General features: G+C 47.9%; 2 protein-coding genes across 2 annotated transcripts; both read left to right on the top strand.

Moving 5' to 3' along the window:
* The first annotated feature begins 13,484 nt into the window (after positions 1-13,484).
* On the top strand, positions 13,485-38,512 carry LOC144102234 (lysosomal alpha-mannosidase-like). Its single transcript, XM_077635544.1, has 15 exons — positions 13,485-13,691; positions 14,734-14,833; positions 16,860-17,009; positions 17,381-17,574; positions 18,363-18,468; positions 19,591-19,670; positions 21,590-21,640; positions 22,375-22,428; positions 28,846-29,031; positions 29,806-29,925; positions 31,436-31,660; positions 33,526-33,586; positions 34,604-34,643; positions 35,296-35,365; positions 38,267-38,512. The coding sequence occupies exons 1-15, from the start codon at positions 13,524-13,526 to the stop codon at positions 38,510-38,512; spliced, it is 1,851 nt and encodes a 616-aa protein (XP_077491670.1). The 5' UTR covers positions 13,485-13,523.
* Positions 38,513-41,855: 3,343 nt separating this feature from the next.
* LOC144101145 (lysosomal alpha-mannosidase-like) lies at positions 41,856-60,628 on the top strand. The gene is made up of 10 exons (XM_077634182.1): positions 41,856-41,967; positions 42,984-43,110; positions 44,917-44,996; positions 46,244-46,432; positions 47,838-47,956; positions 49,223-49,330; positions 50,543-50,732; positions 51,520-51,747; positions 55,672-55,824; positions 60,301-60,628. The coding sequence occupies exons 1-10, from the start codon at positions 41,884-41,886 to the stop codon at positions 60,550-60,552; spliced, it is 1,530 nt and encodes a 509-aa protein (XP_077490308.1). The 5' UTR covers positions 41,856-41,883; the 3' UTR covers positions 60,553-60,628.
* The last annotated feature ends 6,730 nt before the right edge of the window (positions 60,629-67,358 follow it).

The raw sequence follows: 67,358 nt of genomic DNA on the forward strand, positions 1-67,358 counted from the left end.
GGTTCCTTGGTGGAATTGTTCAGGAGACCGTTTGCAGCTGCGCTAGAGATGGCAACCAACTTACTTGTAAGCTTCCATAGAAGGAACTTGTCGCCCTGCAATTAGTTTATAGCGCGGCTGCGACGCCCATTTTTCTGTTTCTGCAGGTTGATGTGAAACAGCTGAAGGTATACTACATGGAGGACGAAGGAAGCTTGTTTATAAGCCGTGTGTGTCTGGATGTCTGGAAGTGCTTCAGAAAGGTAAGCACGCACCAACTACTCTTCATTGCAGTCTTCAGTATGTCGCTGCATATTGGTATTCCATCAAAACATAACCATGCACTACCTCTTAGGTAGACTTCTATATCCCCCCCGCACATATTTCTCCAACCAAACCCCAAGAGGTGCCTTGGAGGCAACTCCAAACGAACACCTTCCCCAACCCCGCGGTATACGCCCGCATATACCCTGCGGTCTACTCTCCCTCCTGCCAACCATGTGACCAACATGCCACCCTATTCCACATACTCTGGTATTTCCCTCAGGACTCCCCTCCGCGAGGTTTGCAGCTCTCGAACCCAGACCAGTGGGAGGCCGCATTACTCAGTTCCGACTCGGACACACACATCCGGGTTGTGACAAAAGCCCTAGAATTCGCCGAACACCATGGGCTCATGGCAACTTGATGGGGCTATAACCCCACACCAACTGCTACCTTGGTCGATGAAAACGAGGTTTATCCTCCTCCTCCATCAAAACTCTCTTCCACCAATAAGCCCTTCGAAAAATTTGCTGTCTTCCAAGGCGGCAGAATTCCTGAAAAACAGAATGGGCCTGAGTGCTGAGAAGTTCACCTTCCGCGAGTTCCAGTACGGTCTGCCGCTGTGGATGGCAGCCTACTTCGAGGCCCAAGGTCCGCCCATCGATCGCTTCTACAGGCGGGATCAGCGGTTCATGCAGTTCCCTCAGGAGTTCTTCAAGGCCCTCCTGGGAAAGCGCGACAACAGCCCGGCGGCCATGCTCCTCTCCTGGATCTCGCAGATGTCACGCTTCAAGTCTCCCGAGCACATAGCCAGGTCAGACTGTCGCTTTAGGTAGGATGATCTTTCTTTTCTCTGGCGACTGCGTGACGTCATTAGAATTTAGAGTCTGCTGCCATAAGTTTTCCATTTTTTATGGGGGTTTAACGTCCCAAAGCGACTCAGGCTATGAGGGACGCCTTAGTGAAGGGCTCCGGAAATTTCGACCACCTGAGGTTCTTTAACGTGCACTGACATCGCATAATACACGAGCCTCTAGAATTTCGCCTCCATCGAAATTCGACCGCCGCGGCCGGGATCGAACCCGCGTCTTTCGGGTCAGCAGCCGAGCGCCGTAACCACTCAGCCGCCGCGGCGGCTTCCATAAGGTTTCAGTGAGGCCCGTTCTTCAATGGCTGATGGACACTACGCGATTATTACGATTAGGTTGTAGTAGTATGGTTTGGTTTATGAGGATTTAACGTCCCAAAGCGACTCACGCTATGACGGACGCCTTAGTGAAGGGCTCCGGAAATTTCGACCACCTGAGGTTCTTTAACGTGCACTGACATCGCATAGTACACGAGCCTCTAGAATTTCGCCTCCATCGAAATTCGACCGCCGCGGCCGGGATCGAACCCGCGTCTTTCGGGCCAGCAGCCGAGCGCCGTAACCACTCAGCCGCCGCGGCGGCTTCTGTAAGGTTTCAGTGAGGCCCGTTCTTCAATGGCTGATGGACACTACGCGATTATTACGATTAGGTTCTAGTGGTTCGCTTTGGTTTATGGGGGTTTAACGTCCCAAAGCGACTCAGGCTATGAGGGACGCCGTAGTGAAGGGCTCCGGATATTTGTACGACCTGAGGTTCTTAGACGTGCACTGACATCGCACTGTACACGAGCCACCAGCTTTTCGCCTCCATCGAAATTCGACCGCCGCGGCCGAAATCGAACCCACGTCTTTCGGGTCAGCTGCCCAGCGCTATAACCACTTAGTAGGAAGAAGAAGACGAAGACCTAGTGGGTGGATACGTGTCTGCTTCTAGGTCTGTGTTTTCGCTTTTCGCTGTCTTCTCGTGTGTGGCGTGGGTCGGACAGTGCCCTCCGTGCGACCGAATGCTGACGACGCCCCTACGGAGAAATTCCCGGCACGGCGGGCGCATTCTCAAGTGAGAAAACCCAACCGGAACCCTCAGGGGCAAGCTAGGCTTAGCTCGGCGCTGCCGAGCGAGGCCGCGCTACGCGTCTGCATGGATTCTGCGTTGTCGACGACGGCTACGCGGATGCCCGCTGTGTTGCCACCTGACGCAGCCTCCACGTCCACGCAATCGTCAGCGCCTCTAGGCCTCCAGCCTGCGCCGTCTTCCGATGCTACGACTTTGGCCTGTGACATGGACTGCTCTACCGCCTCCGTGCCCGTGGCACTCCCTCAAGAAACTGTGCCCGTCGCGCCAGTTCAGTATTCCCACCAAGGGCCGTCACCAGCGTCTGAGCCTCCTCCACAGATGCCTCCCGTGAGTCAAGGCTCTCTTCCGCCTGCTGCGAACTCGTTCCGCGTTACCATCAAGCCTACATTGCGCTTTGATATGACTGCCATCCCTGCCCGGAATGTTCAAGCCACAATTGACCATGCCCTTGGCTCTTCGAACTACTGCGGGTTTGTCGTCCATCGCCCATCGAACACCATCACGGTAAACTTGTCATCCTTGATGGACGCCCAGAAACTTTGCGCAGTTACGCGGATCCCCCTGGATGACAGCAAGCATGTCCCGGTGCAAATATATTTTGCATCTGGTCCTGACACACTCCGCTGCATGGTTTATCATGTCGACAGCACGAGCCCTCCCGAGGAGGTGCGCGCAAATATTCGCTGCTCAACTCATGTTGTACTGCAAGCACGGCCTATGGGTCGCCGGGGCTCATACCTGCTCATCCTGCAAGGCCCGTTGACTCTCCCGAAGTACCTTACTTACTACGGTGCGATCGTCAAACCACAGCCCTTCCGACCTCGTCGTATTTTTTGCTATCACTGCCACAAAGAAGGACATATGCAAAATACCTGCCCTAATCCAGCAGCTGTGGCCGACATGAATGAACCAACAGCTCATTGTGCCCTGTGCAAATCGCCGGACCATGACATTCGCTCCCCCGCTTGTCCAAAGAAGAAGCAAGCGAAGAAGTTTCACAAGTCGCCTGCACAAATGGATGTCCCTACAAGTAATCGCTTTGCAGCTCTCGCATGTGACGACAACGACTTCCCTGAACTTCCTTTATCTGAGCCTGCTGCTCACCATACGTCTCCTCGCCAGCGTACATATGCACAAGCGGCTCACCTTCCCGGATCAAATGGTACGCCCAAACGTCCAGTGCATCCATCACATGTGGATACTACAGATGAAGACACAGCTTTAGACAATGCAATCGCGGAGGCTCGCCGCCGACTAGACGAACTCACCCAGCGCCGGGAACAGCGTCGTTCTCAATCCTCTCGAAGAATTCTCATAACTCGGGAGCAATCATCAGAGGAATCACCTAGGGTAAGCACTGGCCCACAATCAGGTGCCGACCACCTGTTAGCCGTGACTACCCCGACAGTGGACAAGATATTAGCGCTGATGAAGCAGGTGACATCCCTCATCGTGGAAGCTCTTCGGCCTCGTCATGGATAGCGCATCATCATCATCATCGGTGGTGGTGCAGTGGAACTGTCGAGGTTTCGCTAATAAGGCCTCTGAAGTGAACATCCGCCTTCGCGACGGAAAGCTGAGGGCATGGGCGTTCCTACTGCAAGAGCATAATGCACTCCCACGCCTTTCAGGTTTCTGCGCATACCATTCACCATCTATCCCTGATCGCCGTTGCACCGCCTCCTCCCTCAGCCCAGGTAAATCTGCAATTTATATTCACAGTTCAGTTCCGCACACACCGCTCGACCTTTCACGGTGGTGCAACACACGTCAAGAGGTTGTCGCCCTTCTCGTAAAACCTGCACGCACACCCCTTATTCTAGTTTCTTTTTATAGTCGTCCTGGCTCCGCATCTCCCAATCTGGGATGGGTTCGTTTTCTACGTTCTACCAACTCGGGTATCCCTATTCTAGTTGGCGGTGACTTCAACGGCGCACACACTGCGTGGGGTTACCCATCGGATTCCTCAAGGGGTTCACACATCCAAGGGAGCTTTTCAGATCATTCCTTTCAACTTTTAAACCACCCGAATACTTCTACCCGCCCACGAGGTGGCCCGTATTCACCTGATTTGACTTGGTGGTTAGGCCCCGGTAACCCTCGTTGGGCTGTTGATTCTGATACTTGGGGTAGCGATCACAGCCCTATTTTTATCTCCCTCACGCCTACGCGTCTACGTAAAATACGCCGCACTGTACGAATAACATCATGGGATTCTGTACGCGCAGACAATCATTTATCTACATTCAACCCCTCTTCAGCATTGTCTACTCTATCTGATGTTCTCGCTACTCACACTATTACCACTACTGTAAATGAAGATGACCCAAACCCGGACATACATCTCTTGAATCTGTGGGCTCTTCGTCGCCAGGCGGATCTTTACGCTACTCGTCACCCCGATGACCCTTCGGCTCTTCCTACTCTTCACCGCGCTACCGCACGGGCGCGGCGCTATGCAAAGCGGCTAGGCAGGCAACGCTGGGCTGCATGGTGTGCCCGCCTGTCCTCTACGCAGGGCAATCGACATCTTTGGAGAGTGTTTCACGCCATGGAGCGCCCTTCTCAGGTTGCAGATTACACAGAGAGCATTCGCCTCGCGCTAAATGTGGATGAGGACACATTTGCACAACAAGCGGCCCGTCAATTTTTTCCAAACCATGACTGCACCGCTACGTCTCCACCTGACTTATCGGTAACAGAGCCCCCCGATGGGATTACTTCTGACCTCACCATGGCAGAGCTGCTGGCCTCCATTGACCGTTTAAAAACTACTACTACTCCCGGGCACGACGGCATACCTAACTCCTTATTCCGTAACTTGGAAGGGAGGGCTTTGGAAACCCTACTTGATACTTTTAACGAAGTGTGGCTTTCTGGCATCATGCCGGGAGACTGGAAGCATTCTATTGTGGTTCCAATCCCCAAGTCAGGTCAGCCTCCAGTATCTCTCTCGGCCCTTCGTCCAATTTCCCTTACCCCTACCATCTGCAAACTTTATGAAAACATTCTAGCCGCACGCTTATCATGGTGGCTGGAATCCCATGATTGTTACCCAGATTCCCAAATTGGTTTCCGCCCACATATTGGAACGGAGGACGGCCTTGCTACTTTGGCTGCTGACGTGCTTGACCACTCTCCACAGAGTCACCTTGTCCGAACCGTAATCGCTACAGACATAACAAAGGCATATGATAACATCCTTCACTCTGCCATTCTTGCCTCCCTTCAAACTCTTGGTCTCCCTCACCGGTTCCTTCTCTCCATTCACGCCTTTTTAGCAAATCGAACCTTCAGCGTGCGTGTCCACGGAAAGCCCTTTGGTAATTTCACTTCCAATAGAGGAGTGCCGCAGGGCTCCGTTCTCGCCCCCACATTATTTATGTGGCTTTAATTCCTCTGGTTCGAGCCCTAGAGACCATCCCTTCTATCCGCGTGCTTGCATATGCCGATGATATCACCTTGTGGTGCTGTCATCCAGATGCGTCTATTCATCAGTCGGTCCTTCAACACGCGCTGGATGTATTGACATCTCGCCTCCCACCTTTGGGTCTAACACTCTCTCCTACTAAATCATGTTTCATTCGAATTGGAAATAAAGCCGCCTTAAAGAAAGCTCCCCCTTTAAAATTTACGGTACATAATTCTCTGATTCCTCAGGTAGAAACTGTTCGTATTCTTGGTCTTCTCCTCCATACATCTGGGACTGGCACCCCGTGGCTGACAGCCACCCGTAAATCGGCTCACGCTACTCTAGGTCTGATTCGTCGCATAGCTATGCGCTCTGGTGGCGCACGTGCTCATACGGCCCGCCAGCTTGTGCGCTCTATCCTTCAGCCACGGATAGTATATCAGGCTCAATTTCAACGTCTCACCCGCAGACAGTGGGACTCCCTTGAAGCTATCAATCGTGAGGCTATGCGCGTCATAACATATCTGCCTCGTTTAACACCCATACCTGTGCTACAGGAGTTCGCCCAACTTAATACACTCAGTGAGATCATCGACCAACGGGTGGCAAATAGAGCTCGCAAACAGTCTCTCAAACTTCATCGTTTAAAGACACTTCCACCGTGGTCCTATTGCCAGCTCACTGACAATCGCCCCACTGTTTCCCCGTCGGTATCAGCAGCGTATCTGCCTGAAGGGTGCATATTATACACGGATGCATCTCATTCTGCAGAGAGGGGAGTTACTGCTGTGTATAGTCCATCTCATCCGCATCTCAACTCTCGCGCGACGTATACTGCGGATACGTGCACTCCCCTGGCATTGGAACTTCAAGCCATTTACAATGTCATTGCTTCCCTTCCGCTCGTTCCAACATTCAATACAGTTCACATTTACACCGACTCCCGCGCCGCCCTTAAACAGCTGAAGGCTGTTCGACGAACGTTCCAGATTTCACAATCTATTCATGTGCTCTGCGCAAAGTATCCATGTCCTGTGCGCATACACTGGATTCGCGGCCATGCCCAGGATCCACATAACATTCAAGCGGATGCTATGACTCATCTTCATACATTAGACGATCCGCCACCTTCCCCTCTTCCCCCAGATCCGTTCCTGTCCCACGTTTCCGATTCCGAAGTTCTGCGCCAGCGAACACGCGCTCTAATTCCTCCGTGTTCGCACCCTCTCCCCCGTAGTCTTACTCGGCAGGAGGAGGTATCCGTGCGCCGGATTCGGGCAGGGGCGGCTCTGACACCATCTGTCCGTCATCGGTGGCGTGCCAAAGATCTGCCACTACCTGACAGGTGCCCTCACTGTGGCGCTGCACCGGACATTTGTGATGTGCGGCACTTGTGGACGTGCCCAGCGACGGCTGCTATCAGAAAACGGCTCCTCAGGGAGGTGGGCCTGCGGTGGAACCGCGAAAGTGACTTCGTGAAGTGGACAATGGACAACCGTTTCATTAACAACCTCTGCGACTACCTCAGCGCAACGGTTCTTCACTCCTTCTTTTAACTTTCAATCCCGTGCATTCCTTCCCCCCTTTCCTTTTTCAACTTATGCCTCATGGCACACTTCTCGAATAAAAAAAAAAAAATAACCACTTAGTAACCGCGGCGGCCGAGTAGGTAGTACTAATGACCTCATCGCCACTTCCATTCATTTCGTCACTGTATACTATACTCCGGCGCGGGGAAGGCATGTAAACATAGGAAACTTTTTCTGTTGCTCAAAACAGTGCGTCACATAACAAGATAATGATGGTGAAAATTCCGTGGCCATACCCTTTGCAAGGAAGGCGCCTTATAGAACGGTGTCTGCACAAAATGCGAATTAGAAACCGAAACAGCTAGAGAGATTAGGAGGGGGAAAATGATGCCACGCTATTGACGAATGTGAGCGCGACATGCGAAGACTGTTTGCACCGGCTTCTGTTCTTATCTGCCTACGCACATTCGCGGCGAAATAATTAAAAAATATTACGAAACGTTCAAACAATCTGATTCGACGAACCTCCGTAGCAGTGGTGATTTTTCCTTGATGCTTTTAAATGAAATATTTCCTTAATTATGACTTGTTTTTTTCGCTTTCAAATTTTTTCCGCACCTAAATACCTGAACTTCGCACCAATTCAATTCCTCTTTCCTATTGCCTGTTCACGAGAACTCGCCGCAGTGTTGCTTGCGAAGGGCTGACTTGTCCGAATGGCTTCCGCCGTCGTCTGTGCCAAATAATAATGACCGGCCTCCACACGTGTAAGATTATGTATTTACTTATGTAATTTCACTTACTAAATTTGACGCATGCTTTCTTTTAAGTGCATCCGTAAAATGGTCCTTCTGGCAGAGGATCTGATCTCATCGCCACGACCATAGCCTTAAGATCGGAGAAATGATAATAATAATAATAATTGGTTTTTTGGGGAAAGGAAATGGCGCAGTATCTGTCTCATATATCGTTGGACACCTGAACCGCGCCATAAGAGAAGGGAATAGGAAGGGAATGAAAGAAGAGAGGAAGAAGGAGGTGCCGTAGTGGAGGGCTCCGGAATAATTTCGACCACCTTTTATTATTAATAATTGGTTTTTGGGGAAAAGAAATAGCGCAGTATCTGTCTCATATATCGTTGGACACCTGAACCGCGCCGTAAGGGAAGAGATAAGGGAGGGAGTGAAAGAAGAAAGGAAGAATGAGGTGCCGTAGTGGAGGGCTCCGGAATAATTTCGACCACCTGGGGATCTTTAACGTGCGCTGACATCGCACAGCACACAGGCGCCTTAGCGTTTTTCCTCCATAAAAACGCAGCCGCCGCGGTCGGGTTTCGGAGAAATGACAGCTGACGTATTTCACAGCGTTGGTCGCTTGCTCGTGGAAAAATGTAAGGTCGATTATAGTACTCGGCTCCGTAGAAACTGCGCCTTCCGGACTTGCTGGAAGCGGCACCGGAAAGGGGAAGACTGCCGGGAAACTTTCCCCCTTTATCGTTCTCGCCCCTCGCTGTCCGCGCTGTGTCCTCTTTACCTTGCTCTTTCCTCCTCGCGCACACCTCGCTTTGCGTCATTCCCTACCCTACACTGCAAACACGAATTAGCCCATATTGAAGTTTTATCCCTTTTCTTACGGCACGGTTCAGGTGTCCGCCGATATGTGAGACAGATACTGCGCCATTTCCTTTCCCCGAAAACCAATTATTATTATTATTATATTGGAGTAAAATGGAGTAACTTTCCGCTAGCCTACTTTCTCTTAAAGGCCTAATATGGTGCCCAATCCTGTGGCAGATTTCCATCCCCAAAAATACAGAATATTTACAGCTGAGAACGGAAACAACTTCCCACTTCACGACGTGGAATGTATTAGCAGTTACGAAGATTTTAACCGTGGTTTCAATCTCATCTATTTGCTAGCCTCAAGACCTCCGGTTCCACGTTTAAAAATCCTCCTTTCATAGCGAATTGTGTCAGGTAGCTATGCTTTGCGTTGGGAATACACACCTGTAGCTTATAATAGCATTTCCTATTGCTAGTGATAAAAATCCACTCCAGCACCTAGAAAGAATACCCTGCAGCTAAACCGCAGTACACTAGAGGATAATAATAATAATTGGTTTTTGGTGGAACGGAAATGGCGCAGTATCTGTCTCATATATCGTTGGACACCTGAACCGCGCCGTAAGGGAAGGGATAAAGGAGGGAGTGAAAGCAGACAGGAAGGAAGAGGTGCCGTAGTGGAGGGCTCCGGAATAATTTCGACCACCTGGGTCGAAATTATTCCTGAGCCCTCCACTAGAGGACAGATCACTTTTCTGTATTACTCCCATACCCGCTAATTCTTGTTTGGAGTGTACATTTGAGCCCTGCATCTGGATGTGGCGCGACGAGGCTTCAGCCACCAAGTCACGTCATGCGCTGGGAGGTAAGAGGGCGGGGGAGTAGTTTATGGTTTATGGGGGTTTAACGTCCCAAAGCGACTCGGGCTATGAGAGACGCCGTAGTGAAGGGCTCCGGAAATTTCGACCACCTGGGGTTTTTTAACGTGCACTGACATCGCACAGTACACGGGACTCTAGAATTTCGCCTCCATCGAAATTCCACCGCCGCGGCCGGGATCGAACCCGCGTCTTTCGGGCCAGCAGCCGAGCGCCATACCCACTCAGCCACCGCGGCGGCTCAGGCAAGTGGATGCAGTAGCACTGCTTGCGCAGTACAAGGAACTGACTATACCTGTCATAGTGTATACGGTGAATTTCATCACCAGCTGGGATGGTGTGAAAAGCCGATGCCAGTTGGGGAGTTTGTAACTCTGGGTACGTGTATAGGATGACTGTTGCGCTTATAATTGTGCGTTCACATCAGCGTCACGAAAAGGCTCTACTGAATTGTCTGCAGCATGCAGATGACAAAATAGAGATCAACGCGCAGCCCTCTGTTGCACCGAGAGCTTAATCTGGCTACTACTGATGATGACATTAAGCTTGTTCTAACTTGCCACAAGCTCTCGTTGGTGAACGGATACGTTGCTGCGCTACCCATAAGCATCCAAAGTTGGTTGATGCGGAGGCGGGCGAGCACCGGTTCTGAACAGACGGAATGCGTTCCCTGCTGCACACGTGCACGTGCGCAGTGCGACGCGCACTGCGATCCGGATGCGAGTCTCGGGTGTCACATCGTTCTGGCTACCGCTACACTGCGCTACGCCGACGCAGGCGGGCAAAGCCATCGAGAAGAGCTCCTGTACGACGCATACCTTCGCCTGCGTCGTACCTTCGCCTCCGGCGTCCGCTTCAACGCTGCAAGCTATAGGCGCACCTTGAATACCTGGCGAGGTGGGTTTTGACGCATAGCTGCCATTTTCACTGCGTCTGCGCGCACTCTTAGAAGCGAATGTCTGTGGAATGCGAGGAGGACTGATTAGGCTAGTCGCTTTACTTGTCAGCGCTTGTCGGCGGTTTTACCGTGGTTGTCTTCATCTGACTAAGCGCCTTACCTTAAGGCATACATGTTAGGGTGTCCAATGCCGCATGCTTTTATATGTTAGACTATACCAGGCTTTATATTAAAGTTAATCCTTCACCTAATAGCTACACAGGCCGCAATACACTTCTGCTAGGGTTATACGGCAACATATGTATAGAAGGAACCGAACGGGAATATATGTCCTCATTAAGTGCACAAAAAAGCAAAGTATGACACTAAACAATGAAAACGACAAAATTTACGACAAAAATTTTGTAAAAACAATGATGATGGTGATTTTTTTATGGCGCAACGGCATCTGTGGCCAAAGAGCGCCATTGCACAAGGTTTTTGTTCTACTCAAGGTGAGGTTAAAGACCCATCTCCCAAGCATTTCACCCTCAAGAATCTGAACACCAGGCCAGGGGAAAGCTTGTACTTATTGTACAACCTGTAAGTACCCGGCGCCACTGGGGATCGAACCCCGCACCTCCCGCATGCCAGGTGGATACTCAGACGACAAAGCCACCCCTGCGGTACGACAGAAATTTGCGACCACCTGTCAAGGAGCCAGAGGCAGAATTTGTTAATTATCCTGCCGACACCGGCATTTCAACATCCTGCGCTTAATGTGTGCCTGCGTGCGAGGTACGATTTACAGCTCAGACATGACGGCACTATGACGACGTAATGTACATAACACGGCCTTAGATAAATGCACAGAATACAACCACCCCCTATGTAAGGATTTTCACCTAAGACTTTACACAATTTTTAAAAATAGGCATTTCGAGGTAGAGCAGCGCTTTCTTCGGCATAGCATTGTCAGTGGTGTAGTGCATCATAATACGGCTGTGACGTGCTAACTAGCAGGCTGGTTAACTAATATCGAATAGTTAATTTTCTAACTATTACTGTTAGGCTCCTTATTTACTGAGAGGAGTGTAGCCCACGGTAAGTAATACGCTTATCAGTTCTAATAATTTCGAAAACGCTATTATCCTCGGCGCAATGGCCCCAACAAATTTTAGCTACATCGCGCCAAAATATATGCGCTCTCGAGAAGCTTGCAAAGCAGCCTTTTCAGTGTGTGCACGTAACTTGTGTTGATATTGCCAAAATTTGTGGGGCCACAGAACCGAGGGTAACCGCGTTCTCGAAACCTCTCAGTAATTAAGGAGCCTAAAAGTAAAAGTTAGACTGTTAACTACTCAATACCAGTTAACCAGCCTGCTAGTTAGCACATCTTAACTGTATTCTGACGCACTACACCGCTGGCAATGCTATGCCGAAAAAAAGCGCTCTAACTCAAAAACCTGTTTTTAAAAAACTGCGTAATGTTCTGTGGTGTTAGCTCGGCAGCTGTTCGCTTTTGTTAATGTTCTTTAAATTGTACTACTGCAGTCGCCGATTTTTAGTTCGCAATCGCTAATCCGATGGGTACCAACCCCGAGAAAATCGTCCGTTGTATATTCGCGTTGTCTGTTCACCAGCACAAGCGCTGCGTTGTTGTTGTGGCACTGCCTACTCTTCACCGTCTTCTACGTGGCACTAATCCGGTTGATCTCATACTAGCAAAATCGTCCCTTGCGTGTCCGCAGCTCGCCTAGCCTGAACGCTCCGTCGTTGTTGTTGTTGTTGTTGCTTTGGTGACATGGCACATGTTCCGTGGCACTGCCCGGTCATCGTCGTCGTCAACTTAGCAAAAATCCGTGATTTCACGCTGATTTCAATGCAATAAACATTTTCTCTAGTTTTGTTTGTTGTCTGATGCCATTATCACTAGTATTCATTTCTGTGTTTTCCACCCCTGCTTGTACATAGATGTCCGCAACATTTCATAAATAAACAAAATAAAAAACACCCATACTACAGCCGTGAGGAAAATTCGAATCAGCGCTGGGTTACTGCCTTGCGTACGGTCTCAGACCATTCAGCCATCACAACAGACTCTCCAGATTCGTTTTCTAATTAATAACCTCTCGCGCTGAGTGCTTTAATTCATCGTCTTCATCACCTATCAGTCGTTAATTTTGTGCTTTGAAACGCTCGGCGGTGCTCTAGTTCTTTCGCCCTGGCCATGCAATCGACCCGGATGAGTCAAAAGTTAGAAAGGCTCGCCTGTTTTGCCAACAGACCTTTTACGCAGCTACACAGCAAGATGATAAGGCGGCCAAGGCTGCCTAACGCGTCGTTAATGACGAAAAATAGCGGGCGAGCGCAATAGCACGTCAACCAGCGAAAGCAGCCAGGGACGACGAGAACGCTGCCTAGCGGGAAATAGATAAGCTGCTGAAAGGGGCAGCACGCAAAGCGCCAAAAGCGACGAAGTACGTGGACTGCCCTGTCCATGTCGAAAAAGATAATATTCGCCTGGAGCTCCTCAAACCGCGAAGGCAGCCAGGGAGACTAAGAGCGCTGTCCAGGTCGAAGGATGGAAACGGGCGAAAGTGAGGGCACGTCCAGCAGCCAAAGGATCTGTCCAATAGCCGAGTGTAGCTACCGCCATCTATGAGCTGTCCTAGAATATGTTGACTTGTCTGCTTTGCATTTGATGCTTATAGCTACTCTATACGACGAAATAGACTATAAGAAATGGACTATATAGAATAAACTGCCGTCTGCTGTTGTGAACTGCAACAGAAACACAGTCGGATCTTACTTAGAACATATTAATCACCTTGATCTAACATCATTCCCACCGCGATGCCTGTGTAGTGATGGAATTGTTAATTTGTGTTAATTTGTACATGTATTTGTTTCACTTGTTCAATCCGCTATTCTAATTTATTCTACCTTGTATCCACTCCTGCATGGGCCGGAGAAAGGCCTGCAGTATCTGTAAATAAAGAGATTAAAGTTTTTATTTTTCTTTCCCGTACGTAGTACTCCCCAGCAGCGTAGCCACTTGCGAAGAGGTCCGCGAACCATGCGGTTCGGAAGGCTCGTCTTCACGGTGATAGCCTTCTGTCTGGCCGCGGCCACTGCCCAGCCAATGATGGCCGCCGGCAGCCGGACAGCGTTTCGCTCGGAGCCCCCCGGTGGCCTCGGTGTGAAGCCGAAGCCACCGGGTACCGAGATACACTGTACCTTCAAGGTAAGCCTGGCAGGACGACTTGTCCATTCTTCTGGACGTGGCCGGGGACGCTCAGGTCACAGGCGTGAACCCGAATCGGGTCAGGTGGAGATGAGCTATTGTGAGCGCCACATTAAAAGCTGGACAGTGACCAGAAGATTGAATTTCAATTTTCGAAGTCTGTGTAGCCAAAAAGTATTTTGAATCTGAAATAGCAAAAAAATCTAAATTTTTGGAGATTGTTGCATAATATTGAAAAAACGGTTCCAAAATGTTAGTAGCTGGCCAGTTTCATTCATCTTCAAGGTAGCCAGAAACATCTATGATGATGGTCATCACCAGGCCAACTACATCCACTGCAGGACGGCCTCCAGCACCGACCTCCAATTAACACTGTCCTGCACCAGCTGGCGCAATGTTACCCCCCCCCCCCCCCCCCCGTTAAGAATGCCTTATTTAATCCACCACTCTGCTTTATCCGGGTCTCTTAAAGCTACATTCATAATCTGCCTTGGAAAAGTTGCTGCGCTGCCCTCAACTTAATCTGCGTTAGCCTCCAAGTTTCTGCTCCATACGTGAGTTGAAGGTCACTGGTCACCTGCTGGTGTACACCTGAGAGCGGCTGACAAACGCACTCCACCCCATTCTTATTCTCCTAGTTATTGCATTCATTCTCGTAGTCCGTTTCTGAGGCCACTACCTGTCTTAATCAGGTACATTCTCTAACAGTTCCGCACTAACACTAGATGAAATGTAGTATACTAAACATCATATCCGTGCGCAGAGCGAGGGGGGGAGGGAGAGGGGGGCAATGGGGCTCTTTCTCTTCTAAAAGACATGAAATGGGGGTGCAAATTCTTGACCATGTTACTTCGTTCTACCCAAAAGACATGAATGGGGCGCTACTTATCTCCTCTCGACCCCCCTTTATGGAGAGACATGTGCACTCTTTAGCTCAATGTACATCAGACGTCAGGCCGAATCATTGCTGTTCTTTCTCCTTGAAAAGCTGTAGTGTACGGGCGATTCAGTCTTGACTTACCGACTCCTTCGCGCACTGCAGCTGTGCCAGAAGCCGAAGCCGGACGTGATCAACATCCACTTCGTGCCCCACTCTCACATGGACATCGCCTCGCACAACACGTTCGAGTCCAACTTCCTGAGTGAGCTGCGCGGGGAGAGAGGAACATCGCCTCCTCTCTCACCCTTTCATGTTGCACCCGCGAAGTGTTGCGTCACCTCTTTAGCGGAGAGAGTGCAGGCGTGATGTATGCAAGTGCGATACTCTCGACGTAGGTGCTCCTTGCTTGCATCTTGTCCCATGCGGATAGTGCGCTTATAAAAACAGATTTCCAGGCAGTGTTGTGAAGCGACTCGAGTCCTTCTTTAAAGGCAAAGCACAATTTTTAAACAGTAACAAGTACCACCACTGGTAACAACTCCGCTTTTCGCCTGCGTGGAATCAAGGCACATAGTCCTGAAGCAGTGCTAATAATTTCAAGTCAGTGAGTGAATAAATGTGAGTGAGTGAGTATGAGAGTCAGCGGGTGAGTGAGCGTGATCGAGTGAATGAATAAGTGAGTGATTGTGAGTAAGTGTAAGTGGGCGAGTGAGTGCGAGTGTGAGCGATTGAGTGAGTGAGTGAAAGTTGGTGAGCGAGTGTGTGAGTGTTAGTGAGTATGTGTGAGCGAGTGAGTGTGAGCCAGTGATTGTGGGTCAGTGAGTGTGAGTCAGCGATTGTAAGTGAGTGGGAGTGAGTGAGCGTGAGTTAGTCAGTGAGTGTGTGAGCGAATGAGTGTTAGTGAATGAGTGAGGAAGAGTGAGTGGAACGTGAGTGTGAGTGAGTGAGTTTGAGTGGGTGAGTGAGTGAATGAATGAGTGAATGTGAAGGAGTGAGGGAGATTGTGTAATGGTGATTGGGTGAGTCAGTGAGTGGGTGAGTGAATGAGTGACTGAGAGCGAGTGGATGACTGAGCGTGAACAAGTGTGCGAATGTGTGTGTGTGTGTGTGCGTGTGCGTGTGCGTGTGCGCGTGTGTGTGTGTGTGTGTGTGTGTGTGTGTGTGTGTGTGTGTGTGTGTGTGTGTGTGTGTGTGTGTGTGTGTGTGTGTGTGTGTGTGTGTGTGTGTGTGTGTGTGTGTGTGTGTGTGTGTGTGTGTGTGTGTGTGTGTGTGTGTGTGTGTGTGTGTGTGTGTGTGTGTGTGTGTGTAAATGAGCTGAATGAGAGAGGGAGTGAGTGAGAGCGAGTGGGTGAATGAGTGTGAACGAGTGTGTGAATAAGTGAGTGTGAGTGAGTGAGTTAAGGGGAGTGAGTGAGTGAATAAGTGAGTGAGTCAATGAGAGCGAGTGGGAGAGTGAGTGTGAACGAGTGTTTGAATGAGTGCGTGAGTGTGAGTGAGGCTGTGCGATTAAGCGTGGGTGATTGAGTGTGAGCGAGTGAGTGTGAGTAATTGGGTGTGAGTGAGAGAATGGGAGCGAGTGATTGATTAAGTGAGTGAGTGAGAGCGAGTGTGAACGAGTGTGTGACTGAGTGAGTGTGAGTGAGTGAGCGAGTGTGTGACTGAGTGAGTGTGAGTGAATGAGTGAACGAGTGTGTGACTGAGTGAGTGTGAGCGAGTGAACGAGTGTGTGACTGAGTGAGTGTGAGTGAGTGAACGAGTGTGTGACTGAGTGAGTGTGAGTGAGTGAACGAGTGTGACTGAGTGAGGGTGAGTGAGTGTGTGACTGAGTGTGTGAGAGTGGGTTAGTGAGTGAGTGAGTGAGTGAACGAGTGTGTGACTGAGTGAGTGAGTGTGAGTGAGCTAGTGAACGATTGTGTGTGACTGAGTGAGTGAGTGAGTGAATGAGTGCGTGACAGAGTGAGTGAGTGAGTGAGTGAGTGAGTGAGTGAGTGAGTGAGTGAGTGAGTGAGTGAGTGAGTGAGTGAGTGAGTGAGTGAGTGAGTGAGTGAGTGAGCGAGCGTTTATTTGGTAGAAGGGCTCTCAGGCTTAATAGGAATAGGGGAAAAAAGGTAATAATTCCGAGAAAGAGTTTCTTCTAACCATGCTTTGCGCCCTGTTCAACATTGATCTTTGGGACGAGGAGGGGAAAACAACTGCGTGTGATTCTGTGAATTAATCAGTACAATAAAGAATTTTCATGTGCCAAATCCACACTGATGGACTTCACACACTGCCTGCTGCGCTTCCAGAGGCGACGTCCATCCTGAACTCGGTGAGCGGCGAGCTCCTCAAGAACAAGAAGCGTATGTTCAGCGTCACCGAAATGGCCTTCCTCAAGAGGTGGTACGAATCCAGCAACGAAGTCTTCAAGATCATATTCAAGAAGTTCGTCTCCGAAGGTAAGCGCCGGCAACGTCTCAAGTGGTATTTAATGGACCTTAACCGCAATCTTTTCATGGGCGAATGAGCTGTAATTTTAATACTCTAATAAAGGTATTTCTGGTGATTACACTGCAGAGTGCACGCTCCATTAACTTCATTAGCTGATTCCACCAAGATTATAACGTAGTCTACAAAGAAATGCTACTAATCTTAATGGACGTTTGGACAAGTCCAAAAAGGAACTAGAAAAGAAAATGTTTAATTACATCGCATTGTCAGGAGCAAACAGAGAAGAAAAAGATTAGAGAACACTTGGAGATACGTATTGACGATCGTAGAATTGTGTAACGAGTCACAGAAGTTTAAAAAAATGCTAAACCTCACGCAGGGCGCGTGGAGCTTGTGAGCGGCGGCATGGTGATGAACGACGAGGCGAGCACCCACTACTCGGACATCGTGGACCAGATGACGCTGGGCATGCGCTGGATCAACGCTACGTTCGGCGCATGCGCACTGCCCCGCGCCGTCTGGCAGTTGGACACGTACGGGCACTCCCGGGAACAGGCGGCCCTCTTCGCACAGGTGGGGAGGACACTACGCTCCTGCAGAGCCTCAAGAGCATCGGGCAGTTGTGACCGTCGTCGCCAAGAATTCCGGACGAGCGATTCTAATTCACTTCTCTGCCGTTACGTGGCGCATGGCTTCCAACATTCAAAAACAGCTCGTTGACGTCATGCGTGACGAAAGAAAGGAAAGAGGATGACCCGAGTGGATGCAGACTAGATCGTGATGCCCAGTGATGTATACGGCAAAGGTTCAGGCACCGAGCGATATACAAAAACAGCACGTCAATAAAAAACCTGTTGATAGTCACCGCGAAAAGTTCCAAAAAGAATCGCGCTCGTGTGAAATCCTTTCTTTGATACGTGCAGGATCACAAAGCTAGAGAGCTCTATACAGACTAAAAGGACTATGGGCACTCAATGCTGCTCTGAAACGCCTATCATACAGTTCCGAGAATGCACTGTTTAATAAGCGCAGAGGTCTGGGTACGAATGCAGCATATTAACCGACAAAGTTGAGAACGTTATCGGTATTCTGGTCTTGTGGACTTTAACCGGAGCCTGCAAATTTTCCCACGGGTCCCAAGCAGACCAAGAGCTCCTTTTCACGAGGTCCTAGTTTCAGCCCTAAATAGAATTCCTTTCCTCCTGCCGACAACTGCTTTGACTTGCTCATTTGTTGCATAGTTGTTCTTGCTGACTGCTGCAACCACAGAGCGGTCTCTATACTAGAGGCGAATAGTGTTCATAGTGCGCAGATAACAACGGCAGCGGCTGCCACAGGGTTGACTGGCGTCCAACGCGCAGATGGGCTTCGACGGCCTGTTCCTGGGAAGGGTCAGCCACTTGGAGCGTCGTTGGAGGGGAAACCAGGACGCGCTCGAGTTTGTATGGCACGCCGACCAAAAGCTCCGTGAGTGACCAAAGCGCGTTTAACCTTTCTTCCGTTCTGGAAAGTGAAACACTAGAAAAACACACAGCTGGGGTTCAAAATTACTCGAGCACCTGTAATTAGGCTATTTCCACCTAAGTACAATTTATTGACAAGGAAGACAGAGAGCTTGGCTAAACTCTAACTGTAGTTAACCTGGCTGTGGCATTGGGTGGCTCCACACAAGCCCACTTGCCGCTTTGGCACACCCGTTCTGATATTCTGTGGCTACTAATACTAATACTAATAATACAGAAAACCAACTAAATGAGCTTTCAGATGCATATATTTTTGACCTTCTATATCTCGAACCACATTGCCGATTAAGAACGTTTAAACGCAGGGTTCGCCACAGATGTGGACATCCTCAAATTTCGCGATCTAATCTTGCCTCCTAAAATGAGAAATAAAAAAGTCGATTAGTTAGTATTAGGTAATTAATCTAGTTATTGTTTCATATCAGGTACATAATGTCTGCCCTGCTGTATAATTCATACGCAAGGACCGCAGCGACGTATTTCTCGCAGATTCTGAAATTAAAAACAGTAAGCTTTAAAGATATCAAAGTGTAAACAGGCGCCTGACATCGGGTTTTAATGGTTAATGCATGCAAATCGGCTTCTCTCTGTCTTGAATACGGCGTATTAACGCTCTCAGGACAAAAAACACTAGCGCAGAAAAGCCAGAAGACGATTGCCCTTCACAACCACTATTTTTAAAGATAAACTTCGGAAAGCCATTTGAGAATGCTGTCTTATAAAGTTAAAATGAAGAATTATGCATCTGTGCTTCTTCACAGTAGAGAACAGATTTTGCTCGGTCCTATGCTACAAGAACATCATTTCTTACAACGTCTCTTCACGGCTGTATGCTCTGTAGATGAGCTGCATCTAAGTGGTACATGTGCCGTAATTTCAGATACGCAAATTTCTGGCAGTAGCACCTTCTTTGTTGCTGCTCGTCATGAAGTAAACGCTTCTCAGGCTTCATACACTCTTGTGAAAACTTCTCCCACCTTGGCTAGCTTTACGTCGGCTTGAGAAATGCTTCGTGGGACAAATATTCCGCTTCCCTCATTAACTCTTCCGCCACTCTGACTTTCAGAATGGGAGATCTTTACCTCCATCCTACCCCACCGGTACTCTCCTCCTGGCGTAGTCAACTTCCGTGAGTTCTTCCTTACGGTGAGTTCTTCAGTGCCAGTGTAGTGCCTTAGCCAATGCTTTGAATTTTTCGCTTGCTCTGTGCTGTTTCAGCCCGATTCTTCGCTAGTTAATAAAGGCTACTCATCTGGCGGTCTCAGTGTCGTTAAGGGATATTCCCTGTTGTAGATACAAATGACGTTGACATTTAGCATAGCGTGTACCGCGCGGTGCTACTGCGCGTGCGCAGATCGTCCTTAAGAGAGGGGGGGGGGGGGGCATATGCGCTATTTGCCACCAATGGCGGGCATGCCAACTGCGTCGGGACCGTCCACACATATGTAGTACCAGTTCCAGTCACGCAGTATGCGAAAACTCTCCATTGTTCTCCGGCGCGAATGTCGCTCCATGTCCTAGGTGCTCGAGGCATGAAGCATCAAAGCTTACATCGAAAACCACCTGCCACGCTATAGAGCATCCGGCAGAAGACTCTATGTGCAAACGGAGAGGATAAAAATCTGGCGCAAAAAATGTTACGAAACGAGAATAATGATTTCCCTAATTAAAGGGTAACTCGGGTGTTTTTTCCAGGGTAGAACGTTGGGCCAGTTGGTGTAGCGACATATTTAAAAACATTGTGCAGAATAACACTGTACGGGAGGGACAAACACTCGTGTTTCTCGTCTGTATGTGCGTGTTTCTCTCTCCCGTCCTGTGTTATTCTGCGCAATGTTTTTTCTACTTCCGCGAATTTTACTGTAACGGCACGTTCTCCAGAATGTGCTGATCTTTTCTGCCAAATTTGGTAGTTTTGTTGCAGAGCAAGTGAAATGTAAAATTTCTCATTTCATGGATTTCTACGGGCAACCTTTGGTGCGTGACGTTAGGGTCTGCAAGCTTGTCGAAATTCTCTCTCCGTTTGCTGAAAGACAAAATTGCAAGCATTTTATTCGGCCATTTCAGACAAACAATGACCCTAGCTGTAACTTGTAGTCGATATGTTTATTGATCAGCGTGCACAAGATATGTTTTGTGACAGTATCCGTCACGTCACAGGTTGATCTGTCGTGCCATCCCAGTTTGGTTTTAACCGTGCTTTTGATTTAGGTTCCCTGTTCTTGAAAAACAGTTTCTGTGCCGGAGAGAGGGGACTCTAAAGAATGTAATGTTATTATCAACTCAAAATACCCAAAAAGAAACATGTCACTCCAGACTTTAGCTTGAGGACTATACACACTTCTTTTCGCCTTTTAATCGGATTAAGTATGCAAAGACCAACACCTATCTGTGACGTAAGCAAGATGCGGTGGAGCTGGTGTCGCCGGCTGGGACGACTGTGGTAAAACTTAGGGGTGAAAAGTAGGCTTAGCGCCCATGGGAATAAATGGAAGCAAAAGTTTCGAAGTAGTTTTTCAATTTTGCAGTGCACATATGATGTCGTTACTTCGTGAACGACAACCAAATTCATCCAAAAACAGGTTCTGCAAGTATGAAGCGTCATTAGGAAGGCGCCGTATTTTTACTTTATTAATTGGATCGTGTACGTATCACTACTCTCACATCACGGTAGATTTCACTTTGTTTTTGAACCCACTACCACATTGGAGCATAGGTAGAGTAGAAAGTAATTGGACGACGGCTATGCAGCAGCCCGACTGGAAGAGCACCACATGGGATGTGTGCAGGTACTCGATAAAAGTTGCCTAGTTGCATTTCCTTTACTCTTCGAAGGTTTACCTCAACCAGGCAAAAAAACAGACGGTAATTCTCGTTTCCCAATTACACTTCACATTGCTTTCCGAGTCGCCTCCCTAGCTACTGAAGTTACCATAATCTTGAGGCATTTAGTTTGTTACTTTATGATTCCCCGATTAAAAGCTATCTAGTTCCCCGTGACAATGCTTGCAGGACGTATTTAATTTTCATCTGTCATAGTGACATTCCCTTTTCTTTTGTTTCAGGATGAAAACAAGGCCAATGTGGCACAGGCCTTCATAGATGCGATAGAAACTGTAAGTGGCTTAAAAGCTGACCGAACGGTGTCATTCTTATTTAACTTAATTAGTAAAGTTTAAAATTTGTTTACAGCTTACAATCAGTGTGTGTGTGGGGGGGAGGGTGGGTGAAGTGGGTGGGTGGGTGTGAGTGTGTTTGAGCGGTTTCATATATTAAATACCTTTGTATATATCTATATACTTTACTGATTAATTCGTCTTCTGTCTTGCGATTTGATGACCTCACCTCACCTGCATCACGCAATGTTTTCTGTTATCCATTCTGAAAACTTCTTGCCTCTGACCATTGTTTTCTGCAAAATATCGGGCTACCCACAGCTGCCACTTTTTCCTCTGCCACAGCGCTGCGTCAGTTACAAATGTTTGAGATTTAGAAGAGTATGACCACTCGTCTTCAAGAGCATAAGCTCTAAGACATTGCTTTAGCATAGGAGATATCGGAACAATATTTTACAAGGCAGTTTCTTCTTTTTCTTGTGACATTTTTATTTATTATGCCAAGCGAAGGAAAACGATAGACCCGACGACTACGTTCACAACGGCGTAAGTTGCGTGCTTTACCCTCGTGCGACCTTCACAAACACGTGTAAGTTCTCAATGTTTGCATGAATTTGTTTACATTTATATTTTTCATGTTCTAGCAAAAAATGTTGAAAGTAAAGACTGGTAAGCTTGCAGAAAAAAGGGCGAGTTATGTCCGAGCTGCATTGTACGCTCTTTCTCGCTTACAGGCCCCACAGCCGGTTGATTCGCCAAACGAGGAGTTTCAAGACGACCCGAGCACGGTAAGCACACATTTTGCGTACTAGCTCAAATGTTTATTCGCTTAACTAACACCCTCACCGCGTCGCATGGCTTTCCGTGAGTAGAAGGCGGGTAGTATACATTCTGAAATGTCACCTTTGGCATTCTGGCTCTGTTCTATTATCGACCCTACTATGAGGCATGCGAGAAATTAAGGAAAACTTTATTACAACGTTATTGCAAACTCTCATTTCGCTAACAGAAAGCGCGGGCGATGGTGAGTCCAGGCAGAATCTATTCAATTCGCTTATTTCCACTTAACGTACGTGTATACACTTCGCGATCAAGATAATACGGAACCCGCTTTGGTGATCGCTAACTTCCCCACCTTACGGGGAAAAAAACTAGGTGGTATATAATACTTGCGCTGGCAAAAGCCGCGCGATTTCACAGAACAAGCTTTCCTACCTCCTCTCAGTAACGCATGAGAAAACTTAGAATGACCTGTGTTATGCTGGTCACGACTTTACATAAAACAAGGCGTGATAGTAAGACCCAAATTTCATGGGGACTACCCTGCAGTGTGAGCGATTACACACTTTGACACGAGCAACGAAATCCTGCAGCGGCATATTTTTACAAACAAGTCACTCTTCATGCATGCTGCAAACTTGAATACGAGCACGCTTAAGGAGAATGAGAGCCTTAAAAAATGTTTTTTTTTTAATTTTTCAACACATCTTGCGGAAACTTAGCACCCTAGTATGTCATAGAGGGCTGATTTCAAATCTACATCTAGATCTGTAATGTCTCACCAGAAAGGAAATACATACTAAAATAACATCCTAATTAGAGGGAGTACAATGCAAAGCTGTAAGATTTATCTACAACAAATACAGACAAAATGACACACCCAACAAACTGATAAACAACGCTGGAATACTCACGTTAAAAAAAATCGCCACAATTCCCCGAGAAACCACTTTATCAACTAATTGATAACATGATGAACATCGATAGTAGAAGGTATATTTCAAAATCAGAAACAAGAATAGCGAGACGCAAAAACTCATAATCACTCGAACAATGATTCAACACAGACTTTTAGAAATTCATTTTTTGTTACCTATTAGACAGTGGAATAACTTAGCATCACGTGTAACTAGCTTATCGCTAGAAAAAAATTTACGCACATATGAATATCACCTATTAGTGCATTATAAAAACTATTATAAATAATGTGCATTACAAACACCATTTCGTCTGCTGCAGTGCTGCATCATAAGTAATGAAAATTGTGCTTTGTAGTGTATAATGCATCACGATGCTCTTGTTTTTTGCCATTTTTTTACTTGTTATTCCCATTTTATTGGTCACCGGTTAATATTATTGCTACTAAATGAACCGCATCTGTTCGCATACTGTTGCACTGTTCTGCATTATGTACTTTCTCGTATTCTGCACTTTGCCCTTCCTGCGATGACCCCGATTGAGATTGGCAGTACGTACAAATAAATAAATAAATAGGTAGTTTCTTACGGGCCTTTGTGGTAATTTCTGTATAAAAACTTTTTAAAAATATGTAAACATTTCCAAAGATTCATCGCACATCCTAAAGCTTTCCTTTTTCTTAAACATAATATATTAGCAATTAGGTGAAGTGTGTGCTAATTATCTTTACATAGTTTTTCTTTCAGACTGTTATTTATTTATGACCAACAAAATAAACGTATAGGCTCTTTCCTAGCTTTGGTGAGTGCCATCCGCCTTTGAAAATGTCTGCATATTCTTAAAGGATTCTTATCAGAGAAATCACCAGAAAAGCCCGAAAGAAATGACCTAATAAAGGATATGTTATTTTGCCATATATTGCATTTCAGGCGGCTGCGTTTTTATGGAGGAAAAACGCCAAGGCGCCCGTGTGCTGTGCGATGTCAGTGCACGTTAAAGATCCCCAGGTGGTCGAAATTATTCCGGAGCCCTCCACTACGGCACCTCATTCTTCCTTTCTTCTTTCACTCCCTCCCTTACCCTTCCCTTACGGCGCGGTTCAGGTGTCCAACGATATATGAGACAGATACTGCCCATTTCCTTTCCCCAAAAACCAATTATTATTATTATAACATATTTAAAATCAGCATTTTATGATATATCTACATGCTAACTTCCAGTAAAATATGTTGACAACAAAGGTTAAGACCTTCACCCTCCCTTAAGCATGTCACTCCAACTGTTCCGGTCTAGGCGTACACGAGTCTCTGAAATTGGCTTTCATATCTACTTTGTTTAAGGAAAACGCCCTTTCTGTTCTTTTCTGCTACCCTAAAACATTAAAGGGGCATGAGGACGACTGTATTCAATTCCGGTTCTGGGTAAAAATCGGTTCGCGGGCTATTCTTGGCTATGTTATGTTTGTCTGCGCGCAAGCGACGAATTTATTGCCGAGCATATTGTATGTAAAAGTCTTCCCGTAAGAGAGAGTGTGAGTGACTAAGTGTATGTGATTCAGTGAATAAGTGAGTGAGTGCGGGACGAGTGAGTGATGAGTACGAGCGCGAGTGAGTGACTGAGTGAATGAGTGAGTGAGTGCGCGGGAAAATGAGTGAGTGCGTGACGAGTGAGTGATGAGTATGTGGGCGAGTGAGTGAGTCCGTGAGTGCGACGGCGAGTGGGTACGCGGGTGATTTAATGAGTGAGTGAGTGAATGAGTGAGTGAGTGCATGGGCGAGTGAGAGAGTGAGTGCGAGTGAGTTCATGGGTGAGTGAGTCCGTGAGTGCGAGAGCGAGTGAGTACGTGGATGAATCAGTGAGTAATTGAGTAAATGAGTGAGTGAGAGAGTGCGTGGGTGGGTGAGTGAGTGAGTGCATGGGTGAGTGTGTGGGTGAGTGCGTGGGCGAATGAGTGCGTGAGTGAGTGTGTGGGTGAGCGAGAGAGTATGCGTGAGTGAAATAGTGCGCGGGTGAGTGCATGGGTGAGTGAGAGCGTGTGTGGGAGAGTGAGTGAGTACGTGGGTGAGTAAATGAGTGAGTGAGTGCGTGGGTGAGTGAGTGATAGTGCGTGAGTGGGTGAGTGAGAGTGCGTGGGTGAGCGATTGTGTGGGTGAGTGAGTGCATGGGTGAGTGTGTGAGAGAGTGCGTGGGCGAGTGAGTGAGCGAGTGACTGACTAAGTGAATGAGTGAGTGATTGCGTGGGTGAGCGAGAGAGTGTGTGAATGGATGGGTGAGTGAGTGAGTGAGTGAGTGAGTGAGTGAGTGAGTGCATGGTAGAGTGAGTGGTGAATGAGTGCGTGGGCGAGTGAATGAGTGTGTGGATGAGTTAGTGGGTAAGTGAGTGATTGAGTGCGAGGGTGAATGAGTGACTGCATGTGCAAGTGAGAGAATGAACGGGTGAGTGCATGGGTGAGTGCGTGAGTGAGTGCATGGGTGAGTGCATGGATGAGTCAGTGGGTGAGTGAGTGAGTGCGTAAGTGCATGGATGAGTGACTGCTTCAGTGAGTGAGTGGGCGAGTGAGTGCGTAGGTGAGTGAGTGTGTGGGTGAGTGTGTGAGTGCATGGGTGAGTGAGTGCGTGGATAAGTGAATACGTGAGTGAGTGAGTGAGTGTGCGGGCGAGTGAATGAGTGATGGTGTGGATGTGTGAGTGGGTGAGTGAGTGTGTGGGTTTGTGCATGGGCTAGTGAGAGGGTGCGTGGCGAGTGAGTGAGTGCGTACGCGGGTGAGTGCATGAACGAATGAGTGACCGCATGAGCAGTGAGTGTGCAGGTGGGGGCAAGTCAGTGAATGAATGAGTACGTGCGTGAGTGAGTGAGTGAGTGTATGGACGAGTGAGTGAGCGCATGTGTGAGTGAGTGAATCAATGTCTGAGTGCACAAGTGAGTGAGTGAATAGGTGAGAGGGTGCATGGGCCAGCGAGTGAGTGGGTGAGTGAGTGACAGAGTGAGTGTTTGGTTTATTGAATTAATGTGCGACTGGGTGAGTGAGCATGAGCGAGTGAGTGTGACTGAGTGTGTGACTGAGTGAATGAGTGAATGGGTGGGCAAGTGAGTCAGTGTGTGGACAAGTGAGTGAGCGCACGGGCGAGTGAGGTGAGTGAGTAATTTCGTGGGAAAAGTGAGTGTGTGGGTCGGTGAGATAGTGACTGAGCAAATAGATGAGTGAGTGCTTGGGCGAGCGAATGAGTGAGTGAATGTGTGGGCGAGTGAATGAGTGAGTGGGTGAGTGAGTGCGTGGGCGAGTTGCTGCTGGGTGAGTGAGTGAGTGGGCGCGTGGGCGAGGGAGTGACTGAGTGAATGAGTGAGCGTTTGAGCGAGTGAATGAGTGTGTGACTTGGTGAGTGTGAGTGAGTGCATGGTCGAGTGAGTGCGTGGGCGAGTGAGTGAGTGACTGAGTGGTTGAGTGAGCGCGTAGGCGAGTGACTGAGTGCGCGGGCGAGTGAGTGAATAAATGTTTATTGAAATGGTGGCTGTAGCACAGGGACCCGCGGCAGAAAGCCTGTCACCGCCCCAGAGTTTTTTTTTTTTTGCGCAATCGGCAGGTGGTGGCGACACCTGTAGTTCATATTTTACCCTTTTTCTATCTTTTAAAATTTGTGAATTTTAGCTTTAAAAGTGGCGTCTTTGTCTTTAGAATGCGGTACCCTATCGACATAGGAGAACTTCAGTTTTTCTTAGTGTCCCTTTAAGTTTAGCGCAAATATTTTAGAGAAACGGTACATAATAGACACCTTTAGCATGCCGTGTGCCGTGCTACCGTTAACATTACCAGAGTACTGGGTCTTGCCAACCGCCACTGCGCACGCTCTGATTGGCCCTGGTTTGGCAGGAGCGCACGCCGCTGCCGGGTACCTGGCGCTATCTGGCGAACTCAAGGCAATCTGCGCATGCGCAGTGACTATGCGCAGGCTCCCAGTACTCCGGCAACGGTAACGGTAGCGCGGTACACTGTACGCTAAAGGTGTCTAATCTGTATCAAACGAACTGTACTGAGGTGATAGGGTCACCCTTGTTGCTGCTTGAAGGTTATTTGAACAACTGAAGTGCACAAAGCATTAGACACGGAGGGAGCGCAAATGAATAACGCTAACTTCCGACTGTTTCTTCCGAATTACGTAAGCACACCTTCTTGAGTACCGGCAATGGAAAATTTTCCCAGTACATCGTACAACGAAATAACAGGCAATGTAGCCAAGGAAGACGCTTTGCGCCGTGAAAAGGTATTTCTCGGCTTATTCTAAAGGACCTGTGCTCCCGCGTATTGGGCACGGTTGAAGTCGTATAGTTTCTCACTTTTGAGGAGCTCCCAGGAGCACAGGAGTCGATCAGTATAATTATGTTTTACTCTGGTGGTTAAAAAAAAGCAGCGAACAGATTCGCATACATGTGTTCTAACGAGAGGTTTGAATCAATAATTTATTAGTATCCGTAACAGTACGATCAACTCACACAGGCACACACAACAGAGGGAAGAAGGGAGTCCACTTTTCCTCGTTGCTTTGGATGAATGTCACCATATGGGACGTTTCTCAGCACAAGGCCAAAAGCTCGAAACGCAGCATACCGTGTTTCAGTCATGTTTTGGATCAAAAAGTCTCGTTATGGCTATTGTTTAAACGCGATTTAGCGAAACACGATTTTACGAGGTTTCCGATCTCACGAACAAATTCTGATTCCCTCGCAAGTGCCCATAAGGTTCAGTGTTCAATCTTGACCACCAAACTCGATATAAGAAGTTTTTCCGCGAAGAAATTAGTAAAACTATATGATGTGCCTGAATAATTGTGCCCACAATCTCTTGCGGCATGTTGGTAGCGTTCCAGCACTAACATCTAGGCGCCATAGTGACGGTCGTTGCTTTGTACTGACGGAGCTGCAGACTGCGACGCTGCACAGAATAACGGGCTCGGCAGTCGGAGGCGCATCTCACCTTCGCTTCTAATCCGTTATACCAGATGGCGCTTTCATGCACAAGCGATTCGGGGCACCATTCGCGGAGTTTTTGCGCGCGCAGGCGCGAGTTAGCGGCAAATACGACTCCGCGGTAGCTCCTGGGCGCCATTTCGCTACGACTTTACTTTTGTAAAGGCCATAAAATGCCTTTCTCAATTTAACGAAGTAATTCTAGGGTGGCTGTTCACTTCGTTAAATCGGGTTTCAACTGTAGTTGGTGATCGTTCATGTTGACAACGCGGCACAAAACACGCAACCAATGAAGGCACAGACGTCCGTAGACCAGTAAACCCGATTTGAATCTAAATTATCATATATTCAGCGTTTTAATCAAAATAGGAGATTAAGTTTACACTTCAATTCTAGGCAGGATATATGTAATGCATATATGTGCGCCCACTGTGCAGAACAGTGTCCCATTACTTTCGCACCCGTTGTTAAAGGTCGTTCTTCAAGGCCATTCCTCACGAGCGAATTGCTTTTAACTGCGATGGCGCTTGTCCCGTCTACACAGAAGGGCACCCGGACGCGAGCAAACGCCGGCGACGACAGCTGCACTCCGGGGTCGACCGACTGCGTGCCTGTGTATCCGGCCGCGGCCGCCAGAAGGCGCTACAGGGAGTCTCCGCGGGGTGCCTTGGCCAGGGAGTCTCTGCGGGGTGCCTTGGCCAGGGAGTCACCTGACCCACCGCCCGTGCAGGCGAGTATCCTGAACGCGCGAGAAACACCCGAAATCCTGACTTCGTCTTCGGGGCGGGAACAGGAGAGCTAAAATTATAGTTGAAGGGGTGCGTACTTGCGCGATGAAGACGGGACACAACAAAGAAACACACACGACATGTACAGAGCGCTCTCTACATGTCGTGTGTGTTTCTTTGTTGTGTCCCGTCTTGTTCGCGCAAGTACATACGCTTTCAAATATGAACCAATTCGCGCAAACAAGAGTATTACTTAAAATTATCGCAAGCGCTACTAACACGGAGGACCCCTTAAAGAGACATCGCGGAAGACCTCAATGACATCAAGAGCTCTTACTCAAGCTCCTATTGAAGGACATGGTGGACGCACTCTCGTTATGCTACAGCTGCATTCATTCAGGTGAAGTTCATTTCCATTGAAACAAACATGTTAATATGCCGTAAACTGTGGAAACAGAACTTGCACTCATGTAAATTACCCGTAGTCGCATGGCCGAAACTGCGAAATCTTGCATGCTCGTATTGTTACCGTGAAAAGAACGTATTCGATTTCGTAGGCCTAAAGATTTCGGCTCTTTCAGGCCTAGACAAGTTTAGTACACCAAGTAACCTTATAACCTCCTGAGAGACCAGCGCCGATCCATGCATAGTCCACTTCCTGCTATTCAGCTAAAGAAGTCGATTCGCTTCGTTTTTGTTTCTTTAAGCCATCATCTTATGTGAGCATACATACAGCTTTTGAACCGCGCGCGCAAACCTTGCTATTGGTTGCGCAGACGGGTCGCGGCTACCAGACACTGCAGCGCATCGTGATGTTCGGAGAGGACTTCGCCTACACCAACGCCACCGTGTGGTACTCGCAAATGGACACGCTCATCGACACCATCAACGCAGCGGTGAGATGAATGAATGAATGAATGAATGAATGAATGAATGAATGAATGAATGAATGAATGAATGAATGAATTCGTAGCAAGAAATCAGAAGGACATTAATCACTGATTACGTATGATAATCCGATAGCAAGCGCAGTCCTTGGCTGGCGCTCGTGTTTGTTGTTCTTCTCTCCATGCAGTGCATGCTTGGCAGAGGGCAAGTAGAGAGAGAGAAGGACAGCTAGCAGGTGACAGGTGTGGCAGCTGGTACATCACGTGCCCTGATGACGTCATAACTGTATCGACCAATCAGCGAATTTTATGGAAACCACACCGCCGGGTTTGTTTCCGTGATGGGGCTTCTAATGACGTCGCATTAAAATAAATGCAGACGTAAAACATTATCACATCTCCGAAGGGAATAAAGTAGGCCGCACCCAGTCCTTGTGCACAAACGATGGCATTGCGCCCAGTGTAAATTATCTGTATACCTCGTGTACTGCCATGGCGAAACGTCTTCAGGCCGCGTGGTTTCCATTTCGTCCATGTTGTGGAGCACTTACGGAAGCCCTATAGTGATGAACAGGTCTTGGGAGAGAAGGACAAGGGCTCTCCTTATATCGCAGAGATTTAGAGCTTCAAGATTCACTACAAGTTCCCCTCTAGACGGCCTAAAAGCAAACCATGCGTCCCGAAGACTTTTGACCAACACTGTGCACATGCACGTCCCCCTGTTATTGTTCCTGTCGTTCAGTCTTAAGACAAAAAAACGAGCAAACGCGTTATTAGCGCGAAAACCCTATTCCGATAGGTAAGCCCCGAGCAAGACCTTGCGATGTTTGTGGGTTTACGCCAGGCGACATAAATAAATTTAAATAAATCAAATCAATATCCGCGACTTATATTCGAACCCGTGGTAATGCAAACAGATCAGCTTCGCTGGCCACTGCTCGACAGCACTAGGCTATCGCCGCTGCCAAGCACGCCTCGTGTTGTTGTTTTTGCCTCAAATACGATGGCACATACCCACGGTGGGGGAAACTGCAAAACACTCTCGCGCTGTGCATTGCAGATCGTTTTCTTCATCTACTAATACTACCATCACTAATAATCGCGCTTTGGGCTATGTGACGGTATAGTGTCAGAGAGATGTGCGCTGCATGAGTTGGCGTGGACAGCGCTATGGCAGAAACATGGCACTAGAGCAATGCGCGCTGGCGTGCACAGCATTGCTGCAGAAACACGGCACTTGAGCATAGACCGCAGGTGTAGATTGGGTAAGTTGGCATTGACGATGAAAAACTTGAAAACGCGCATAACTGGCTCCCTGAGTCAGTGGACACCTCAATCACGCTTTAAAGTAGATGGTGGGGTGTCCACCTGCAAAAAACTGATTTCGCGTAATATTTCGTGCTTAGCAGTGCTAAACCATCAGCCATTTTGTTCTTCTCAAAGGCAATTCGACTAAGCGCATGGGTATGGGTGTGGGTGTGGGTGTGGGTGTGGGTGGGGGTGTGGGGTGGCTGTGCAGAACGGGAGCCGCTTCTACGCATTCTACTCGACGCCCGAGTGCTACCTCCGGGCGGTGCACGAGCAGTGGTTCCGGCGTAAACGGGGCAGCCGCTCGGAGGAGGCGCTCTCGTACAGCGGGGACTTCTTGCCCTACTCGGACCGGAACTTCGAGTGGTGGACGGGCTTCTACAGCAGCCGGCCGCAGCTCAAGTACCACATACGCCAGGCATCCAACTTCCTACAGGTCTGCACGCGACGGCTGCACAATCATCGGGCTCTTTAGTCATGTCATTCGCGACGCTGCCGACAAATTATCATAATAGTGGCAGAGGACGGTCATCATAGCTAGATGTAGGAGCGTAAGCCTGTACCACCTTCAGTTTGTGTCTTTTATTAAGCCTAATTACGATAGCTGCCACCCTCTCGGTAACACAGTAGAATTTCTCTATGCTGCCAGCTGTGTCCTGATTGATGAGGAATCTTACACCTAGGTACTGTATGTCCGCTATTCCACGGTAGCATAGTACGTGCCCGCCCTTTAACACTGTATGCGCTTCATCTGTCCTCCTAACCTCGCTAAGCCCTATGACGTCCGATTTAATACCACCTAGTTGATGATCATTTGGAAGAAACCATGTGCATCTCTAAAATTCTTGGAGAAAAATTTTCAATACGACAAAATTGCACGATACTGTTATATAAATATTGAAGGTAATGGTCAATTGTTCTGGTGTGTAGCAAAATTATTCTTTTACAGTTTTTTCATCGCTCGCGTGAAGCAGTTAAGGCTATCATAAAAAACTAACGTGGAACACTTGTCATGATCGCAAAATAATTTAAAGAAAAAAATGCAAGACCGTCGACGAGAGATCTGCGGATACATTAATTGTTATAGTGAAATTGTACAAGGTATGAAAAAACTGCGTTCATGAACTCTTTTCTGTTCAAAAATGTATTCGTTAAGAATTATTGGGTATGGGATGAAGTAAAATGTAAAAAAAGGCTTGGAACTGCCAACATGTGTTCCGTAGCAATGCTCAAGGAAAAAGAATCTGGCAAGCTCAGTGATTCTAGATTTAAATAGTTCTTGACAATCGCGCCAAGCTGGTCATGGAAATGAAGTGCCTTAATATACTGCAAACAATGACAAACACAATCACAATGACACAAAACAATGACAAAGAGTTGCAGGGCACTGCCAACAGCTGATGCCACCATGACATATAAGATGCAGCCTAATGCCTTGGTCTACCATTGAGGCTTTTACGATTCAAGAGCTCTCAATTTTGAACTGACGCATTTTTAAGATGACACGGCGAAGCTGGGAAATTGATTGCTTGCAAAAAAAACGAGAAAATCCCAGTCCGAGGCCGGTGCCCTTCGTCAAGCGAAGGTATAAGGCGCGCTGTACTGATCATGCACTGAAACGAACAGCAGATGACACAGAGACGAGACAGGCGACGCTATGCACGAATTTCAACAGTTTAATAAAGGTGAGGCCTCTTTTTGTGTGCGTGCGCGTGTACTCTTAGGATCATATGTAAAGGAAGCCCTAGATAACAAAGATATTTATAAGTCTAGAAATAAGAATAAAAGACCCGTAGCGTTAGAGTGCCTTAAATGTGACCATAAACACTGCCTTAAAAATGATAGAGAAAATAGTGCTTTTATGAAAACGAAGTCACACCTATTTCTCCATGGAAGAGCGAAAGCTCCATAATGAAAGCTTCTACTCGCACGATTTCTTTTTACCACGCTGTCCACATTACATTGCCAGAAACTAACGTCAGCCTTGCAAAGTTAACCCAGTGTCGTCATAAATTCAAGCCAGCAGGTGCGCTATTTTGGACTACAAAAAAACATCCTAGAGTTTTGTGCTTCCATATTTCGCTCATTATTGAGAGCTTATCACGAATGAACGTTCTTATTAAAAGCTGCTTGACGAAGCAGATACAGCGATGATCCCGACAACGGCTGGTAGATGTGTTTTCTGGCGCGGGGTTTAAATATCAGCGCTGTATCGCAGTTGTGATTTCGATGTTGTATAACAGGGTACTTGGCGCGCAAGTTTTCGCAGTTCCGTTCCAAGCAGCGCTGATTACTTTCCAGGTCTGCCGACAGGTGACAGCGCTCCTGAACACGATGCACGAACCAACGATACAGAAACTGGGTAGGCGCTTCAGAAATTGCCTTATTTTAACCGTATGTTAACCATATGTTAGCTATATGTTAGCCATATGTTATCCATATGTTAACCCCTATAGTCGGATACAGAACAAAAACGAAGCAGCAGATCACCTGAAAGCAGGTCGTCCCGCCATTGGCGTCCGCGTATTTTCATGACATCACCGGTTAATCACCTTGCATCTGCTATAGCATGGCGTCACAGGTGCAAGGCTCTTAACCTGTGACGTCATGACAGTAGGTCGATGCCATTGGCTGGGAAGCCTCCTTTGAGGAACATGATCCACTCCGTTCTTGAGTTGTCTCCTGCTATGCGCGAAAGTTCATGCAAAGGATTTAGGAAACGAATGTTAACGACATTCAGCTGTGGTTCCACTGAGGTCGTATTCAACGAGAGAACAGGGTCGAGGTTCCACTGAGGTCGTCTTCAACGAGAGAACAGGGTCGACAAAAGAAGTATTTTATGCTAAACAATGGTGTACTGTACCTGAAGACTGTACGGCATACATTACTTTTTTGGATGTACAGAGCAAAAATCTCTACCAGATTCACATGCTTTCTTCACCGCCGTCTGATTTTACGCGACAGCGTATACAGCTGGTTCGGTCGAAAAGCCGTCGGCGTATAGTCGGCATCGCGTGTCAGAAATAATCGGGGGCTGCGTAGCAGAAGTGGTATCATGGTAATTTGTCGTTCTAGTAATTGATTATTGATTCGCGTGAGATATTCGATGACGATTTAATGAAGTCATTGCAATTAATTTGTTATTAAAGGAATGAAAACATGAAAAATTGGAGAAAGGGGGTCCAAAGGTTTAAAATGCTCAGAATGAAAAGCCTATGCTCGTGGATGCTAATTAAGAAAATTTAGAGTGTGTAATTTATCAACCAATTAAAACAATTGAAGAAAATGAAAAATGCCTTCAAAGGTATCAAACTGCTCAGAACTGCCCTTCGGGCGGAGTTTAATTTTCCTCTCCAGATTTCTTCTGTTTTTTTTTCAGAAATGGCGATCGCCATGGCACAACACCACGATGCTATCACGTAAGACTCAAACATATTCATTTATGACGTGAACTCATTTTCCGCACTCTTTACCTTAACACTCCCTATCGGAAAGGACAACCACTTGGGCCACTGTTGTTAACCGAAGACAATCTCGAACGGCACAGTTTTCAATAGAACAGCAGTTTGGGCTAGTAGGTGCGTTTTTAATAAAAAAAAGAGGCGGGGGGGACGAGGTAAGAAAAAAAAGACAGCAGAAAACAGGCGACTAACGAAAGCTCTTTTTTTTTCATGTTCATTCCTTCTCTTCCGCGAGAGCCTTTACATTATAACAGTCGAGAAACGTCCCATAAGCTCCATGTATCGCGATTTGGTGCCTTTATTGGCCAAAAACTCGGACGTTAGCTGACTGCAACGTCATATGGGACATTTAGACGCACCGCCTAAAACGCAGATTTGGTCATGTGATCATGAGGGGCCCATCCAAAACCCTTTCTAAACTGCTTTTTGGCAATGCTGCTATGTGCTTCATCGTATAAGACAAGTTTTTTCAAAAGAAACCATTCTCCTCGAGTATATTGCCCGCTACATTACGAGAACTTGTATTCAAGAGCATCACGCTCCGCAGTGAGTGTGTACGACCAACTACAAGGCTGAACGCCTCAGCTTCCCTGACGCATTCTCTATGCAGGGGCACCAGCACCAGCGAAGTGGCCACCCAGTTTATCGACCGCATCAGCAAAGCCCTCGACGACTGTGAGGTGAGGCCGCTGCCGTGTGCCATCGCTTTCATATTTATCCCCAATAAGTCGACTTGATCGAACGTACGTTATAAAACGTATTGAATTTCATTTTACAGCGAAAGCTGTTACTTTTACGCGCCCGCCACAGCGTGGCTTCACTCGGTCCGCGATCACGTGACCGCCCCCTGCACGTAGGCCGCGCATCACGCCTCGCAGAGAAAGAAGGAGCGAGGCGAAGCACAGGCTGAGGGAAAAGCGAAGCCAAAGATGAACACCCGCGGTCACGTGACCACCCGCGCGCGCAGCCCGTACAACATTTGTCGTCATTGGTTGGACGCGCGGTCGCAAGGCGCTGACAAAACGCTTCAAAACGCCTGTCAAACGTTGCATGTACGCGGGAGGCCAGAATGACAACGTTTACGGACGCCATCGCTGAACTTCGCGATTAGCGTAACAAGCATTTGAACGTCGTCACGCTATACCCTTTCTGACGAAACACAAGCCACCAAGAATTACGAGCAGTCCAATTATACAGATAAGTGGGCCACGTGCAGAAGACAGTCGCAGAAACCGTCCACAAGAAGACGCCACGAATCGACGCGACTTGGTTCATCATCGTTAACGGCTTTCCTCCAGCGGAATCGATGCTTCGCCGCATAAAGAAGCGTAATGCAGTGGTGCAGCTTTTACAGGAGAAAGTACAAAAAAGGGAGCGGTAAATTCGAACGCATCTTTTATTGAATTTTATCGCAACCGCTGAATCGTTCCTGCATCGAAATCGCTGTGTCTGCTGCGTACGTTCACAGGTGTCCAGGATGCTGGGCTTAATGCGAGCAAAATATACAGAGAGAGAGAGAGACAGACCCAAGAAAGGAAACGCAGTAAGGTTAAACAGGCAGACCGGTAGGCCACCCTGCATACGTGGGGAGGGGGATAGAGGGAGCGAAAGAGAAATAGAAGAGGAATGAAAGTTCAGTTCAGTTCATTGACTCAAACAATAACACCCCCTCTCCCATACAACAAACACCTCCCCTCTTCGTGGTATTCTCGATGTTGTCACCTTGCATGTATGAAGACGAGTAAGCAAGTCGACAACTTCTTTCCAGTACACAACATCAGAAACATGCAAACAGTCGTTCAGGTGGGCAGCTAAAGTGGTGTGCAGAACCACTTCAGAACATAAGGGCAAGACAAGTTAAAAACTCGCCGGCGGTAGAAACAACCTTCAACGAATTATCTGATGTTAAGAATCTGGCTACTAATTCCGAAAATATTAGGCAAGCTGAGCAACTTTTTTTACTCTGAGTAATTAAGCGTAAGTCAATGGCCTCGATTTTAAGCTCTAACTTTAAGATTCATGCCAGTAGCGAAAATCCTATCAGTTATCATGTACAGCTCGAATCCTGATGCTCCTGATTTCAAAACATCACGAGATTAAGCGGCAATACTTTACGACGGTGAATATAATATTGTGTATTTATTATCACTCGTCTTCTTTTCTGGCGTCTCTGTGTTCAGACCACTCAAAGGGGCACTCTGCCATGCCACGTTGCTGTAACGTCATGCGTGACGTCACTGCATTCGGACCAGACATTGTGGCGCGTTTCGGTGACGCCATGCACGATGACACTGTCAGTAGTGTAATGGCCAGTCATGAGATGGCGCCATGTATTCGTCTGGTACGCCGTCGCCGCTTCACATTTTCAAACCCACTTTATTTTTTTCCCTCCCGTTTTCCTTGCTGTGCTTCATTAAACCAAAATGGTAGCTTGACAGTTTGTGTTGTTTCGTTGGCTTCGTGCCAAATCTACTCAATCCGCGACCCAAAAAGATCTGGTCACCCTGCGTACTCAACAAAACCAACAGCCCCTGCATGCTATCAAATTAGTGCGGTGCGATGTTACGCCGACGCCGCAGAACTGAGAATCTTGCCTATAACAGCTGCCGCTGTAAAATGATAAAGGTTAGAGTTGAGAGATAAAGGGAGCAATGTAGTTAAGAAAGAAAATTTCAGTTAATTATATATCGTAGAGGAAATGAAGAGGAAAAGATAGGCCGGGGGGGAGGGCATGTAACCAGGCGAACAGGTAGCCAAAGGTTGGCTATGATAACAAAGTGAATTCGCAGGAAAGGCAAATGTATTGCCGGGAGCGACCAAAATTACAATTAATATGTGAGATAAGGTCGTTTTCAAACATAAGGTGGCCGCGACGGTCATTAAAGATGAATGGAAGATGTCTTTACCATGCATTGTGGACGTAATACGACCGATGATGATGAGGATGAGGACGGTGGTGATCATAATTTACCGAAAACTAAGAACACGTGTCATCTGTGTCTTGATTCTTTTTTTCTGTTGGTTCGTCTTAGTTGCGATAATATATGTACGAGAACAACGTAAACAATGTGCGAATTGTGCAGCCGTCTCCACAAGCTAAGCGAGATGCTTAGGACTTGCCGTGGGAGCTTTCTAAGTGTGCCAGTGTTGCGGTGTGCCCCTGACCACTAGCGCAATATTTTATGACGTTACCCAGTGAACGGCGCACAGACGCCCACAGTTTTCAAATGCGTTTAGAATAGCTAATTGACAATATTTCGTGCGGCTCAATTTCACAACTGTATCTGAGGTGCCCACAGTACTAAGAACGAACGTGAACATGCGTAATTACCCTCTGCTCCTGACTACGAAAAACTCAGTGATATTGACAGGGTGCCGGTGTTAGCTGCCAACGTTTTCAACATTGTTTTAATCATTGATTGATTGATTGATTGATTGCTTGATTGATTGATTGATTGATTGATTGATTGATTGATTGATTGATTGATTGATTGATTGATTGATTGATTGATTGATTGATTGATTGATTGATTGATTGACTGCGACGCGAACAACAACAAACTCTTCTCTTACGCTTGTAGGAGATCGTCGGCAAGGCCATCGACACCCTGACGACGATGGGTTCGAGTCAGGAGCTATTCCCCAAGTTCTGCCGGAAACTCAACCAGAGCGAATGCGCGCCGTCGGAGACATTGGAGAGGGTGAGCACGCATTGGAATTGTTTGCACCGGAACGAACTTACCTGTTGTCGAATCGAACGACTGCGCATGGAACGAACGACACTCCATCCGCTGTTCCCCGGCAGCAGACGGCGTCGGGTAGCATGAAAATAACAATGTAGTCTTTAGACAGAAGCAAACAAAACGAATAGTCGTGCTGAGCATTACCAGCGACCAGCCAACTACAGTCTCAGCTTTTTTTCCCGATTTAACGCATGATGGGAACGTCCTCAAGTAATAGGGAAAGTTGTAACAATGTAACCGTTTTCATCTCAACGTCACTTTATGAGAAAGCATCGCATTTGCGCGACCCTAACGCGCACTTTTTTCTTTGTGAAAATCGAACCTCAGAACGGTATGTGCTTTAAATCAGGATACAAAGCCAAAACCACGCTACGAACTGGTGCGCGCTAGATTCGAGGGCGCGTTGTAATCGGGTAATTACTGTAAAAGTTCCTGACAGCCTTGTTCTTTAATGGCTAAAAAATATATTTTGGTTCAAGAAATGAAGATAGAGTATATAGAGAGCAGAGTCTACTGGACCTCTTGCGTTTTGTTGTCTCTTCTGTGCTCTTTTATTGTGTCCTAAGCAAATATCTTCTCAAAATCACTTTCCTCAAAAGCATTCAAGTACCGTGTACTTTCCACGCCAAGATGCCTGCCTGCGCTCACTGCGCTACCGACCTTCTAATGCTGTGCTGATGCCCGATCGTCAGTGTTTTGTGCACACGAACCGTGTATGCTAGCGCGTTAACGTGTTCTGCAAAACATCGCTACCAAGTGCCTGGACTAGCTTCGTATCCACCTTTTCACTGAACATGTAGTCGTTGCCAGCTCACAATAAGGACGTCGGCCATGACCATGTCATTCGCGTCTCCTTACCCTTGAGCACAGCCCAGTTAAGCCTAAACTAAGAAGGCTGCCATTAGTATACTAGCGTATTTGGTGCCGAGTTCTACAGCGTGAATTCATTCGAGCTGTGACCTTTCATCCGGTTGCAGTCGAGGCGCTGTGTGTAGCACTGAGTGCGAGTGTAAGATATCATGGTATGAGTGGCACGCTGCGGTGCTCAGTTCAATAAAAAAGGAGCTCGAGGTTCTGCTATCCTGATAAGAGCAAATTTCACGCTTACATGCTTGGCTCCAATGAGGCACCACTTTTGGTTCACCCTCTGTGAATGTACCTCTAAAGCACGAACGTTACCACTTCTATTTCAGTAGTCGAAGAGGTGAAGAAATCCCGAAATAGTGTATGAAGTTTCAAACTTTTTGTCCAAAGTCAGTCGAGTTCCCAGGAGGTGCGTTAATGCATGAATAAGACGCAGAAATCTTGATGCAGAACCTATTCAATGGTTACTTAAATCGAATTCAACGTTTCTCAAATTTTTTTCAGCAATCACCTGTAAAGCGTGCACCACTGCATGCACACGTATTGTGCGGCGAAGCACTCTTTCTGCGGAAGGGAAGCCGTAAAGGATGCTGAACCAAGTGGGGTCCCCTCGTGAACCTGTTCTTGTAGACGATGTGTGCAGGTGCCTTCTCTTATTTTTGAAAAAGCGCTGTAAAGCGTTAGCTCTAGAAGGGGAAGTGAACCAGTTTTACGAAGTTCGTCGGCGACAATTAGGTTAAATCTGATGTCACAACTAAAGCACTGCACGAACTAGAAAGCCTCAACCCATCGCTGACTTGTTGCAGTGGGAATATACTTGCGTTGCTATTCTGTATTTATTGATCGAAATCTTCTCCGGAAACATGGGCAGTGTGCTCTGCTCCTAAAAGGGGTTGCGCTACAGGAAAGCTTACTTCCTTTTTACTCCCATAATGAGCATGCCGTCAGTCAGTCAGTCCATCACCAGCGTCGAAGAGAGTTAATGTCGCCCGGAGCTATGCTCGAAGAAAATTTCGCTAACGTCGCCTGAAGCACGAGCGCAAGCGATTATTATGTGAAGATCCAGAGTTTTTATCAGCAGGACTTTCATTGCTCATAAAATTTGTAAAATGGGCCTAAACTAGTTTCGGCTATTGTACAACATTGCATATATTTGTACATAATTTTAAATAAAAACGACTATGACGACAATGATGATGATGATGATGATGCTATAAATTGTTCCCTCTTGAAGCAGAGCGAAAGTGTCAACGGTGAAATGAGGCTGGCAGGAGATCGGCTGAAGAATTTCACAGGTTGTAAAAACATGTTCTCTAAACAGGTGCCTTAACGAGCTTCGTAAAACACACTGCCTCTCCCTCAGCTCACTGTGTGTGAGATCGCTGCCAGCAGACAATAAAGACGTCGGCCATGACCTCGTCATCGCCAAATAAACAGCGCTGCGCATCTTTCACACTCTGTGAAACAACTCCGAAATCACTCGATTTTTCATTGTCGACAAATTGAAATCTGGGATCTAACGTCTCCGAGAGATACTTGGGCTATGAGGGACGCGCTCTTTTCTGTCGAACGCAAGCGCGAAGACGACAATGGGAGTGAGCTTGCCACTTATCTTGCTAACAGCGCTAGCGTAACAGGCGTTAGTTCCGAAACTTATTTGCGAGACGCTGGTACATCTGTTGTGATTCGGACGAATAGTAGGCTCATAAACATTGCCCTCTACGTCACAGCTAAAGATTTGGTACTCGAGATCGTACGTTTTGTACTGCCCTAGAGAAACAGAACATCTATCGTGCTGCTTGGGGACTTCAATGCAGACGCTGTCAAGCGCAAGTAGTTTCTCGGCGATATGCTTGACCAGGAGATCCGACTTCAAACGAGTCAGGCCAGCCCAACCACCCCCTGCAACACATGGGCGGACTCCGTGTTCAGAAAAAAAGAAAGCGCTTGGTGCAAGGCGTTGATCACATATTCATTCAATTCTTTTATCCTAAGGAGATAATAGTCCCCGTGGAATAAATGCGGAGCGTTACATGTACAGTCACGTGTGGTATCTTACTAGATCTAGGCTTCGTATTTGCCTACGTAGCTCACAGAATATCACCATAGTCATCACGTAATCGAGGATCAAATCTTTTAGGTACGCAGTATGTTGGACCGTCTCTTGTCAATTTTTTAAACGTCGGTTGTCACTGTCATTCGCAATAATTTAGGAAGTATATACAGCTGAGCATCGTTATAACGAAGTTGAAAAAGCCTGGCGATTTATTCGTTATAGCCGTAGCTTTGTTATAGCCCGTGTTGACCGAGCTTCCAGGAAGAATCGTCAATCCTTCGTTATATCCATTATTGCATTATAAATCGTCTCGTTATAGCGAGGTTCGACAGTAGTTACCGTTAATTTGGCGACTTGGCTCAGAAGCATTCACCCACCGAATCATACTTGGCTCCGGTGGCTGTTAGCTTTTGTCATGTATGCCACAACGAGCGCCTCATTTCACTTTCACTTGTATGCTTACGGCTTGCTCATGATGGGTTTGTTCGCGAATACATTGCAGTTCTTCGTGTCGGTGTACAACCCTCTCAGCGTCATGGCGAAGACGCATGTCCGGTTTCCGGTGGCTACGAGCGGCTACAGGGTCATCAACGACCAGAAAGCCTTCGTTCCCTCAGAGGTGACCGTAACGGAAAATGCATTGGTGTTCATGTCCTTACGCCAAACAGGCGAATCCATCATTACCATTATCAGAAAACGCTGCGAGTTCGCTACATACACAAACACACAAATACGTACAAAAGGGTGAAGTATGTATGACCAATTCATTTCAACCCTTTGTTCTTCTGGTGCTCAGGCCAAGCACTACACTGAATATTTTTTCCCACTACAGGTAGCAGTTTCATTGGTTCTCAATGCCTGTGAGTTTACGAGCGTTCGCTGATGATATCGTTTATTTCCACATAATGAACGTCCGCAAGCACTAAGCAGTCTTATGAGCACAGTATCTTCTGTTTTTTTTAGTAAAAAGACTACTCAGCATCGTTCCGGTAAAACAATGCCCCGATTAAAGGGAAGAAGGCAGACACCCTCTTTATAGATTTTTTGCTGGGGTAAACATAAACGAAATGTCAACGCTAGTCCTGATGCATGCTTCGTTTCTCCTTGTTCATCACGCTTTGCACTTGCTTACTGCGCACTAAAAATCATCCACTACAGGGACCCTTGCCATACGCATTACAACCCAGTTTATTTTTTTGGAGCGAGAGCTCCACTACGCCATGTCACGCCAAGGTCATCAGTGGTTTTAGCCTGACCTTCAGCAGGAGGAGCGCCGGAGGTGTGGCTGTGACGTCAGACCACGTGACTCGCCGCAGTTCGGTCCGCGGTGCGCCCCAAGCAGCACAGGCAATCCGGCCAATATTGGAAATGTATTGGCAAAGGCTGGTCCTACAAAGAACCAGTGTGAAACCGTCATTTTCCAATATTGGGCCAATTACCTGTGCTGCTTGGGGCTGACCGCCGCTTCATCAGATGTGGTCACATGATTGTGCACGTGACTCGGCGTTCGCTTAAGGAGGCGACGGCGCTCTCGCGTGCAGTTCCGCCATGGATGAGAGCGCGGCTCGTTGCGATGTCGCGAATACGATGCGCTAAGCGAACTATTAATTTCTTCCATTTATTATTTTTTTCCAGATCATTCCCATTCAGCATGCGCTGTTCCACATTCCAGAGAGGAACAGCACATCGTTCCACGACCTCGTGTTCCTCGCAAACGTGCCTCCACTGGGCATCGCCACTTTCCTCGTACAGCGATTCCGCGGTAAGACGGTCGTCCGAAGTTCCTCCCAAAGGCTTCGCCTGAGCACGCCTCGGTGAAGGCCTCGCGCCTAGGAAGTAATTAATGCAGTCTCAAAACTTGCTGCATGCTGCAGCTTCCTAAAAAAAAGAACGCAGAAGTTCCAGCTTTAGCGAGATTAAAAATTGCGAAGTGTACACGCTGTGCTGTCGTCATCATCATCCTGACGACGCGCATTGCAGGGCAAAGGCCTCTCCCATGTCTGTCCAATTATCCCTGTCCTTTGCCAGCTACGGCCACCGTATACCCGCAAACTTATGGCGAATTCAACTGGTGGATTCGAAGCGAGGCGCTCGAATCGCAAAAGAGCGCCCCAAACCACTTCAGAGCACAGCGACCGTTGTCGACCAGTGGAACATGCAGAGCGCGCAGCGGAAGTTCTGGTTCCGGAAGTTTAGGTCTGGCAATTCTGTCGCCAAATTACGCGTAAGCAGACGACGATAGGCGGCGATATAGCGGTGAGCAAGCACTTCTTTCGCGATGGAACCTACCAGTCGCTTTGTTCATGTTACTCCAGAGGTGCACCGCATTTTGGTGAACCTCGTAGGCAGTGAGGAGCACAGTTATGCTCTAGGTAAGTTCATAAATGAATACTGTTGCGGAAATAAACGCCCAGGGCACGGCGTAAGCTGACCAAGTGCCCTGGGCGGAAGAAGACGAGGCGCGGGGAGCGCGCGGAGGAGCGAGCGCGCGCGGAGACGAAGATAAAGATTGGGGGCGGCCGCGCGGTGTTTCTGGGACTCTCTGCGACCAGGCGTGGTTTTCTTTGGGCGGGACGGGACCGTCGTCTCTTTTCAATATATATCGCATGTCTGCAGAGTGCTTACGGGGCAACTTCCAACGAGGAAATTGCCCTTCGCAGGGGCTTCTGCGAAATTTTTCTCGAAAAATGCTTCGAAGAAGTACTTTTCGTTGTCGCTGCTGCTGTCTGAGTGCACGGACTCAGATACCGACGAGCTCTCATCAGACAACACGAGGACTATTGCTATTCCATGCGATGCCATATTTGAGAGTTGTAACCGCTATGATGCAGGTGACGAAGACGACATACGCGCGCAAAACGCGCGCGCGAAACAGCACTCAGTGTCCCCCGCCGACATTCCTGCACGCGCTAAAAATTGCGAAAAATCACATGTGTGTTTCGGAAGTGACGACATCCCCGAATGCAAGTTCCGGTGAGATCTGATCAACCTAGTGCGCTCCATATGGAACGGAGTTGCTCCAAACGACCAGCGGAATTCGCGCGGTCGGTCCAGGTCGACCAGTGGACCTCGAATTCGTCTTCGCGGAGCCAGAAATGCTGCTACAGCACGACCAGTGGAAATCGCCATTAATCTTACCCGCCCACCAAACTTTCTGCCACCCCTGCTACGCTTGCCTTCTCTTGGAATCCACTTCCTTAAGGAACGAACTAAGATCAGTGAAAGCTGTCCCTGTTTGCAGGCTGTCATTTTCTTATGCCTAAAACCTAAATTCTAAGATTTACATATACTCAGTGGCAACCTAGGCTACCACAACGACCTCAACGGGCACACGGTCTGGTGCCTAACGCTGGTCACATGATGACGCGTGACCGTGAATCCGCGGTCTTCGCGTGACCGGTGACATCAGGTCATGTGACCCAATTTTGACGGTCTACGTTATGAAATCTACCACAGAACAGTCCGTATAACAGTTTTCGCTGTGCGACAATCACGACGCGCGGCGCTTAAGCGAAGCCACTTTGGTGCGTTTTAACCGTCAATCCGTTTGTCTCTTCCCTGTCCTCAGGAACCACGTTTTTGAGACAGCAGACGAAAGCAAGTGAACGGGAGCTCTCTGCCGGCACCGACTACGTGCTCAAGAACAAGGTGAAACTCGTCCTTTCTACATATGAAGAATCAGCTAAGATAGCACTGTGTTTTAGTGCGGTAGCACTACTATAGTCGGGTACAACTTAAGTCTGCACTGAGGCTCCGCCCACATTCAGAATCGCCGCACAGGATTCCTTCACAAGAAAGTAGTTCGTTCTTAAAACTTCTCTTGTCAACTAAATAAGGAGTTAATCGCAAAAAAAAAAGTTATGAGCTCTAGAATTTTGATACCTGGCTTGTTTCATAAACCTGTGCGTTAAAAAGATGATTTCATTTACTTTTGTGACTGGCTAGAAAAGTAATGCAGTACGCTGCGGACCGTGGCCCAGTGTTAACTGTTATTTTTAACGTTGTATTTTACTTTATGCGCATTTTCCGACTTCAGTACGTATGTACGTACGTACGTACGTACGTACTTACGCCCGAAATCGGAAAATCGAACATACGTACATTTCTGAAGCCTACTTTGTGTCAAGCGACCCACCGGGTTGTGAACTAACTTGCCAGATGCACACACCATACAGGCCTTTTCATAGGTACTAGCCCAAAGGCCTTACGGTAAAGGCCTTTAGGATAAAGGCCTTTATAGTAAATGCGTTTAGGAAGAAGGCATTTATGGTAAATACCTTCTGGATAAAGGCCTTTGGGTAGAAGGCTTTCAGGACAAAAGCTTTATGGTAAAAGCTTTTAGGTCAACTGCCTTTAGTACGTAAGAACCGTAAGTGCCTACCGTAACTATAGCGCTACTGGAGGATATTCCGCGCTTAGTCATGCTAAAAAAATCTGTTATGTTTTGTTTTGTTTTTTATCCGCGTAAGGTCCACTAAAAACTCAGCTCGCAGGCTCTTCTCTCCTCTCGGAGGCGACTAGAGTGGGAGCTGTATTTTTACCTTCGGGCCGTACACAAATGAATTGTACGTCATGTTTTCCATGTGTGCAATCCTGTTTATTGCCTTCTGTTTTCGGTTCTTTGTGTGGGCGATGCCGTACGCATAAAGTAGTCAGAATGTTCTAGTTTTACACTGTTTTTCTCTACTCGTTTTTTTAATTATTTTTTTCACCTTTCCTCTCTTGTTTCCGGGGTACCTATTCCCTGTGTTCCTTCGGTGGCAGTCAGCCGCCTGGTCTCTCTTTTCGCCTCGTGTTTGTGCTCTCTGTTTCAAAACAAAATAATAGACTCCTTAAAACTTCCATTCGTTCATTCCTTCTCTTTCCCTGTCACTGCTACCGGCGGTGACTCGCAGTGGTACAGCGTAGTGGTGGACTCCGGCACCTGCCTCCTGAAGAAGGTCGTGCTGCTGGGAAAGAACGTCCACGTGGCCGTCGAGCAGGTGTTCGCCGCCTACGCCTCGGACCAGGGACACTTCCTGTTCGCGCCCAAGGATTTCATCGCTGAGGAGTTCCGTGGCAACGCCACCTGCCGCCTCGTCACGGTAACCCTGGCTCGAACGTGGCTTCCGGGATTCGAGCAACCGTTCGGTTTTACTTGCACAAGTTGCACAAGATCCCGAAGGCCTCGATCCAAGTCACACTAACTCAAATGTGTTTCTCACTTGGTCAGTCGAAATCAGGTTTGGTCAGATATGTCCCCGTGCAGCTAGAGAACAGAGCAAATGCCGGATTATCTTCTGTAGGGACAGACTTGCATGACGTTCAATCCCTAGATTAGTCATTCTCATCCGAACGCCATATGCGTGCTATCAACAAACAGTGTCCAGTGCGAGCAAAACGGGGAATAGCCGTTCGCGGAAATCGCCAGCCACCTTCTTACTGGCAGCACGCTGCCGAAAATTGTGACAATTCAAGTAGCACGAAGTCCTTCGTGAGTGCTACGTCATAACAACATATGCCTATCTGTGGTAAGTGAGCACGAGCTTGTACAAGGAAAGTGAGTGGGGCCTCAGACTGGCGACAAAAGTTTCGGCAAAAGGACTTGTCCTCGGCCGTGAAATTGCGGACATCCTTCGCGGGGATTCCCCTTGATTCGGGAAACAAGGACAGGGATGACAAGGAGTTGGAAGAGAAGGGAGAGTGTGCGAGAAAGCGCGGGAATGGGGAGCACTTGGTCTTGTCCATCGGACGTCCCTAAAGCACCAGGTACAGCTGCTTGGCAAGAAGCACGTTTGAAACATCCCACCACTTGTGCCGATATTCGTTAGTACCGTTCCTGAGAAACTGCGCATTGGTAGGGCAAAACAAACTTGGACGACAATTAACCTTGCGTGTACAATGCGAAAGCACTAGAGAACTCTGCCACGCAGGTACTCCTTCTCTTTCATAGATCTACAGGTCATAGCGAGTCCCCATGCCCCTACTGGCGCACTCGTGCAGTGGTTAAGTAACGCGCCACGGCCCCGGTGGGTGGCTGTTTCAAACACAGCCGTCCAGGGGGCGTGTCGAGACACAGGTTGCTCTCCCCGAGCACCCGTAACGCTTATTTTTTCACGGACAGTTCTTCGGGAAGCTGTCTGTCTCTCGACCAATGGACTGATGCGCATTGCCACGGTAGGCAGATAACAACTGCACTGTATTTATTTTAATTGATTTAATTGCCACCTGCCGTGGTGGGCAGGGTTCCCCACGACCCAGTGGGCAGGTTGCAACCTGCTCTTTCGTGGTACGGATGGACGGACTGCGGATTTTCTCGTGGATAGGACAGGAGCTCTGATGCCATCGCATTAAATAAAATAACCTGAAATACTTGTTCTTATCAGTACTTACAATATGCACTCGTGGTCCGCGAGATAAGCCATTCTTTAGATTTAACCTTTCCTTCTCCGTTTCTACGCTCGAACGTCCGCCGCACCTTTTTTGTTTTGTTTTGTTTTGTTTTCTCAGAGCACCATCGTGCAAGAGGTGCACCAGTGGTTCAATCCGTGGCTGAGCCAGGTGATTCGGTTGTACGTGAACCAGGACTGCATCGAGTTTGACTGGATCGTCGGACCTGTACCGACGGCGTGAGTATCTGACTTTTCTTATGCCTTGTGCCCATTCAGCTTCGCGACCAACAAAAAGCGCTCACCAAGCAGCCAACCTCGACAGTTATATCACAGAATATAACAGCTTAGGCGAGTAACTTAACGATCTCGATGGAATGTGGACGAAATGCACCTCACTTCGCAAACACGAATTCCCACAAGTTTTCATTTTTTTTTCAAAAACAATCTGTTAATGGCACCTACTACCTGAACAGGTTTTCACATGCGAAAACTTTAAAAAGACGATTATCAATATTTTCTAGCCACTAAGAGTTACTTTCTGCCACTCGGATTTGTGATCATTTTAGAGGTGACGACGATGTATTCGAAGTGTTTTATACGCACATGCATGAATTTTAAACATATACACGTATTTATGTAAACTGCTGTTTCACATACAGTGCAATGTAAACATTCAATCCTTGTACTTTTGTCCTTCCTGCTTGGAACGAAAAGGTCTGCAGTATCGTGCAAATAAATAAATAAAAATAATTTCGGCAAAGGAGCGCAGGAGGGCTGTAGAGGGCGCTGCGAACGCATGGAGCAACAACACAAGCGAGTACAGATCGTAAGATGCATGTCGGCAGGTTGCGTTGTACATACAGGGTGCGTGTGACACCGGTACACCTTTTCTCCGAATTTTCGCCTATTACAGCTACTCATCAAGCATAACTGTTTGTGCCCACTTCGGGAGCCTACCGTGGCGATGGATGCTGCAAATGGCCTCCCAAGTATCCAGCGATTGACCTATAGTTGCATTCCCGATTAAAATTTATTTCTAGTCATACTTTGTTTTGTGCCTTCAAGAGGTGTTCTCGCACTTATCAGAACGGTGCTCGGCGCCTCTTCGACCAGTCACAGTAATGTTAGTTAAGTAGTGGTATAATTGTGTGACTTCAGCCCTCTGCCCTTTACCTGCATGTCATTTGGTTGTTTTAAGTCTGTAGTAAAATCAAAGCTCGAGAACTCCTACCCTTCTAGCACACCTCAGAATAAGTACGCGGTCATCTCGTGTGCTTTCTTCTGCAGGAACTTGGCTGACTATAGGAGTGTTAAACGCAGATATATGCTGAAAGCACAGCATGGCTCAAGAATATAGCAATAACAATTCAGCTGTTTGTAAACACATTTCGTTTTATTTACCTATCTTCTGACAAACCATTACGCTCTGTAGACAAAATTGAACTTTCAATTTTCTATTTAAAAACATTTCGATGTTTTCTTTTTTCCGGTCTGGTTCCGCAGCCCTCCGTCGTTGCCTGGCTACGACGTGGTGACGCGCTTTAAGTCCAATCTGACAAACAACGGCGTGTTCTACACGGATTCTAACGGCAAGCAGACGTTGCCACGAGCGTGAGTACAGACTCGATCATCGCGGGAGAGAGGGAAAACGAATGCAACTATTTGTCGTTGTTTTTGTTGTTGGTGGTGGTGGTGGTGCTGTTGTTGTTGTTAAAGTGCGAAACGCACACAGACACAAGGAAGGTAGACGAGACTGAGATGAACAATTACCAACTAGCCCAACAAGACGGTCTTCTAAACTATTGGTTTCTGGCGCCGTAGAAGGTATTGCGCTAAATGAGGCTTATCTTTGTCAGCAATGTTTGTTAAAGGCCGGTATCTTCAGTAACAACGCTACGCTGTGCCGCCATTCAGCGCAGCCCGCACACATTCATAGCAAAACAGCCTGGAAGCAGCGTTATAGAGAGGTGATCAATGGTTAGCGGTCATAGCCGCAGGCTGTTTTGCAAAGCACAGCTGGTCAGCCTTTAAGTCTGTTGAAACGAACTTCATTCAGTTTTGCGATCTTTAAAACATCCAGCCTCTGTCGAAAGTACGCAGGCCATCCTACGTGAGACAGGAACTAGTACATTCGCTGAGCATAGCGATCCAGATGCATTCCTACAACCTATAAGCTTTGGATAGTAGGGAAGACCATTCGCCATGTTTCAAGTTGTGTTAAGGTAGAAACTTAGGTTAGGCATTATGGACTGAAGTAGTGGCATGCTGAGAGCAAGAGAAGAATACCACTTAAAGTAGACAGGTCGGCCATATGGTTGATTGGAAACCGAGGACTAATACTAGCGCTGTTAGACAAGTGTCAAGGCACAACAGATGAACATTATAAACGCTGGACGTCAGAAGTACATCCCGTGGACGTCAATAAACGTTATAGTAAGTCTCACCATAAGTCACGGAAAGTTCATTCCACGAACCCAGCAGCAGCTCCGATTACGCACGAAGTGACAAGCGTACTTTCACCACAAAATCTACGTATCGAGCGTTTAAAAACTCCCCAGGCCACTCCGCGCGAGGTAGGAACCGTGAGTCGTATTCTGGAAGTGTTCACTCATTGCACCCATCCATGTGGACGCGGCTTAAACTTGGGCGCGTTCTTTTGCGCCAGAAAAAGGCAAACACCACCGCTGACGTCTCGGACGTTTTAGCTCACTCCTGAGATCAAAGAGCACAAATACCCAATGACGTCACGGCCGCGAGTGTCTATCCTGGAACGAGCCCAGCCAGTTCGTCGCCATGTGCGCATGCGTGACCCACGTGACGCAGGGCCAATGCGACGCGTCCCTGGGACGTGAGCGAGAAGAACCGACGCGAGCGCCGCCTGGTGCAGTCCAACTACTACCCGGTCGTGTCCTGGATCTACCTGCGCGACCGAAAGCAGGCGCTGCAGATGAGCGTGCTTCCGGATCGGCCGCAGGGGGGCACTGGTTACCAGCCGGGAACCATAGAGCTTATGGTAAAGACCAGTGCTCTCATCTGTCTAATCGAATACACAGTGCAGGACAACGACCTCTCCCCACAGCCTCCTGTACCGGGCTAAACGTGCCCCGTGCACTGTGCGAAGTCAGTGCTCGGTGTAGAACCCTGGGGTTTTTTTAACGTGCACCGACACTGAAGCTGGCCTTTGGTGATGTGAGGGGCTTGCCCTCACCTAAAGAGGCGCCCTCACTGCGCCTCATTCTAAAGAGAGCAAACAACAAAAATATTGGTATCTCTACTCCTTCAAACTTGTTGCATAATGATATCGCTGATTTTCTAGCATTACAGAGCAAACGTGAACGCTGTTAATGTTTCGAAGCGAAAAGCTTCGCTACGCTATGTAAAGCAGTCGTCGCGTAGGCCGGAGAATGACCTCGAACAACCTTCAGCACAACCATGTTAGCCGTGTATAACCGTATGTGGAACAGTTATGGTGTCGAACCCTTGACACATGACATTTTGTTGACCTTTGACATTAGGTGACCTTTGGGTTAACCTCTGACCTTAAGAACATCCGCTGGGGTGATGTGAAGCCACGTGATGGTATCCGACGGGGGTGTAGTAATGCCATGTGATACCACGTGGTCGTGTGGGTAGCCGCGTGGTCGTGTGGGTATAGTTATAGAATGGCTGTCGCGAGCGTGTAGCGGATCTGCCATGAACGAGCCTCAGGCGCTTAGCAAGCGTGCTTGCTTTTCGCTGAATTCCAGGGTTAGGCAAGTACAGCCACTGCTAATTTTTCTCTCTCTCACTCGGGCGCTCAGATTCACCGCCGTCACACAGGCTCGGATGGCAAGGGCGGCAGTACGCAGCCCCTCAACGACCTGGGCGTAGACCGCAAGGGTCTGGTGGTGCGCGGTCGCCACCTGCTGCACGTGGGGCCACTGGCAGACTCCGCGTGGCGCGTGAGACAGCTGGCGAACGTCATGACGCCCGTGCTCGCGTTCTCCGACGGCACCTCGCCGGAGACGCGCTCCGTGGAGACGCGACCCGTGAGTGTAGTCCATCTCTCTACCCCACATTAGCAGCTCTGATCATATAACGGGGTGCTTCGCCTGGACTTTGCACAATATTTTAAAATAGATTTTATGAGAATTAAGAGCGCTTTTTTTGGCATAGCACTTTCAGCGGTGTAGTACATCAGAATGGAGCAAATACGAGCTAACTAGCAGGCTGGTTAACTAATATTGAATGGTTAACTTTTTAACCCTTACAGTTAGGCACCTTAATTATCAACAGGCGTAGTCTACGGCAAGTAATATCCATGAAAGACATGAGAGCGCAAAAATGACAACACGGACGAGTAAGGGAACAGGACGAGCGCTGCTCCGGTTCCTGCTGCTCCTGTAGCAGCGCTCGTCCTGTTCCCTTACTCGTCCGTGTTGTCATTTTTGCGCTCTCACGAATACGCACCAACAAGCCCAGCTGCAAGTACTTCTAAGCAATATCCATATCATTTTTTTTTTAGAATTTCGAAAACGCGGTTACCCTAGGCGCTGCGGCCCAGCAAATTTTGGCTAACTCGGCGAGTTACGTGCACTGGAGAGTTTGCTTTACCTGCAAGCTTCTCGAAAGCGCATGTATTTTGGCGCGATGCAGCCACAATTTGTTGGGCCACAGCGCCGAGGGTAACCACATTTTCGAAATTTTGAAAGCTAATATGAATAATAACTACCACGGGCTATACGCCTCTCAATAATTAAGGGGCCTCATTGTAATAGTTAAATACTTAATTCAATATAAGTTAACTAGCCTGCAAGTTTGCACGTCTTAGCTGCATTCTGATATAGTATACACCGCTCACAAAGCTATGCCGAAAAAAGCACTCTTCTAACTCAGAAAGCCTATTTTTAAAATTTGTGTAAAGTATTAGGTGCAACACCCTGAATACCCGACGCATTGGTTGAGTGGTTAGGGCTCACTGCAACTGAGCCAGAAGACCCGGGTTCGTCCCCGGCCACGGTAGCCATGTTTCGGTGGAGGCGAAGCTCGAAAGGCGCCCGTGTGCTGTGCAATGTCAGTGCACGTTAAAGATCCCCGCGTGGTCGAAATCATTCCGGAGCCCTCCACAGCGGCACCTCTTTCTTCCTTTCTTCCTTCACTCCCTCCGTTGTCTCTTGCCCTTATGGAACGGTTGAGATGGGAGACAGTTCACCGAGATGTGAGACAGTTACTACGCCACTTCCTTTCATCAAAATCGATTTAATTTATTGCCAGGCATTGCACTCCCCACTGAGCCCATGCATCAGAATCTGACACTCACACTGTGCCAACGACAGCAGCAGTGGCATGCAGTGGTTTGAACATGCGCCTCGCATGGGGTTCGATCTCTGGTTACCTAGCAGCTTTCCTATGGTTACAAGCTTTCCCCTGGCCTGGTGCTTGGCTTATCTGGGATGAAACCCTTGGAAACCTGAATCTCTGACACCACCCGTGACCCTATTTGGCCAAAGTTGCCCTTTCGCCAATAATAATATTACGAGGACGCTTAAGTCACCTTAAGAGTGGAATGCGACGGCATCAGAACCGCTGCTGGGAGCAAGTCAGTACTTTCCGCGGGTGTAGATACACTTATATTAGGTTGCGTATCCATTCCAACTGGAGCTAGCTGCCCGACGCACGTCCAAACTCCACGACGACCAGCTCCACACCAATGCGGGGACCGCCAAGAATATGTTCCAAATTTCTTGTCTTGCCGTTTCCCGGATGCACGTACGCTGCTCCCGTTATTTTTCAAATTTTACTTTGCGCGCCGTGATCACGTGACCTTGTGACGCCATCACTATCTCAGCCAATCACTGACTTTATAGAGACTAATGCAGGGCGCTAAATCGCATGGTGTGAACTCATTAAGTGCCGCTTAAAACTTCATCATCATCATCATTACATTAGGCCCGAGTTTCATAATAAGTATGCCCCTGTGTACTGAGAAGCATTCCTTTTTTGTCCTGCTGGCTTAATCTTAAAATCCCCACACCCATCATTGCTTACAACGTGGAACTTTGTGCTAGTTGGTATTGCGTTTTGCTAAAGAGGCTTAGCGCGGAAACACGACACAAAGTAAGAAGCACACATCGTGTCTTTCTTTCTTCGTCCTGTGTTTATGCGCTAAGCCTCCTTGACAAAATAGCGATCATTGCATCGAAGCGCCCAAACATCTTTCAGCATATAAAAAAAGCCGAGCTTTGCCATTGTTTTGCGCCTCGATTGCAACCAGTTCATTATGTAAAACTCCATCCATTCTATCGCTCTAAACATTTTTACACCCACAAAGGTGTAACACTCTTATCCCAAGGCTAACACCATTTCAGCGTGTTCTAAAACACCTTAAGGTTGTTCGTGGACACTTTTATGGTGTCAGGGTGTTTACGAACATCCTGAGGGCGTTTAGAACACCCTAAAGGATGTTAACCCTGGGACATTCTGCGATACTTTCTTTACACCTTTAAGGGTGTAAAAATTATTAAGTGTTGGGTAATCATTCGTGCAATGGGTTGCGACGCCGCGGTGTCTTGCGCATGCGCTGAGTTTTTTTACCTTTTAGAAGCAAAAGAAACATCGCCACCAGCTGTGCGATGCATCAAGTCGCTACACTAGGTCAACCATACCTACATAATGGAAAGGGAAATAGTCATTGTATAGATAAGAGTGAAGCAACAGGGAAAAATGGCACTGCATTTTCAGTACAGAGGGACCTCAGAAGTTAGCGACCGTACCGCTACGGAATTCAGATGAACTTCCTCCCAAGCAGCACAGGTAATTGGCCCAATATTGGATATGGATAGTTTCAAACTGGTCCTTAGTAGTACCAGCCTTTGCCAATACATTCCCAATATTGGAAATGAATGATTTCACATCGTTCATTTGTAGGACCAGCCTTTTCCAATACATTTCCAGATATTGGGCCGATTACCCTGCCTGCTAGGACTAAAGCTGTTCAAATACAAATGTTCCACCGATTGTCTATATGGCCGTCGGAAAATAGTTGGTGTGAACGCAAGCAGCGTTTTGTACGTCAGATACTGCAGCGAGGTGGAATTAGACTCGATCGGCCCCGATAATTACCGCGTTCGCGCAAAATCTCTCGGGAGACTAGTTTTCTCAAAATTACAAGTTTAAAGTATTCTGACTGTATCCCGAACGAGCCACGCAGTATTCGCCACTGCCGAACAGATGGCCCGATTTAAAGGGTTCAGCCTTATCCATCCAGAAAAGCTGAGCACGGAAGGTCAAGAGCCCGGGCTCGAACCCGACCGCGGCGGCTGCGTTTTTAAATGGAGGCAAAACGCTAAGGCGCCCGTGTGCTGTGCGATGCCAGCGCACGTTAAATATCCCCAGGTGGTCGAAATTATTCCGGAGCCCTCCACTACGGCACCTCTCTCTTCCTTTCTTCTTTCACTTCCACCTTTATCCCTTCCCTTGCGGCGCGGTTCAGGTGTCCAACGATATATGAGACAAATACTACGCCATTTCCTTTCCCCAAAAACCAATTAGAAGGTTGAGAGTTGTCCGGCGAGAGTCACAGTTAGACCGAGCCTTTCTTTTATATAATTATATAAGATAATTGGTTTCTTGGGGAAAGGAAATAGCGCAGTATCTGTCTCATATCGTTGGACACCTGAACCGCGCCGTATGGAAAGGGATAAGGGAGGGAGTGAAAGAAGAAAGGAAGAAATAGGTAAAGTAGTGGAGGGCTCCGGAATAATTTCGACCACCTGGGGATCTTTAACGTGCACTGACATCGCACAGCACACGGGCGCCTTACCGTTTTGCCTCCATAAAAACGCAGCCGCCGCGGTCGGGTTCGAAACCAGGAGCTCCGGATCAGTAGTCGAGCGCCCTAACACTGAGCCACCGCGGCGGGTCCTTTCTTTTCCTCATAGTCAATATATTTACTCTTTCACCGGCGGTCGCAGTTCCGCGGCCTGGGAGCGGCCCTCCCCCGGGGCGTGCAGTTGCTGACGCTGCAGCAACACGAGCCCAAGAAGGTGCTCTTCCGCCTCGAGTACATGCAGCCGGCGATCGTGGCCAGGGAGATGCAGATCAGCGACGTGGCTGTGCCCTTGCACGTGAGTGGACTATAGACGTGCACGTATCAAGCTCCCATGGTCACCCTATGGTGCACACAGCGGCTCGGTACATCGAAGGCAACAAAAAAAACACCGGAGGTGCAGCTGTTTGCGCTTTTGCTATTTGCGATGCAATGAAGAGACTCCACCAACACCTGCGCGGCTTGCTCATGTGACTCCTAGTCGCCAGTGACGTCACGTGCAGTAACGTCACGGTAACGCAATGTCACATGACGGTGACGTCACGCTTTCGTGACCACGAGGTGGTGAAATGAGCGTGACGTCATCGCCACTACTAAGATACCTTTCTACAGCGATAGGGGTGAAAAATGCAGAGTGGCCACGCTGGTGAAAAGGAATATAGCAACCCTAGAGCACGAAGTGAGAACGGGGGACATAGAAGCGGTATTGCTAGAAATGATTACGGGACGCAAGAGAGCAAAAAGCATATTTCTGCTTAACATCTATAGCAACCCGAAGCAGAAGAAAATGAAATTCGGAACGATATTTAGAAAAGCCATCAAACTGGCCGGCCAGAGCCCGTTGGTGATCGTGGGGGACTTTAACGCGGCACACCAGGAATGGGGGTACGCGAGGCAAGATCCGAAGGGCAGACATCTCCTTGAGGAGTCCCAAAATCTCGGACTTACCTTGCATACCGACCCATGTGCGCCCACTAGAGTAGGTAGCAGTGTAAGTAGAGACACCGCGCCGGACCTCACCTTCAGTAAAAATGCAGGCAGGGTAGAATGGGCAAACACCAGAGAAAATCTGGGTAGTGACCACTTCATCGTAGCTACGAAGCTGGGAGAGGGAGTCAGGCTACGGAAACTCAAACAGGCGAGAATAGTGGAGTGGGACAAATTCCGGGAGATTCGCAGAAGCCACAAAGCTAAGGAAATTGGAGACATAGGAGACTGGGCAAAACAGCTGAGGGAAGATGCCAGGGACGCGGAAGCAGTAGCCGAAGGGGAGGATGCACCGGAGATAATGGATAGCAAGCTAATGAGCATGTGGAAGGCGAAGGAAAGGCTCGAGAAGAAACTTAAGTCTCAAAAATGGAACAGAAATCTAAGGCGTTCGTTAGCCAGACACACCAAGGAAATGGAAACGTATGCTATTAAACTAAACGAGCAAAATTGGTACGGCAGGTGCGACGAAATGGAAAGGGGCATGAGCCTAGCAAAGACGTGGAATATATTGAGGCATCTCCTCGACCCGGGAAAATCTAAACAGGCAGCGAGCGCTAACCAAGTGAAAGCGAGACACGCTTTCCAGGGGACGGACAAACAGCTGATGGACAGGCTCAGGGACATTTACATAGGGGACGCGACAGAAGTACGACAGGCAGAATATGGAGGAGCGGAAAATGAAGATCTAGACGCGGACATTACGGTAGCGGAGGTCAGAGCAGCTATCGCCGAGCTAAAAACTCGCTCGGCCCCTGGCCCGGATAAAATATCCAATGTCATGCTCAGGAATCTAGACGGCGACTCGATAGATGCAATTGCGCGGTACATGAACAAAGTATGGACGGAAGGTAAATTGCCAGAGGAATGGAAGCAGGCAGAGGTTGTTCTCATCCCCAAGCCGGGAAAAGAACCAAGCTTGGAAACCCTAAGACCGATCTCGCTAACGTCGTGCGTGGGGAAACTCATGGAGCACGTAGTGCAAACGAGGTTAACGAGATACATGGAAGATGGAAACCTATGGCCGCACGAGATGGTGGGCTTTAGACCTAAGCTCAGCACGCAGGATGTAATGCTCAGACTCAAACATGACATTGTAGACAAGAAAGGATTAGATGCCAAGGTGATCCTAGGTCTTGACCTCACGAAGGCCTTCGACAACGTCCGACACGAGGCGGTGCTCAGAGGTCTAGGGGAGGTAAACGTGGGCAAGAGAACATACGAGTACATCAAGGACTTTCTCCAAGGGAGGAAGGCGGTGATTAAATTCCACGACGCAGAGTCGCCCACCATAAGGCTGGGCAGTAAAGGTACCCCGCAAGGCGCCGTACTGTCCCCCTTCTTATTCAACATAGCGATGAGAGGTCTCCCGGCCATGCTGAACAAGATCCCTGATCTAAAATTCAGCATGTACGCGGACGACATAAACATGTGGATGAATAACGGAAGCGACGCGGAAATTGAGTGGAGTCTGCAAAGGGCAGCAGACGTAGTGGTGAAATACGCGGCCGAAAGAGGCCTGGCGTGCTCACCGCAGAAGTCGGAGCTCTTCGTGTACAATAGCGACAGCAGGAACAAGAGAGACGTAGAAATTAAAGTGATGGTGGGAGGCCTGGAGGTGCCCAGGGTCGAGGAAATGAGGATCCTAGGCATGTTTATCAACAAGAAAGGCAACAACACCAATACCATAAAGAAATTAGCCACATATGCAGACCAAGTGGTAGGCATATTCAGGAGGGTAGCGGTAAAAGGGCGAGGACTAAAAGAAAGGAATCTCCTGAGAATGTCGCAGGCGTACGTAATAAGTCGGATCTGCTACGCGACGCCGTACCTAAACATGAACAAGGCAGAAATAGAGAAGGTAGACAGAATATTGAGGAAATGCGCCAAGCGAGCTCTGGGACTCCCGACATCTACGTCGACGGAGCGGCTTGAAAAAATGGGGGTACACAACAGATGGGTTGAGCTGGCAGAGGGGGTGAGAATATCCCAATTAGAACGGCTCGGCCAGTCTGAAACGGGCAGGACAATACTCGAATGGGTAGGAATCCGGCCAGAAAGTAGCACGCACAAGATGGTAAACATCCCGGCAGGAATCAGGGCCAAGATATGCGTCCCACCTATGCCGCGGAACATGCACCCCGTGTATAACAAGGAAAGGCGAGAACATAGGGCTAAGGCCTACGAGAGGAAGCTGAAGGAGCGACCGGCAGACCAGGTGGCGTACGTAGACGCGGCGTGCGGACAGCACGGGGCGGCTGTATCCGCTGTGGTCGACGGGGCAGGAGTACCAACGGTAGCGGCTTCGAGCCGCACAAGAGATGCCAATGCGGCGGAAGAGTTGGCGATAGCGCTCGCTTGCGTCGGTACCAAGGCCACGACGATTTTAAGTGACAGCAAAACTGCAGTAAGAAACTTCGCGAAAGGAAGAATCTCAGAAGAGGCCAAACACGTCCTCGAGGCGAGGCCGATAGAACGTAACATAGAGATAATATGGATCCCAGCGCATGAGTCTATTGCAGGAAATGAGGCTGCACACGAGCTTGCCCGAGCTCTCTATCACCGGGCGGCCGCAGAGCAGCCCTCTCGCATAGACATGAAAGATGGCCTAATTTCATACCACGAGATCACGGAACATTATAAGCTGAGCAGGAGGGTCTATCCGCCGCCCGACCGTTCCCTCGCAACCGAGGAGGCAATTGCGTGGAGAAGATTGCAAGGGGGGAATCATATAAGCCCCTTCTGGGTATACATCACAATCTCCAAAGAAGAGAAAGACCAATATTGTATAACGTGCGGGGAGAGGGGCACTCTCGACCATGTCATATGGGAATGTGCTGGAAGCCCGGGCGCAGAGCAAAAGATAGAAGATAGAGAAGCCTGGGAGACCTTGCTGCGGAGCGAGGACCCCGCTAAGCAGCGACAAGCCATCCGCCTGGCGGCTGAGGCCGTGAAGCGACAATGTGTCTTCACCAGACCTTAGTTTGCGAGGCTCCTAAGTAGGGCTCCCTTAGGCCTGCGTGCCGGGGGGTCCAAAAAGGAGTTTCATTTCGGTGGAAATAAACGTTTTGATGATGATGATACCTCTTCCTCGTGGACGGGAAGAAGTTTGGAGTAGTAGTAGTAGTAGTAGTAGTAGTAGTAGTAGTAGTAGTAGTAGTAGTAGTAGTAGTAGTAGTAGTTATGGTGGCGATTTTTATTGAAGAATAAAAAAGACGAAGTCAAAAGATTGGCGTCGGCAGCGCGGAATCTGCTGCATATTCTTTGCGCACCTCATCAGCAGCCGGCGGAAAATAAAAGACCTAGGGTAAAAGATAGAGAGATGAAAAAAAAGATAGGGATGGAAAGAATAAAGGATAGCAATGGAAGTTGCATTAACAAATACATACAAATTACACGCGCACGAAAGGACAAAAAAAAGGGCTACTGGGCAGTGAAATAAAGAGTGCCCCAAGTTAGAATGGGTGGCAGGCAGTTGGGGCTCGAGAACTCAGACCGTCCAAAGCCTTAACAAAATGTTATATGAATTCGCCAAGGTGGAGTAAATGTGAAACAGGGGAGTAATTATTAACTGGCATCCACCTAAGTTCATCCTACAACAACAAAGGAAGGCCTAACTTTTTAAGATACACTGTACTGTTGTGTTGGTGGAACTCGCGACGGATGCGAGTCTGGGCGACGCTGAGTTGGCAGTGGGTACTGCCTGAAGGGAGCTGCGGAGCCCTTTACAGGTTCTTTGTCGATGTCGTGGTAAGGATTGACAACGCTCGTTCCCGTATGCTCGCAGGCGCTGATGTCCACCTACCAGACGACCAACGTGCGCGAGGTGACGCTGACGGCGAGCCAGTGGCTGGACGAGCAGCCCGAGCAGTTCGAGTGGAACGTCACCATGGCCAGCGGCCGGAGCGGGGGCCTCTACACGGGCTACGCGCGCCGACGCTCGGGAGACGCCTTCGACCAGCAGAGCATCATACGCGCGCACATGGCCGTCGGAGAGATGCGCACATTCATTGCCGACCTGGTGCTCACCCCGCGGTGAACCACCGCAAGGAGGATAGCCCGCCAGTCGTGCGCTTCAGCTGCGGGAACACGCAGGGCAGAGCTGTCCAGCTTTAATTAAAGAAAGGCTATAAAATACTCGTGTCAGGTCTGCTCTAGATGTGTTCCACACGAAACTCGTCAACATTCATGGCGTTATCCAGTCAAAAAAAAAAACTCAGAACTGCCAATTAAGAACTGAGTAACGCGAGACTCAGCGACAGCTGTTCGCCATGGTGGTGAACATAATATCGATTATTCATTATTTTTCTTTTCTGTTGGAGTGCGTGCGACGTCGACTATGGTGCCACTATAGTAGGGTACAACTTAAAAAAAAAACAGCGGTTGCTAACCCTGAGCCACGGTCCGCGGCGTCCTGTATTACTGCGCCAGCAAATCACAGCAGTAAACAAGATCCATGGTATATGGGGAGCGCAAAAACGGCACAAAGAAAGACGGACAACACAGGCGCTAACTTCCGACTGAAAGAAACCTAGGCGACCAAGACGAACGTGGACCGTGAGGGGAACCAGGCGCATGCGCTTGGAAAGATAAAGAAAACCAGGTGAACGAGGAACAACGGACAGGCACGACTCAGTTAATCTTTAAGAAGGCCAGCTCTCTTTTCGACAGGAAGATGGACGGCTTGCTGACACATTTGTCTTGCAAGGCAGCGATGCGAGCTGCTTCTATAATCTCGCGAGTTAACTGATCCCGGTGTCTGGCGACGACCGAGCACTTGTCCAGATATGGCACACAACCACATTCCTTGCAGTGTAAAGCCAGATTGCTGCCAGTAAGTGTTCTCAAATTATTATTGTGTTCGCGAAGTCTCTCATTTAAGCACCGACCAGACTGACCAACATACCGCTTGCCACAAGAGAGAGGGATGTTAGAGGGATGTTTCTCTGCCCACACTAATATGTCTAGCGTAAGGTCGCTGGAGAGTGCTGAAAGGCGTCAAATCAGACGGATGCCTCCCAAACGCCCTCCAGTGTCTCCAGCACTTAAGATTCACAAACAATTGTGCACTTAATCAACATCTTAACCAAGCATCAGTGACACAAGCAGGAACACCGTGCTAAAGGCTTTCGCCTCTCCGCACTTTAGGTCAACAAAGTGCCTCCTTGAATTTTTGTCAGGCATGGACTGAAGGAATGGCTTTGGGCATAAAACTCGAGGAGGAAAGGCGCAACGGTTCACTGTGGTTGTTAATCTCCGGTTCTGTGCTTACGCTTACCTCTTCCAAGGGAGCCACAGCGTGAAATCGCTATGTCTGCATATAACTAGAGGCATCTGTGGAGAAGCTTGGGCGATGGAGTTATCAGTTCGCCCATGCACTAACTATGGTGGCTATACACGAGAACTGCACGTTCCACGAAGCTTGCCTACCTCTTAGGAAGAGCAGTCGGTTGCCTGGAGACAACTGCGGACAAATACATACCCAAATCTCAATTTACTAAGCAAAATCTACTCTTCATATAACAGCAAATGCCCGCTCTACGGGGAACACTCAGCGTTTTATCACGTTACATGGGCCTGTCAGAAAACGCACGCAGCGCCAATAAACAACACACCAACACCGAACAGAGGGAGGCTGCGCTGTCCTGCTCGAAGCCTGAAGAACAGCTCAAGCTGATCGAGAGGGCTCGCAAGACTGAAAAGGCCACTGGTGCCTAGTAGGCCACTAGTATCTCATCAAGTAGGGAAAATTGGTGCATACAGCTGCAGCTCTGCATGTTAAACATGAAACACAGCATTGAAATAACGCACAACACTGTGAAACTTATACTGCAGCCACTGGGTACTTCTAAACTTCTAGAAGCAGTCTGAAATGCTACGTTCATATATATTATGCACCTAACTAGACCTGTGGATGTGAAACGTGCTATGTTGCAGTGCTACAAAGGGTGGATTTATGGATCATTCTTCAAGAGGGCAGGTCCTATTTGAAACATGTATTTCTTCGACTATTTTCTTTCAGAAATAGGGGCTCAGCATGGTTTTCCTAAGTAAAATTTCTGACTTTGGGAGCGAGCGCCACCCCCACCGCCATATACCCTCCCCTGCCATGCTACTATAAGCACTTCGGCCCTCTCTGTTTCTGTCACCTCTATGACTGGCTCTTGAAGTTGTGAATCAAAAGTCATTGTCGGCACGGCCACCTTTATGAACATGTTTTGATACTACATTTTGCATTCATTAACGTAGCAGTTTGGGCATATTGGAATTGCATTGCAGGATTGAACAGCGTACACAGGACGAGAACACTAGGAGAGAAATAACGAGACACGAGCGCCGACTTACAACTTATTTCGAACATCGCCCCGGAATATATAGGTAAAAAAAGGCTAACATCACGCATGCGCGAAAAAGCGGAACATTCAGGTGCTGAAGTAGGTACAAAAGTTCCTTACAGGTAAGGGCGATCGATGGTTTCGATACGCAAGAGCCACCTAAACGATATATCATTTCGGCTCCAATAATTTCGCGAGTCAGGATACACAAGAGCCACCTAAACGATATATCATTTCAGCTTCAATAATTTCGTGAGTCAGTTTACATCTGTTTTTGTAAATAACAGTGCACTCTTAGTAGAGGGCCTGACAGGTGTAAACCTGATCTGATTCGCCATCTTCATGTGCATTGTTGTCATGAGGCTTGCATTTCCTGCAGTGCATGTCAAGAAAACCATGTCACTTTTCAAACACGCTGTTACAGCGTTAATTTCCAGAGACGGTTGTGCAGACACCTACCACTTTGGCCAACGTAGCTTTTCCCACACGACAAATACTGTAAATAATCGAGTTAGCACATTCAACAAACTTGGTTTGATGCTTCTTTTTGCACTCTTTGTTATTTGCGCCACCGGGCTTAGTCAGTCTTCACAATTTTTGCACCTTTTCAGGGGCGGAAAAAAGAACTTTTACATTCGCCGTTGTCCAATCATTCTTAGAAGGTGGGAGGAGAAGCTGCGCATATACGTGATCACAACAATCTGCTGCTTAGAGGAAGGTTGGGGGTTGATGGTGTCTTTTAAACAGATGCGGTTAAGAATGACTTGTGTGACACTGACCAGGACATGTGTAGGGAACTCTGCGGCTCTGAGACGCAGAATCTGTTTGTTGAAGCTGGCAGCCATAAACTCGGGGCAAGACTTGTTTAGAGCATTTCTCAAGCGTAATCCTGGAATTAGAAGCTTGGAATAGGATGACTTGAACGACAGCACTGACTTACTTGCGCGTGGCTCATTTTCCAGAAAATCTGCTCATCACGATGCAAAAGCTTGATGTCAAGAAATCTAATGCTGTCATCTGAAGGCACCTCATGGGTTGTTTCTAGCAGCGATCAGCCAGCACGTACAAAGGCTAGCGTGTTACCAATAATTCCAAAGGGTCAGAACTGCAGTCAGGGAATATTAGGAAATCGTCCACTATACCTAAAATTCTGGGTTATTTTATAATCTGTCAGGCGGGCACAGAGGCCCCTGTCAAGTTCTGCTAAAAATAAGTCACTGAGAATAGGGGCAATGCAGGAGCCCAATACAAGTTTCCTCCTTCTGAAGATAAACCTGCCTCTCCCATTGGATAAATACCTCTGGTCAACATTTATCCACCACCGCCCAACATTCACCTATATAGCAGATTGCTGTGATCCCGTATATGCACAGGTTCTCGCTCCGCCTAAAAAAGATCGGACAACGGACGAATGCAAAAGTTATTTTTTCCGCCCCTGACAAGTTACAAAAACTGTGCAGACTGACTAAGCCCAGTGGCGCAAATAACAAAGAATGCAAAAAGATAGCACCGAACCAAGTTCGTTGAATGTGCCAACTCAGTTGTGCACAGCATTCCATTGTCGTGTGGGAAAAAGCTACGTTGGCCAAAGTGGTAGGTGTCTGCACAACCGTCTCTGGGAATTAACGCTGTAACAGCGTGTTTGAAAAGTGACATGGTTTTCTTGACATGCACTGCAGGAAATGCAAGCCTCATGACAACAATGCACATGAAGATGGCGAATCAGATCAGGTTTCCACGTGTCAGGCCCTCTACCAAGACTGCACTGTTATTTCCAAAAACAGATGTAAACTGACTCGCGAAATTATTGAAGTCGAAATAATATATCGTTTAGGTGGCTCTTGCATATCGAAGCCATCGATCGCCCTTACCGGTAAGGAAGTTTTGTACCTACGTCAGCGCCATGAATGCTCCACTTGTTGTGCATGCGTGATGTTAGCCATGTTATACCTATATCCAGGCGAGGTTCGAAATAAATTGTAAGTCGGCGCTCAAATCTCATCATTCCTCTCCTTGTGTCCTTGTCCTGTGTCCGCTGTTCAATCCTGCTTTGAATTCAGGGTGAGAAACTCAAACTTTTTAGTATATTTGCTCAAGTGCTGTATGAGAAAGAATTCTTGGCATGGGCAACCGCACGAGAACATGTTATGAATATAAATACAGTATTCAAGATCAAAACCAAAATACTGCAGGATTTTTCTTGTCCTCACTGCTGCAGCAGAAGGCCCTGTTGACACAGCCAGCCGCCCAAACATACACAATGGAGTCAGGTTGCAACATTCAACAACAAGAGCAGCATTAAAAGGCAGGTTGGGCAATAAGCTGGAGTGTGACCATGCATGGCAGCATTGTTCACGACTCAGCCAAAAGCAGGCACGTACACACTCATTCAGCATAAAACTGAGAGGGTTGTGCTGTCCACCACAGAGCGTGATTAATGTGTGGCCAGTATATGGGCCACTTTTATGTGAGCATAGCATGGAAGCAACCCGGCATCAGGAACCTTGCTCAGGGATGTCATGCATGAAGTTCTAAATTCATTAGATCTAGCAAATAAAGATTTTTTTTTACAACTTCATGAGCACATTTGACAGCTGTCCACTCAAAAATCATTATGCTTTCAAATACAAAGTGTTGCAGAGGGCCATTTAAATATAAGCCTCGTTCCAGTAAGCTCGACACGGCAGGCTTCCAAAGTAGCCATGTACTAAAGCTTTTCAGGAAGCTTAAGTTTAAAGGCAGTACTTTACACTGCATTAAGGTGGGATAGTTGGTTCGGAAGCATCGCGAAATACACAGTGCGATCCAATACACAATGCATAAAAAAAAAGAATGAAAGATGATCCACGGCAGAAAGTAACAAGTTCTATTTCAGCGGCACCATGTGTAATAGTTTATATCAGAAAAAAAGAGAGAACACAAACAATTGAGCATGCTCTTCAAAGTGTATGCTAGATTAATTTGGTTTTCTTCTGCTATATTTTGGCAGCAGCGGCGTACAGTATTGTGCGTTTTTATCGCTGACACTTTCAAAAATTTCCCCGCCTCAACCGCTGGCTCGTTTGCGGTGAAACTGCACACGGAGCTTGCGTATTATGGTAACTTTTGTATCGTAGCAAGTTTGACAATGGTACTTACTTAGTTCAGGCGCACATGATGCGAAAACGTAAGCGTCTACGAGAGATCGGCGAGCCAAAACCCGCAGACGACGCTTTTTCGCTGAGAACCGGCAGTGACGCCATCTGTTTTCGGCAGCGGAAAGCGTCACGACTAGGCCGCCGAGGCGAGCGTTGCGAGGAGCGCGGGCCCTTTGAATATGCCATTCGGCATTTGCTTCATCTTAAGTATTTTCAAATTATAGCACTGAAAAACAAACCAATTCCAGGCGTACCTCATCAGTGCAACGAATACGTCTAAACAGCAGGGAAGAATAAAAAGTTCGCACCACACAACGAAATTAAACGAGAACAGCAGCTCAGGACTTCGTGGTGTCACCCTCCGATGCTTTCAGAGAGTCCCGAAAGCAGACGAAATGAGCTGAATTGGATAAGCCACTCGGCAGAAGAAGAAATCAAACAATATTCTTATTAAGGTAAAGCCTCTTTAAATCAGTTGTTTTGATATTTTTCCGCTCAATTAGCCGAAAATGTTGTAAGCGCTTCAGTTGAAGCAGACGCAAATGCCGAACGGCATATTCAAATGGCCCGCGCTCCTTGCAACGCTCGCCTCGGCGGCCTAGTCGTGACGCTTTCCGCTGCCGAAAACAGATGGCGCCACTGCCGGTTCTCAGCGAAAAAGCGTCGTCTGCGGGTTTTGGCTCGCCGATCTCTCGTAGACGCTTACGTTTTCGCATCATGTGCGCCTGAACTAAGTAAGTACCATTGTCAAACTTGCTACGATACAAACTTTACCATAATACGCAACCTCTGTGTGCAGTTTCACCGCAAACGAGCCAGCGGTTGAGGCGGGGAAATTTTTGAAAGTGTCAGCGATAAAAACGCACAATACTGTATTTACACACAATTCCAGCGAAATAAAATTTTTTGCCCTTTACCTCATCCGGTGAAATTAGCCTTCTATGCCTGCGATTAACACAAGATTAGGATGGACCGGATGTAAGTATACCAGTATATTTTGCCAAGTGCAGCCTGCAAGGAACCAATTAGGGACACATACCTCCCGCGGTCCCAAATTAATCGACGCAGGCCAAAGCGGCGACAGACACTGCGTAGCATGGTGGGCCACCGCAATAAGCCTGGTTCACATGGTGCGACGGGAACGAAAAATTACGGTCCGGTCGCACTGTCGTTGCAACGGTAATCGCAGCCCCCGTTTCACATGCCAACGATTTCTGTCGGTGCCGTCGGCACCCTAGCGTCGGTGCGGCCTTTCAGTGGACGAAAATTCTTCGGCTGCAGTAAATGTCAAACATCGTGGCAGGCGTTGATTTCGTAATAATGGGCAATAATATTGAGCTGTGATGTATTATTAAGTTCAATAAGACATTTTC

The sequence above is a fragment of the Amblyomma americanum genome, chromosome 8 (assembly GCF_052857255.1).
Source record: "Amblyomma americanum isolate KBUSLIRL-KWMA chromosome 8, ASM5285725v1, whole genome shotgun sequence".
In the NCBI taxonomy this organism is placed as follows: domain Eukaryota; kingdom Metazoa; phylum Arthropoda; class Arachnida; order Ixodida; family Ixodidae; genus Amblyomma; species Amblyomma americanum.

Bases quoted from the DNA above. Each gene is read 5' to 3' on its own strand.
- LOC144102234 (XM_077635544.1), top strand. From the start codon at position 13,524: ATGCGGTTCGGAAGGCTCGTCTTCACGGTGATAGCCTTCTGTCTGGCC. The intron at 18,469-19,590 runs GTGAGTGACCAA...TCTGACTTTCAG, and splicing joins GCACGCCGACCAAAAGCTCC to AATGGGAGATCTTTACCTCC. The intron at 29,926-31,435 runs GTGAGATGAATG...GTGGCTGTGCAG, and splicing joins TCGACACCATCAACGCAGCG to AACGGGAGCCGCTTCTACGC.
- LOC144101145 (XM_077634182.1), top strand. From the start codon at position 41,884: ATGGCGAAGACGCATGTCCGGTTTCCGGTGGCTACGAGCGGCTACAGG. The intron at 46,433-47,837 runs GTAACCCTGGCT...TTGTTTTCTCAG, and splicing joins CCACCTGCCGCCTCGTCACG to AGCACCATCGTGCAAGAGGT. The intron at 50,733-51,519 runs GTAAAGACCAGT...TCGGGCGCTCAG, and splicing joins CGGGAACCATAGAGCTTATG to ATTCACCGCCGTCACACAGG.